Source organism: Myiozetetes cayanensis, unplaced genomic scaffold, assembly GCF_022539395.1.
Source record: "Myiozetetes cayanensis isolate MyiCay16 unplaced genomic scaffold, myiCay2020 scf6-25, whole genome shotgun sequence".
In the NCBI taxonomy this organism is placed as follows: domain Eukaryota; kingdom Metazoa; phylum Chordata; class Aves; order Passeriformes; family Tyrannidae; genus Myiozetetes; species Myiozetetes cayanensis.
In genome coordinates, this window is record NW_026087853.1 from 62,069,495 (window position 1) to 62,139,057 (window position 69,563).

Genomic DNA, 69,563 nt, shown 5'->3' on the forward strand with positions numbered 1-69,563 from the left:
TGGGACAGCTGGGAGGGTCCCACCTCCCCAGGGAGCAGATGCAGTAATGCTGAGCCTGGAAAAGGAAAAGGAAGGTGAGCACCAGGAGCAAGGAAGTGATTTTAGCACCTCTAAATCTCAGGAAAGGGTTAAATCCAAGTCTGAGTCCGGCCCTTGAACTTGTTTTTTTGTTACATACATGAGACTCCCCCTAGCAAATGCCCTGTGAGAGAGGAGCAGATCCTGGGCTGGAAACACTGTGTCATGGTTAAACTGAGGTGGTATTCAACACTTGGAAATTGCTGAGTCTCTAGCTTATTAGATTATCTCACTGCTCTTCCTTCCTCCTCTGTAGGGTTCTTTATTCAGAATTTGCTCAAATGTTTTCCTTCAGAAGATTTAATATCTCAAAGTGCAAATATCCAAACCCTGTATAATTTTGTAATTTCATACTCTGTGGCTCTTTCATATGCATATCACTCATTTGCCATCCCTTTGAAAGATGCAGCTTGAGTAATGGAAGTGAAAGAAAACCCATTCAGTGTTGATTTTAATTGAACAAGCTCAGAAGCTGTGGGGATCCATGCCAGACTCCAGCTCACTCTCTTTTGAAGAGTTATTACTAGAATTCTCTTGCTTATGTGTCTCTATTTTTTTTCCAATTAGCAACTTCTCAAAAATATTAGTTATCTTATTATTTTCCCCATTCTGTTTGTTCGGAATGCTTACGCTTAATAATCACTAAATCTGCTTTCTCCTCCAGTTCCAATGGAATATTGCATTCCTTGTCTAGACAGCAACACTCCAGTCTGCATTCAGGAGTAATTTTCACTTTGACAATTTACTTACTTTTGGAGCACCCTTTTCACTTCAGTGTGATTATGGCAGTGGTGAGCTCCTGTAGGCTCTAAACTGCAACTGGAGAGACTGTAGAGAATGTAAATTAAAGACTGTAGAGATTCTAAATAAAAGATAATTCTTTCTTCTATGTATAAATGCGGTCTCTGGTAGCTCTTCATTCTCCTACCCCAGTGAATTGAACGCGAGCCCTCAGCTTATTGCTTGGATATAAGATAGGAGATGGGACATCAAGAAGAATAATAGTTTGAATTATTGGACACTCTTTGCCATGCAAAATTTGGCTTAAGGAAAATACTTAAATCAAGAACCGGTGGAAGATCAAATTCCAGTCTATTATGGAAATGAGCTCTGCACATGGCTCTGACAGTGCTGAGGGAATTGGGGCAGGCTGGGGATGGAGATTTTGCTGTTTTCTACTGAGAAGTCATCTCAACAAAGAAGGAATAAATTGTATAGGAAAGAAACGTGAATAAAGAAGAATTTTAAAAGACTGAGACCCAAAACCTGAACATGAAGAAAGTGCAAGTGTTAAGGCAGCACTGAAGCAGGGAGGAGATGGGTAATGGAGCACATCTTTGGTTCCATCTCTGGCTTTAAAGAGGTAAGGGGGCGGTGCTGAGCCCTGGGAATGCAGCACAAGGTGCCTGTGCTGTTTGCTAGGTGAAGCCAATCCCATCTGCAGGGCACCCACCACTTCCCTCTGCTGAAATCATGGAATCCCAGAATCATTTAGGTTGGAAAAGCCCTCCAAAAGCATCGAGTCCAACCATTCCCCCAGCACTGCCAAGCTGTTCAGCGATGGGCAATTGGAAGCTGCATTCAGAGATGGGCAATCACTGTTCTTGGATCTAGTGCAGTTAATCCCACCCTCAGGAAGAGAAATTTGGAGCTGTTTTTCCCCAAACTAGCCCATTAGATCATAGCACTGCACCCCAGCCCTGAGTCCTTCTCTGGGGCACTTTTGTTTTTGCCTCCTGTCTCCAGCTGTGTTGGTTCCCTCAAAAACACATGTAAGTCTGCTTACAGATGGAGAACTGGGTTTGCCCATGGTGTCAGCAGCCCCCTCCTCATGTAAACTCTGCCCCAGCTCCATCCCACACATCAACACTGTCTGCCAGCCACAGTGAGGCCCTGGCACTCCCCGACTGCTCTGGTCCCTGCCTGCCCTGGGAACACTGGTCCCAGCGCCTGGAGGTGACAATGACACCTAGCAGAAGGAAATAGCCTTTTGCAGGTAACAGGTTTTTTTGGAAAGGCTGTTTTTCTAAATTATGACTGGGTTTATTCTTTATTTTTGATTCACAGTCCTGCAATAAATCCCTTTCTTCCCATTTCTTGTGCAGGGTCTCCATCTGCCATATTTCCTCCCATCCCTATATCCAAATTAAACAAGCCATGCTCTGGATGAGCTTGGGTCCCTGCCAGCCATCATGAGGGCGAGCAAAGCCATCGTGTGGGGCACTGAGCTGGCCAAAGATAGAGCCCTGAGCTCACGTACTGGCTCCAGGGCAGGCAGAGCGAGGTCTGGGGCCAGGGGGACAAGGTTCCCAGTCAGCACAGCAAACTTTTCCCAGTTGTGCCTCAAGGTCTTTCCTAGACAAAATCGTGCTCATGCAATGTAGAATTGTGGCAGGTGTGAGGTCACCCAGAGCTCATCTGTGTTCATCCTCCAGCTTGTGTCTAACAACTAAAGCACTTCTTTAACAAGGTAGGTACCAACTTCTAGAAATCTTCATATAATCATGCAGGAGATTTAAAAAAAAAAAAAAGTCAGTGCATTATTTTATTACTTAAAAAGCAAATCTGTTAAAAGATCAAGCAAATAGACTCTACAACTACTGTAATCTTGACTTCAAGCTGTTTTTTGATTAAAAGTTTTTAAAAGGATGCACTCCGGCTATTCAGTATCTATTACTTGCTTTCGTTTCATGTGATGAACCAAGTCTGTCTGAGGACAAAACTGGTGCTGGCCCCCCCACCCCGCAGTGGTTTTGGGGGAGAGGTCCAGGGAGATTCACCAGCAGTGCCAGTGGCAGGGACAGGCAGTGTGGGGCTGGCACAGGAGCGACAGGGAATCAATCTGTGCTGGGACTTCACCACCCACCAACGTACCCTGGGGAGAAACGTCACGTCAGTTTGCCTTAAACAGCCTGTTTGCCTGGGCTGGGTTCAGCATCGCTCACCCAGAGACTCCCCAGCCAGCGAGGGTGAGAGCTGTGGGCACCAGGGCAGCTGTGGAGGACTCTCACCTCCAGTCTGCTGACAAGGAGACGCAGCGCTCGGGAAGGAGCAGGATCGGTCCCTGCCTTTTTGTACAATGCAACAGCTCCCCCATCTTACAGACTAAAGAACTTAAAATGGAAAAACATTCCCAGGAAATGAGAACCAGGGTAACTCCACACACTTCCCCACTTCTTCTGGAGGGAGAGGCTGATGTGCACTGGCCCCTGAAGCGTTCCTGTCTCCCCGGTGCTCTGGGGAAGGGGAATCCAATCCACGCAGGGTGACACTTGACATTTGGGTGGATAGGACAGGGGATTTTCTCCTTGTAAGGACGAATAAACATTGCTGGTTTCAAACACTTTTTGGTGAGGTACCATAGTCTCTCTTAAGGAGCACCACGTGCCACCCCTCGCCGTGGTTTCTGCAGGGCTGTCAGAACCCGCAGCGTCCGGGCGCTGCTCGCCTGCACTGCTGCTTGTCTCCTTTAGGGTGTACACGCAGCACACGGTACCAGCGCTCGCCGCCCGGCGAGGAAGGGCTCCTGTGCCCATGGAAAGCTGTGTGCTCGGTGAGCAGTGATGTTACGCTTTAACACTCCCTGCTCCAGTATCGGCACAGCCATCATCACTGCAGACATGGGGCATCCCACCCCTCCCTCCTGCCCACTGGAGTGCCCAGCTCTGCTGGCCCAGCGGAATGGCAGCGACTCCCGAGAATGCTGCCGGCTCCCAGCACAGCTCTAAGGATGGCTCTGGTCTATGCTGGGGTGGGGGAGGAGGTCTGAAGGGACGAGGGACAGGGAGCCCTGTGACAACGTGGGTTGGTTGCTGTGGGCAGCAGGTTGGGTGAGCACAGCACCCCGTCACCAGCCCGCTGCAGGACACTGTGCCCAGGCCCCAGGTCCCTCCTTGAGGGGTGACTAAGGGTTAGAAAGTGCACAAAAGCAGCTCTGTGTGTTATTTGAACAAAGCACTTTCCTCAAGAAGCTCTCCTTACTTCAGTCAAAAAAGAAATTATGAAATTTTAAAATGATACCTGCGGAGAAAGATTTCAGGTTAAGGAATTACTGGCTCTGTCAGGAAAAAGGCATTTTAACACTGCTTGGAGGCAAGAGCAAGACAAATCCCCTAGCACAGGCTTGTTTAGAAGGGTAATGGGGGAGGAGGCTGAGCCCCAGCAGCAGGGAGGGTCCCCAAGGCAGGGCGAGTCCTGGTCAGAGCTAGCTCACCTGAGTGAATCCCCAGTGCTGGGGCCATGCAGGACAGTGCCATTTGTGGGGTACACTGCCAGGTATCGGGGATAACGCTGCCAGGACACACACCTGCCTCTCCCCAGGGCACTGAGATTTGCCCCAAAACAGCCCAGCCCTGGGCGTTGAAGGGAGCGTTCAGGCAGAGACACTCCACACACACTGTCACTTAGGTCTAGGACCAGGATCAGACAGGCCAGGTTTCCATCCCAGTCATGAGGGAGTGAACCTCCCCAGAACACCCACAGCTCCCACACTCCCAGACACTCCAGGGACAAATAGTTTTCTCACTGGATATATTAACAAGGCTGTGGAGTTGTCTCAGTCTCAAGAGGGATTTCAGGCTGGCAGAGAAGCTGCAGCAGCCTTTGCCCAAAGCCCCGAGGCCAGAGAGTGCAGGACGTTTCTGTAGATGTGAGGATGTGGAGCTCCTGCACTCTGCTGTACTGCTACCAGTTCAGAGTGGTCCTGAACCAGACCTCATGGCGTGTTTGTGCTGGATGGTACAAACCAGTGCACTCTCAGTACACTCCAGGCTCTGAGCACAAGCTTCCACCGAGTTCCCACGGAGCTTCTCCATGTCCCTATGGCCAGGGAAGCTGTACCAGAGGCTTATCTCCCTTCCCAATGCCAGCTGCATCACTGGCATCACTGGCACACCAGCCCCTCTGCTCCTGGGGCAGCAGAGAACTGACAGAGCAGCAAATGCTTGAAACTGAAGCCTGAGGCACTGGTGCACACCAGCCAAGACCATAGATATTTTACCAGGGAGCATCTTCTCTGCTCTCTCCAGAGGGGAGTACACTGTGAATGCCAAATCAGGGCTGAGCATGACACTCTCCAGCTCCAAAGAAGACCCGTGTTAGGACTGTGGGCAGAAGGACAGCAGAGCCCACCTCAGCAAAACCAGCTGACGTGAGTTTTCCCTCGAGGGAGCAGAAGAATTAGACTCATTCCCTCCTACCAGCCTGTCTGTCCCCATAACAGATTGAACCAGCTCCATGAGACAGCTGCTGGGACTAGAAGTTAAGCCCTAACTCACAGGCCCAGCCCAACCTGCCTGGCTCTGGGCAGCTCCTGAGGCTGCCAGAAGGGCAGAGGATGTTGCGGCTCTGGGAGCTGCATTCCTTCTGAGACCGGGGTCAGAGGCTGTTGTGGAGACCAACGAAACAAAATTTCTTTCGACTTCAATGCTCTCAGGTCTCATGGACAGCCCTGAGCCCGGGAGCACTGACATGCTTCCTCTTCTCACTCATACCGACGCCAGATGCTGCATCCCAAGGCACAAAAAACTTTGGCACAGTGTCAGTAGAGAGGTCTGAGGACTCCTACTGCATCTTCCTTCTTCTGGGACAGGGCTCCCCCCACGTGCGTCCGCAGCGAGATGCCGGTCGCAGCATCATCGCTCCCGCTGCCTCCGAGTACGCAGAGCACCCTCAGCAGCGGCGGCCCCGCGGGCTGGTCCGGCTGCAGCCCCCGAGGCAGCTGCCCCCCGTCCCAGCGGGAGGGTGTCGGAGGAAACGGTGCCGTTGCCAAGCGGTCGACAGGGCACGTGTCTGCACATCCCTCCAGGTGCGGGGTCACTGGCCGCTGATGAGGTTCGTTAATTAGCTCCTCTGCCGGGCTCGCCAGGTAGCGCTTCTCTGCTTCGGGTCCTGCAACGTCCCCGGCATTTTCCCACAAAAGAGCATTAGAAAAGGGTGTCAGTATTCCGTAGCACGAAATGCACTCTCCTCCCCGTTAGAGATCCAGGAGACAGGTAACGATCCCGAAATTCCCCAAAGCTCTCTATTTACTCCCCTAAAGGTGACCCATCCTTTCCGTCTCCTGCCAGGATCATCCCTCCTGCAAGTCCGGTGCTGCAGCCCCTGTCCTTGGACCGGGCAGGGTGCAGGGCAGCTGTGCGACCCGGGGGTGGGCAGGAGCCCTCGCCATGCAGGGCAGCGCGGAGCGGAGCCGCCTCCGCGCTCCCACCCCGCGGGGCCGCTCCGCGGGACGATTCCGCCGGTGCATCTGTCGGATCAGGTCAAACCCTGGCGTAGCCCCGCGCCGACCCCGCCCGCCGCCCGCTCCGGTCCCGGGGCCCCGGGCGGAGGCTGGCAAGGGCTGGCAGGTGCCCCGAGGGCCGCGGACACTCGGTCCCCGTCGCTGTAGCCTGGCCCCGGCGCGGCGGGGCAGGCGGAGGCGTGTCCTTGCCGGCGTCCGTGCCCGTGTCCCTACCGGTGCCCGGTGCCGGTGCCCGGTGCCGGTCCCGCCCGGCGGCGCGCAGCCCGGAGCCCGGCGCGGCGGGGGGCAGCCCGGCCGCACGTCTGCGCGGCGACGGCCGGGCGGCTGCGGCTCAGCCGTGCGTGCGGCGGGGCGGGGAGGGCCCGGCTGCTCCAGCCCGCCCCGGCGCGGCGCGGCGCGGGGGAGGCGGCGGCTGCTCCATGCGGCAGCGAGCGGCGCGGCTGCCCGCGGCCGGGGCCGGGGCCGCGCGGAGGCCGGCGGCGCGGAGGATGGGCGCAGCAGCCGCCGCCGCGGAGGGCCGAGCCGCGGGCGCCGCGCTCCCCGCCCTGCCCCGCCGCCGCGGCTGCTCCGCCTGAGCGCGCCCGGCGCGGAGCGGCGCGGAGCCGCATGGCCCTGCCGCCGGCCGCCCCGCGTTAGCGGCACCCGCACCCGGGAGGCGCCGGCCCGGCGGCGGGGCTGCCCGCGCCCCGGCCACGTCTGTCCATCTCTCCGACCGACCGTCCGTCCGTCCGTCCGTCCAGCGCAGCGCCCGGCGCAAGGATCCCGCAGCAGGGCGCGGAGCGGCAGCGCTTGGCGAGGATTAACCTGGCGCAGGTACACGGCAAGGTCAGCGCCGGCGGGCGCGGAGTGGGGCGGGCTGCCCGGTGCGGGGCGATGCGGGACGATGCGGGCGGGCTCGGCGGGCTGATGCGGGCGGGCTGCTCCGCGCCCCCCGCCCCCGCCCGCGCGTGTGTGCATGTGCCGCCGCCCGCCCGAGCCGCCGCGTGGGGCCGTCCCCGGGCCGCCCTGCCCGCCCCGGCCGCGGGCAGCCCCGCCGCGGAGCCGCGGTAGGATGCGGGTGGTGAGCGCCGGCTCGGGGCGGAGCGGCGGGCAGCCCGCCTGCCGCCAGCGCCCGCAGCCCGCCGGGGCCCGGCCGCGGCCGCACCCGCAGGGGACGCGCTCCGGCCGCCGCCCGTCCCCGGAGGCTCCAGGTAACGCGGAGAGGGGGTCGCGCCTGGCACATCTGCATTGCACCGCCGTACCGGCCCGGGGACGGGGCGGCGGGGGCGGCCTGGCGGGTCCCGAACGGCCAGGGCAGGGCGAGCCCGCGGCGCGGGGGGGCGCCGGTACGGGGGCGGCGGCGGCGGCAGCAGCGGAGGGACGCCCCTCCCGGGAGGGCGTCGGCCGCAGGGAGCGCGGGGCTCAGAGCGGAGCGGCAGGGCGGGCACCCCACGGACGGGCCGGGCCGCGCTGCCGCCTCTGCCCGCGGGACGGCGCCGGCGGCCGCCCGCCTTGGGCTGGGCTGGGGATGCTGCGGGGCCGGCGATGGTGCGGGGCCGCCCGTGCTGCGGCCGCCGCCCCCTCCGCGCCGCGCTGCTGCCGCCGCCGCCCGGTTACGCGGCACCGCTGGCGCTGCGGCGCTGCCCAAGCGGGCGGAGGCGCCGCTGTGCGCGGAACCATCCCGGGGCGCTCCTGCGGGGCCGGGATCGCGGCTCAGGGGATGCAGGGCTATGTCGGAGCGAGCAGGAACCCTGCGGCTCCCCCCGCCCCGTCCCGGCGCCCCTGCCCGCTACACACACGTCGCTCTCCCCGCTCCTCTCTCCTGGGGTCCGCCGCGGTCCCCCGCGTCCCGGGATGCGGGTGCGCTCCCCTCCATCTCCTTCGCCCTCTCCGTGGCGAGCGCCACTGTCTGCGGGAGAGCGAATGTAGGACAGGATGGACGTTCCCCGCCGGAAGGTTCCCGTTGGGGAGATGGCAGAGCAGCGGCGGAGGAGCCGGCGGAGCCTCGCAGCCATGTTGGTGTCAGAGCATCAGCCCTCCCGGCTCCAGGAGCGGATGCCGGAGCACACAGACTCCTGGAGCCCAGGAGCAGCTGGCGGCGAGCAGTGGATGCGGGCACGGGCCGGTGTGAGGCGGCCACGGGCACATCTGGGCCATGAGGACTGGGAAAGCCCCTTCCCGGACTGGTCTTTGCCAACATGGGCTGGGGGACACCGGCTCTGCAGTTCCTCTGCATCCCGGGACAGCAGTGCTTCCCCTCCTGCATCTTCACCTCCTCCCTCCCTCTCTCTGTCGCATCTCCGGGGCAGGGACCATTTCTCATTATGTTGCATGTCTGGAGCAGAGGAAGGTGTTGGTCCCATCTGCAGTCATGAACATGGCCTCACCGGTCCTGGAGACCAGGGGTGGGACAGCAGGTGTCCCCAGCCAAGCCCAGCCCTGTGCAGCCTACAGGTGACTGCCATGGAGCTGGAAGTCCCTGCCCTTGGGCATCGTGCTGTCGTGCTGGTGATCCTCCCCACCCATGCTTCCATTTCACATGTTCTGCATGACACGTGGTGTCAGCTCATGCATTCTGAGCATCCTCGGGCGAGCGCTGTGTGTCCAGGGCTGCTCAGACCAGCACAGCCAGGCAGCACGCTGGCGAGGTGAAATGGATCCATCCTGGGATTGAAGCCCATTTGGTTCCATCTGTGGGTGGAGGGCCCTGGGCTGGCTCTGCCAGCACCAATCCTGGCCCTGATTGTGTCCAGGAGTGTGGGGCAGAGCTGCCTGTGCCAGGACCAGTCTGTCCTGGTGCGGCGGGGCTGTGTCCCCCTATAGCCAGCTGCTGGACCCGTGTGCTCGGTGCTGCGTGTGCTGCCCCAGGGATTCTGGCTGGGTACCCTGGTTCTGTGTAGGGGCCCCACCTCGGAGCAGACTCTGTGCTGCTGCCATAGTCGATCCTGGCAGGGGGATGTGTGCCAGTGGGCTCTGGAGCCAGGCCTGGTGATTTTTCTGCTGATCTGGGAGTCAGGTTCAACTCTGCACAAGGAGCTGTACCAGAGCCGGAGTGTTCTCAGTGCCCAACACCTTCCTGATCCATGGTTCTATATATATACTGTACTCAAGGGATTATGCATTTGTTTAAATGCATAATAAATGTGTTTAAATGCGTAAGGCTGGAGCAGAATGAACACCAGAGCTTGCCAGTTCAGCCTGCAGTCACAAGCCTTGCTCAGAAACATCTCCTGGCATATTAGCTCATCTTTCTTCTTTCAGAAAGAGCAGTTCCTGTTTTTATCATGGCAGGGCAGTCAGTGGAAGCAAATCCTGGATATCTCAAGTGCCCAGTGCAAGTTCAAAGCTGAACTAGTTCACCAGTTTAACAAACACTTCCAGCTACAGGAGAGGGCTCCAGTTGTCTCATTCCACCAAACACATTCAGCTGTGGGAGTGGGCTCCAGATTGTCCTTTCCCAGTGAGAGCTGGCAGGTTGGGCACTCTGTCATCTTTGTGACCTGGAGAAGCGCTGGGCTTGGCTGCAGCAGTGCTCAGGATGCCATCTCAGGGAGTTGGTTGGAATTTTTCATACAGCTCTTTTCTAGAGAGGCTCCCATTGGCCACTGAAGGTGTGAGCAGTGATGGGGAGAGAAAGGCTGTCTGGTAGTGTGGGACAGGATGGGAACCCAGAAGAGATGACAAAGCAGCATGGCAAGAAGAAACCAGATCTTCCTCAATTTTTTGAGAAAGATTAGAGTCATGAAGGCGGGTGCAGCACCAAGGATGGGCCTGGCACATGGGGTGCCTGTCTTGGGAAGATGGAGCACCTGAGGTGCCTGGAGGGCTCGTCCCTCCTCTGGGGCACATGGAGGTAGCTCAGAGGCTGGAGAGCTAATGGCTTTCCATTGCTGATCAATACTGCCCGTGCTTTCAGATGTGGTAACAGGCTCGGTTTTACAGAGCGATCTTTGCATATTCCCTGCGCGAGCAGCGAGGCTGGAGTGCCGCTCTAATGGCCTCGCTATTAGCGGGCTCAGAACCTGAGCCAAACTGAAAAGGCTGTCTAAGTGCTGCTCAAGCATTTTGGGCCAGGCATATTCTATGCATTAGGGAAAATTTGTACTCCTTGGACCAGACATCACTGAGTGTTGTCTATTTATACACATCTAAATATATCCTCTGCAGTCTTCAGTCTTTTCTAGCTAGTAGTAAAATTACTTTTCAATATCACACTATTAAAGTGTGCTTGCTGAGACTATCTGATGAAGTTTGTGCTAAGAGTGGGCTTTGCGTATGCGTGTGTGTGTTTTAAACAAAAACTATTCTTGAGGTAGTTACCTAAAATGCTTTGGAAAAAAAGCCTGTTGTTGTCCGTGTGACTGGGTAGCAGAGAGAAATGTGGTTGAACAGAAGCAACGCTGGAGACATGCTCAAGCCTGGAAAGCCAAATCCAAACCTTATTGAAAGTATAAGGTTTGGTTGCTGAACAGTGAACCATTCTTTCTAGAAATATATATCAAATAATCATGTACTTTGCAGCAAAATAGAAACATTTGCTTCAAATTAGTCAGATACACCTTCTGTTACCCTGGAGTTTGAGATGTCGTTTTGAAAACAAAATGACAAATCTTGAAGAAGTAACTTAGGTTACGGAATTCCTCAGTGCAATGCCCAGATCCAGGCTGTCGAAGGAGTTCCCACACAGCCCTGCTGCAGGGGTGGGTCTGTGTCCCTGTGTACCTTTCTCTGGAGCTGGCATGGGTCTGGTGGGGCTCCCGAGGAGGAATGGAGACCTCTGCTACATCCCCAAGTGAGCTGCAGGCCTGCTTATTGGGTGGTGCCAGCAGTGTATGGCTGAGCCTGCAGGCTGATGTGGGACAGTGATGGCCTCCTGTTTGTCTTCTGTGGAGCTCTCACTGTTGGCTCTTGGAGAACTAAGAGGCTGCAGAGGAAAAGGGAGGGGTTGGCATTTGGGGAGAGCAGGTGGGGTGAGGAGAGGTGAATGCAGGGCTCTCGGAGGACACCCTTGCCTGAAGTCCCTCAAGCCAAGGACAGATGTTGAGCCCCTGGGCCACCCCTGGTCCCTCAGCCAGGACTCTGTGGGTCCATGGTGAAACTGTGTGGTGCCAGGAGCTGTGCCCTGACAAGGACCGTGGGTGCAGCTATTCCTGGCAGCTGCTTTAACTGCCCAGTTATCCCATTATTTAGCTGTGTGAGGGTCTCTGTGGTGTCTGAGGGGCTCCCTGCCCCATCCTGGCTGGCTCACTGGCTGCTGAGGCACAGGCTGGGCACCCCGTGCCTGCCACCTGAGCTGGGCAGCAGCTCTCATGTTCTCAGGGAATAAATGGCTCTGCAAGTCATATTTGCCCCAAACAGGCAGGATAATGCAGAAGGTGATTTGTCAAATGGCTAATTGAGGCAGTAATGGGAACCTTGGTGGGTGCCTCTAATTGCGTAGCACGTGGCCAGCGGGACCTCGGATCATTTGAGTCAGTTCCTGATGCTGCAGAGTCTGTGTCCAATGCTGTACACTTGAGGTTGCTCTTCTAGAAAAAGCTTCTCACTCGGAACTGTCTCTTGGCAAAAAGATTTCCATGAAAACAAAATTATTAGGTAGCTTTGCTTTAAAAGGGAGCATCTCTTTTCCCTTGAAGTTTTTGTTTAGGCTTCTCTGTCAAGATCATGTTGGAATTCTTTTGGACTGGAGACAGATTAAACTCCTCAGTTTTTGTTGGCTCAGCATTGTTTCGTTGCCAGATAGATGAAATTCCCTGTGTATTTATTTCTAATTTTCTGTACTCCCTGGTCTCTGTATTTGGCCACGGAGGACGGAGAAGCAGGAGCCCACCGTAGTGAGCTGTGGCAGCTCTGTGCCTCCTGCAGCAGGACTGACCAGCTGTGGGACAGAGGGTGTATGAGGAAAACACATACAAGAAGGAAAAAGGGTGATGGAGAAAGTCACAACAAACGGAATCCCCAGGCTGTGTTTTCAGTCCCCTGATGACAGCGCTGCTGGTCCGAGGGTTGGGATGAGGTTGCTTTAACACCGAGTCATGCAGAGATGTTCTGCCGCACGTGGGTGAAGTGTGAGTTAAACTTCTCCGGGTTTAAGCCAGAGTTAAGAGTTTTCCTGGGATGTGAAGTCTTTGCCCAGGGCAGGAGGGCAGGTGCCATGGGCACAAGAAAGGCAGGTGCTGGTGGTGCAGGAGGGCAGGTGCCATGGGCACAAGAAAGGCAGGTGCTGGTGGTACAGGAGGGCAGGTGCTGTTGGCAGCTCTGCCAGGGCTCCGGGAACTGCGTTGTTGTTGTTTTCTCCAACGCACTTTTGAAACTCTTGATGTAAAACTCCCTGATAGGGCTCGTGGGAGTGGGTCTGAGTAAGGCGAGCGGGATTTGTCGCCTTGTCAGCTGTGAGTCAGTGGTGCCGCCAGGTACGTGGTGTTTCACAGGGAGCCTTCTGCTGCCGGCTGTGATTCCGTGCAGAGCTGGTGTTGCTGTGCTGTGTGTGCTGTGGGCAGGTTTGGTGTCACTGTGGGCAGGTTTGGTGTCGCTATGCCGTGGGCAGGTTTGCTGTGCTCACGGCTGCTCCTGACACGTCAGCCTCATGTCTCATCTCTGCTTGTGCCTGGCTGCAGTGATGCTGTTCTTGGGGACCGGGCTCCAAACTGCAGCTCTCGAGCAGTGACTGCTGCTCTCCTCCTGCCTCTGAGCCTCAGCTTTGGTTGAGGCTGCCTTGGAGACAGCCGACTGTGTTGCAGGCATGTGGGAAGGGCTCTGCACAGTGATGGCACCCTGGTCAGGAGAGAGGCAGGGCCCTGAGTGCCAGGACTGAACCCAGGCAGGCTGACCCAGACAGTTGAACATCTTCCACCTCTATGGTGTAAAGAAACAGGACGAGAACATTGCAAGCCCCAGTCCTGGCTCCAGAGGTGTTTACCAGTGCCCCGTGGCAGGCTGTCCCAGCAGGGACTGTGCAGCTCCTTGGCATGGCCTGTGGTGGGCTGGGGACATCCTGCGGGTTGACCCAGGTGATGACATGTCCTCATTGTGTCACTTGTGGGTCTGGCAGCACTCAGGCCCCATGGGCTGTTCTGGGGGCCGGGGCTGGAGGTGCTTGTGGAGAGAACCAGCCCCCCCTGGGTGACGGGTGGCTGCAGAGGCTCTGGCAGCAGAACACGCACAAGGGAACTCCTCCTGGGCTGCTCATCACTCCTTGCCCTGGGCCACTCCAAACAGATGTGTCCTTGTCCCAAGGTGTGTGGCAAGTTTTGAGGGTGCAGCCTTCTTTCCAGTACTCCATGTCCCTTGCGCAGAACCCCCCTCTTGTTGCAGCTGGACCCTGCAGATGTCCCACATACACCTCCCCTTTCTGCATCCCCCCACTGGCGAGTAGCAAGAAGTCCTTCACTGGGGTCTAGTGTGTTTTGGAAGTAACCATGGGGACATAGTTAGTCCCTCATGGCAGCTCTTTGGTTGTCCAAGGCAGGGAGGTTTGCTCCTGTTCCAGACAGAAGGGAAAGATTTCAGCCCGTGGTCTGGTCAGCAGCAGGACAAAGAGTAGCCAGGTATGTGTGTAGCATGGGTGATTCCTGCAAGCAGCTTGGTTTAAGGGCTGTTCAGTCCCCCATGACCCTCACAGCTGTTTGTGCAATTCAGAGTTGCAGAGCAATGCGTTTGTCCTGGCCTGTCCATGGTGAGCTGTCTGGGCATTGTGGTCCTGCTTCCAGATTGGCACTTAACATACTTGTGTCGGCTTAGGCGGTACGTCATTAATCCCCCTGCAGTCCTTCGGGCTGTTCACATGCCCCGGGATGCTCCAGGCTCTGTCTGTGCCGTTGCCCTCGTTACCAGAGGTGACTCCCGTCGCTGGGCAGCACCATCCACGTAGGACCTGCGTGTGCCTGCGTAGCTGTGTCCCTGCTGTGTCGTGTTGCCTGGAGTGGGGGCACAGGGCATTCTGGGGAACCCTGCAGTATGGACAAGCTCCTGGAAATAGCAGAGGAGTTGTGCATGGAGTTGTGTGTGCTGCAAAAGCTTTAAAAGCACTGGCTTTTAAACATTCCGTAGAAAGCCACAGCAAATGGCAGTACCTGGAGGATCTGTGATATGGTGCCTGACCTGAGAGGCATTTTCACCTGAGCAGGCGGTGGATGCCCTGGCCGTGCCTTGAGAAGTGATGGCCTTGCCCTGATGGCATCTGTCCATGGGGGCTGCCTGTGTTGGGCACCTGGTGGGCTCTGTCCAGTGGTGAGGCTGTGCTGGCCCCACCACCACGGTCCTGGGGGTGCAGAGAGGGGCCTGGGGGAGCTGCTACCCAGGCAGGTGTTAGAGGAGACTCAGCAAGGAGTCTGGAGAGCAGAACTGGCCTTGGCCCACCGCCGTCTTCCCCTGTCCCCAGCCACCTCCAGTTCCACTGTAGGATATTTGGCTGCCTGGGGCTGATGTAAATCCAGGGTTCTACCCCACCTTGCTGCAGATGTGGGGTCCTGGGGTGTCCCCTTTGACCAGCACCAAAGTGCTGGGCACCAGGGGACCTCCCAGAGACAGGGGTTCTGGGGCTGCTGCCCTGCTGTGTGCCATGGTGGTGCTGGGCTCTCCCTGCCTGCCCTGTTGTGTGCCATGCTGTGGTGCTGGGCTCTCCCTGCCACCCTGCTCAGGGGCTGTTTGCTCTATTTACTGGTAGCAGGCCGAGCACACACAGCCTGACGTCACTACAGTGTTCTGATATGGTTGGAGTGGAAGGTTGCCTCCCTCTGGGCTGGTATTCCTGTTGTGTTCATTATGGCCTGTTCCTGCCCTGGGTCAGACACACCATTTCTAACCTGTGTTATTAAAGAAGCATTCAGCAAACACACACCTTCTGTGGGTTGAAGCAATCCCCATGTCCTTCCCTGTTCTAGAAGGAAAACATGATAAACACTGTGGAAAAAGACACAGTAGGTTGGGATAGATGGTTACAGCTGCTGCTACTGCTGGATGAGGATTGTGTTAATTCCTAAGGGAGCAGATCAGGACAATAGTTTTTAAATGAGCATTCCTGGGTAGCATTGTGCTGTGTATGCAGAGGGTAGCAGCAGACCTGCTCTGGTGAATGCCCTGTGATTGCGGCGCCGCTCGGCTGCGGGCTCAGCTCCGTTCGGCACCGTGGCCCCTCGGCGCTCCCGCGCCGGCTCTGCCAGGGCCTCCTGCGGCGTCAGCAAGAGGCACAAAGGGCTGAGCTGAATAAGCTTCATTCCTTCTAAGAAGCATTAAAGAAGCCAATGTACAGAGTGTGTGGCTGCTTTTAAATTCCATCTGGAAAGCTGAAATAATAATAATAAATAACAGTAATGAGGAGCAAAATTGTGGCCAGCAGGATGTGAAAGTCATAATGCTGGGGAGAGGCTGGACTTGCTCCTCACCAGCTGGAGCAAGTGGGTGAAATCAGATATGCAAATGGTTCCCCAATGGTCAGTAATGCTTCCCTGGCCTGCACTGGACATGGGAAGAAAGGTGAAGGATAAAGGAGAAAAGTGAAGGCAAGAGCACTATGGTTACTGCACATGGATCAGAGGAATCACTCGTAGTCCATGGGTGCAGCATGTTGTTCCTGTGATCCTAGGCACAGAAAATCCCCAAACATCTGGGGAGCAGCACACACATTCCTGGCAATCCAGGTATCCCTGTGCAGTGCAGATGGTGGGGAGAGCACAGAGTTTATGGGGCCCCAGCTGCAGTCCCATGCCCCACACCCCACCTCCTCTGGTGTGACCAGTGAGTGCCTGCGCCCTGTCCCTTCCTCGCCCTCAGCCTGGCCAGCAGTGCAAATTGGAGCAACACTGCTGATGCTTCAGATGCCAGTGTGGTTTTTTTACATCAGAGGCTTGATCCTGAGCTGACATGTGCATGCATGGGGTGGCATGGAATAGGATACCTGCCTCCTGCCAGGCAGTGTGGAGCAGGATACCTGCCTCCTGCAGTGTGGTTTCCCTCTGCTAAGGCTCCTCTGCCCTTCTGAAGTGTGATGAGTTTCATGGACATGGTTCTGGTCTACGCCCCATGTTAGCAAGTTGTATGGGGCACTAGAAGGGGATTTCTAGGCTGACGTGATGGGTGAGGAGGACCCAAGCATCCCCCTCCATGTGTGTTTGAGTAGTCAGATGGGTCTGTGTTGGCAAGGCCTGATGGACCAAGTGCGGACAAGGGGCTGGAGGTGCTGGGAGGCTGCAGCGCTCACCTCTGATGTTGTGCCTGGAAGAGGCCCTGGGTGCCCTCTGGGGCAGCTCTGTGGTGCACACCAGAGCAGGGGGGTCACCCTGCACACTGCAGTGGGCAGCAGCCTGCGATGGAGGGACAGTGGTGCTGGGGAGAGGGTCTGGCTGCTGGCTCCTGCTGGTGCAGGTGACTCCACAGCCCTCAGGAGTGGTGCTGGGGTACTGGTGCTGGGTGTGCTGGGTGGTGTGGAGCAGAGCCCAGTGCTGACTCAAGTCCATTGCCAGCTGATCCCAGAGCCGACCGCTGGCATATGACACTCCTTATCTCTCTAGCTCAGAAACGCAGTGCTCAGGGCATCCTGATGGATTTGTGACACTTCCCATGGGACTCTGGGCTCATAAACCAATTAAAGGATTACATCGTTGTAATGTGGAGAGTTTTCTTTGTTTATTAAGTAATGCAGGTGTAATTCAATTAGTGACAGGCTGACCTGCCGATGTCTCATGTGGACACCAGCCAGGTTGGTCTAGAGCTGCGTTCTCCAGCATGGTGGGTCATTGGGGGTCACCCCCAAACCAGAGTTACAGGACCTGGGGGAGCAGTTGCCTCTCCTGTAGTTCCCCCTGCCTGGCACGGAACCATGAGGGTTTGTTGTGGCTTTTTCTGCCACATTCCCTTATAGAGTCATAGAATCCCAGACTGGTTTGGGTTGGAAGGTGCATCCAGTGCCACCCCCTGGCATGGGCAGGGACACCTTCCACTAGTCCAGGTTGCTCCAAGCCCTGTCCAGCCTGGCCTTGGACACTTCCAGGGATCCAGAGGCAGCCACAGCTTCTCTGGGCAGCCTGTGCCAGGGCCTCACCACCCTCACAGTAAAGATTTTCTTCCATAGAAATGAGATGGTTTATTATTATGAGATGGTTTTGGGGCGGGTTGGCTGTTCAGTGTTCATCTTGGCTCAGAAAGCACTGTTTCACTGAACAGTGTCCAAAGTGTGGTCTTTCTGAGGACACAGCTTGTGCCCCCACATGGGTGACTGTGGGTGGCCATGGTCCCTTCCGTGTCCCCAGCTCAGGCTCTGCCGTGGTGTTGGGGTTTAGGAATTGCTCCACATTCCCGTGGTACTGCAGTGTGGGCACTGCTGCTGGAGTGCGAGGTGTGGATGTGGCTGAAACACCTGCTCCCTTCGGTGGGGTCCTCAGTGCTGTGTGTCCTATCCACAGGGAAATCCCCCTGCTCTGGGCTGTGTGACACAGCCCAGGGAGCACAGGCATGCAGGTGTTTCCTGTGGTGGGTGCATATCCCTGCTCTGGAAAGGGGAGCTTGGAGGCTTGTGGGTGACTGATGGGGCCTTGGCATCAGAGTAAAGCACTCACTGGGCACCTGTCTGCCAGCAGAGACAGGGAGAAACAGATATGTAAAGTGGCCTGTGCCTCAGTAAGGCTGGGCAGGAGCGACTTTGGAGTAGAACAGGACTGATTCAATGCATTTGGAGATTAAATTAAAGTTCAAATCTTAGTGAGAGGTTGTTTGCTCCCAGGTGAGAGACACGATACAATTTTGTCAGCAAAACTCCAGTGTGTAGCTGGGACAGGGTGGGTGCAAAAGGCCTTTCCAGACTGTCAGAACTTTCCAGAAAGACCGGTAGGTTCCAGTGTTCCAAACAGCAAATGCTGGTCAGAAGCCCACCATGGTTTTCCATGCAATCCCGTGACAGAATTGTGCTTAGTTTGCAGCACAGATCAAGCAAAGCTTTACGTGTTGAATGCAAACACAATGTGGAAAAGGGGGATCTCCATATGTGTGGGCTAATAGAGACACTAAAGCAGCTCGTGTAGCCTGGTAGTGCTGGAGGAACATAAGCACCTGACAGGAGAATTATCTCTGAGGACCACAGACTGACTTGTAAACCCTGGAATAAATTGCTCTTATTTTGTAGCACTTACTTGCTCGACTGCGCTTTGCAGGAGTTTGCTTGTCTGGCAATTCCTGTTCGTCAGGAGGAAATCCCAGACTGCCAGGGGCTGGCAGCTCGTGAGCTCTGAGCTGGGCAGAGGGGACAGGTGCAGCCCCAGCAGTGAATTCTTCCCCTGCCAAAAAAGTAATAGGTAGAGGGGGACAGGAGGGTGGTCTTGGGGGGCAGCAGGGCAGAGAGGCTGAGGATACTGCAAGGGGGAACTGTCCTGGCCCCCGCTGCCCTGGCCCCCTTTGGCTACTCTGCCCTCGCCCACTGTGGGGCAGGGGAAGCCCCAGCCCTGAGCAGACTGTTCCTGCTCTCCAAGCCTTTACAAGGACTTGATTTCCACCCTACTGGGTGCTGAGATGCTGGACGTTTACACCCTTGATCTCCCATAGAACACCCATCGTGGAGGGAGCAGGTACTTTTTTTTTGGTGCTGGGGGGAATTAATGCAATTCCCAGCTGCCAGGCTGGCATCTGGGCTGCAAAGGCAAGGAATGACAGCTGAGGTTCCCAGCTTTGGTATCTACAGAGGAGATGTCCTTTAAACACCCTTCCCAGGAGGATGGGGGTTCTGGGGAGCAGGGGTGACATGGGGCTGTCCACCTGCCAGGTGGTGGCACAAGCAGCAGGGCTGCCAAAGCACAGTGCTCACTGCAGCAGCCTTGTGCTCCTGAGGCTGCTGCCTGCATCTGCCCGATCTGTGACACTGTGAAACCTCTCGGGTGCTTCTTCTGTCTATGAAGCTCAAGCAGCTTCTTCAAATCCTTCCAGAATGACAAGATTTAAGCCTGTTTCCTTGGTGGGTGAAAGGATCTCCGTGCTCAGTCACAGCCTGGCAGCTCTTTCATCACGCTTGTACTGGCAGTGATCCGCTCTCCCGACATGTTTCCTGTTCCCATCCCGGTGCCATGCAGTGCCTGATTTTCTGTTCACTTGTGTCCTGCTCTTCCCAGGTGCAGCTGGTTGGGGCTGTGACCTGGCCATGACATTCTGGCCTGTACAGGGATTTGTGCACCAACACAGTTCAGTCATGTTGCCGTGAGATGGAATCTTGGTCCTTCGAGACGTCTGTTTGTGTTGATGCCCAAACGCTGTTTCACCACAAAAGTAATTGCAGGTACAGCACCTCTGGGCATCTGGGAACAGCAGTCACCACTGTGCTCCCAGTGACCAGCCAAGCCAATGGGAACGAATGGGTTCATGGTAGTTGGGGGTGCTGGTTAATGAAGGGGAAAGGGACAGCAAAGGGAAGTCAGTTCCAAGCATATGAGGACAGGAATGGAAATAGCAACGTCCCCACATCTCTGGGAATTTAAAGTTTATGCTCCGATCTTTTGCAAATGTTGGCTTCCTCTGCAGGTGGTTTGTGGTGACCTGTGATTGTGGAGGGCAGGATTCCCGTGCTCCTGGAGCTGTGGCAGGGCAGGGCTGAGCAGCAGGTTTGTTGGGTCACAACATCTCATGGCTGCTGTAGAGGTGATGATGCCTGTGTCACACACAGGGCCTGTTTGTCACATATTGGAGTATTCCCACATGTTATCACAGGGGACAGAGATGATCCTTCCTCTGTAGGAGTGGGCTGGGCTGCTGTTCCATCAGCCTTGGTTATGAGGGGCACCAGGCTTCCAAATGGAGTCACTCTGCTTTGTGAAAAGTCTTCTCCAGTATAATTCCAGCTGTGCTGGTGGGTGAATGTGTGGAGTGTTCATGTGTCAGAAGGAAATCGCACATGAAGGTGGTTCTTTACACCGGGAGGATGCAGAGAGGACATCTCATTCGGGTGGTATGGAGGAAAGGCTGCCTGGGAGCAAGGACATCCTGCTGTGGGAGATTCTGCCCTAGGAGACCCTGCTTTGGGAGATCTGGGAATTTGTTTGTTTGTTTTCCTCTCTGCATATGTAAAAGAGAGTTTAACTGATGGCACATGGCAAAGTAGCACATTCCCTAATTTAAGTGGGTAAAGCAGAGTGAGGCATTGCCATATCCATAACACTAACCCTTTCCAGCAGTGGGAGCTCTCCTGTGCCATGGCTGTGTGACAGCTGGATTGGAACCCACTGTCCCCATGTCATCCCTCAGTGCCAGAGCTGGCAGAAGAGCCGTCCTTGTGCTGCCTGGTACCATTCCAGTCCCCCTCTGCTGGGCTAGGGTGCAGGCAGCCCCCAAGACTTGGGCCAGGGGCACCCACAGCTTCCAGCAGGGTGACAGTGGGGTCCCCTGGGGTGGCTTGGGCACCCAGGCAGATTGCTGGAGCAGAGGTTTGAAGGTGTTGGCTTCATTCTTTCTCCTCCCTGACTTCACAGGAGGATTTCATGCCGTAGGACCCTCACTCCTGAGACTCCTGAGGGTCCACATTTTCCCAGGTAGTAGTCCTGGCAGCTCACCTGCACTGTCTTTGGCACAGCTTGTTGTGGCTGTGTTCCTTCCAGCAGCCCCTGGTGGTCCTGGCGGGGTTTGGGCAGCCCCAGACCTGCCTCCAGGTGCTTTCCCTGGTCACAAGTCATTCTGAGAGTGGCAGCGTGACACCAAGATATTTTACTTTTGACAAATTTATTTTTGCCCTGAGCAGCCTGGGGTAGTGGAAGGTGTCCCTACCCACGGCAGGGGGTGGAACTGGGTTGTCTTCAAGGCCCCTCCCAACCCAAACCGTTCTGGGATTCTATGGCCTTTCTCACAAGTCCTGTTCGTGGGAACCATGTAAGGTCACCTACCCACAGAGTCAGCAGTGCTGGAGCTGCTGAGTGGTGAATAGACTTGAAAATGAGTAGTCCTGTGAGCACTGGAAGTGCTTCCCAGGGCATTGCTTTGCTCTGCTCTGTCCCCTTGCTGGGACACTGAAGTGCTTTAGTTTTCTCCATCTCCCACACTGCATTCTTAGTTACAAAATTTAACAAGGAGACCAGACAGCAAAAGAGATTGGCAAGGGGAGAACTTTGATAGCAAAGCTGAAAATACTTTAGAAAAAGTTTTGTATTCCTTAAAATAAAATTTTATTTTCAGCAAAAGGCTTTTTTTATTAAAAGAAATTCAATTGGCATCAATTCTTTTCAGCAGAAATTAAGTGCAGTAGAAAGTAGTTGTGTATCTTGGAGCCTCCAGTGAAGATTGAAGGATGTGATACTTTTGCTTTTCTGTTGCTTGCTTTAGTATTATAGGAAAACAAAAAATGAAAAAAAACCAGCAAAAAAACTTTAAAAATCAACGAGCAACAACAGTTGAAATATTGGCAAATGGGTGTGGTCTTGTCTGGCACTGGGACCTGCTCCAGTGTCCCCTTGCACTGCACCAGCACCTGCCCCTTCCCTGTCCCCATCCCTGGGGCCACTAGATCCATGTTTTAGAGCCACTGGACATTTTCTGCAGGTGAAACCGAGGGGCAGCTCCCTCTGTGTCAGGAAATACCTTGGAAGTTTTCTATTTAAGCTTCTCTGCTAAAAAATGCCATTTTTTGGAACACAAAAAGCTCCACTCAAAACGTTTCCCATTTGATGACTTTTCCTTACGTTTAGGCCAAGTTCCTGCGTGGCCTGCCCGGGGTGGGTGTTTAGTGTGGCGCTGGGCTGAGCCAGGCATCCCACTGGCACAAGGGACGCTGCTGTGGACAGCGCCGGGCTGCTGAATCGCGGCGCTCCGGCGTGTTCAGGCTCCCCAGGAGTAATTATGGACAAAAAGGGATTCCTGATCTGTTCAGAGTGAAACAAAAGTTAGAAAACTCCCGGTGACATCCCCCGTCATCATCTCTGGGTTTTTCTCTCTCTTTCTTTCACCTCCCTGTGAAAATCCAAGGAGTGTGAGAACAGCAGAAGTGGTTGTGGGAGACCTGGAGTCACTGGGAATGGTGTCTGTGTGCTGCTCCATGTGCTGCTCCCTGTGCTGGTGGCACCTGGGGCCTCGTCCTGCCTTCTGGAGCTCGGGGCTCTCCCCTGTGTCCCCTTTCCCTCCTGTTCAGCCCCTTCCTGCCAGACCTGCTGAGATTGGTGGGTGGGATGTGGCAGGGACACGTCACACAGACACACGTTCCAGTGCTGTTGAGCTGAGGGATGAGGAGCAGTGATGCATTTTTAACAAGGACACTGTGGGCAGAGCAAAGTCCCTGCTTTTTTCTGCACATAATTTGAGGATAACTCAATTAGCTGCAGTAAAGTCACACTAATTTACCTGAGGTAAGAGTTTGAGGTTTATTGTTTCTACAAGCATTTCCCTGCACAATGCTGCTCTGCCTCCTTTTGTGAGAGGGGGATGGCGTAATTTTCCTGATATTAATTAAGATAAGAGAGAATTATACCAAAATGTATTCAGTGGAAAATAAGTAAGTTTAAAACATGCCCAAGCTGCAGATCACAGCCTGGCCGCTGGCACAGCCCTGGCACCCCAAGCAGGGGAACTCCTTGGGGAGCAAGTGTGGGGGAGTAGTGGGGGACAGGCTGTGGGAACACTTAGGATCCACCTGAACTTCATTTTCCTCTGAAAATTGTGGTGACTGGGGAAGGCTCACACAGGGAGGGGATGCAGCAGAAAGCGGCTGTGCTGTGGTCACCATGAGCTGAAAGGGTCTGTGCTGGGGCTCCTGCCTTCCTGCTGTGCTGGTCCCAGGTCTGGGACAATGTGGGAAAAGGTCATCAGGATCTCCCAAAGATCTCTGGCTTTTCCAAGCCACAACTGGGGATGTGAGCTGGAGACTCCCACAGTGCAGCTGCAGGGTGCAGTGTAATGGCAGAGCCTGACATGGTCCTTGTCAGCTGCTGCACAGCTGGCCACGGCTGGCCACAGCTGAGCTGTTGCATACCCTTGCTCAGCATTGCTGGGACCTCGAGGCAGGATCTGCCTCAGCCTGACATGGCTGCATTTAGGGTGTGAGTGTCCGTCCACTGGCATCTGTTTCTCAAATTCCATGGAACATGGAAATCTTGCCACAACAGCAAGGCTGATCAATTTTTGAAGCAGCAATTAAAATCTAAACTTCTTTGCCAAAGCCTTAAGTATGTCTCTTATCTGAAATGCTCAGACTCTTTGCTGAGTTAAGAACATTAGGACCAAGAGACCCATTAAATTTTCTGGCATAGAAGAGGGAGATATAAATCCTGCAAACTGATGGGATTGCACGTGGCAGATCTGATGTTATCTGCTCCATGCACTGAGATGTAGAGGAGAAGGGAAATGACCTTTCAGAATAATTCCTCTGGTCTGGAAGGTTTGAAAGCTGCTAAGGATATCTTCTCTTTTTCCAAAAATCTGTGTAAAGTAGTTTTGATCTTATCCAGCTGAAGGAAAACCCGTTTCATTTGCTTATATTATTTTTTTCTGTCCTACAAGGTGTTTGATCTGTGTTTTGGAAGCAAAGGAAAGGACGTAGCACAGCTTTGTCAGCCCTTCCCCAAGCAGTTCACACCATCTCTGGTCATCACGTTCACAAACTGTTCAGAGCAGTGACTCAGAGGTGGGTGAGGTCGCAGTCAGTCACTGTTCAGCTTCTCCTGGTGTCAGCGATGCCATCTCCGCTAATGCAGGGTCTGAGTCCCGAGCTGCGGTTCATTAAGGGAATAGCCCCGCTCGGCTCCAGGCTGTGCTTGTTAGCCAGAGCTCTGAGCTTAATGACCAGCAGACACCAGTGTGGGTACTGCCCGAGTGGCGCTGACAGTGGGGCTTGTTAATGCGAGGCGACAGGGGATGGAGAAGTGGCCAATTAACAAATGAAGTAATGAGGCACTTGTTCCAGCAGAGACTTTTAAAGCTGCAAGTCCAGAGCAGCTGCTGGGGAGCCATTGGTACTGGGGCTGGAGGGCTTTTGGGGTGCTGGAGCCCCCTGTCTTGCCATGTTTCTGTCAGACCACAGAATCCCAAAATCCCTGAGGCTGGAAAAGCCCTCCCAGTCCATGGATCCCTCTGTGCCCGATGCCCACCTTGTCCCCAGCCCAGAGCACTGAGTGCCACGGCCAGGCCTGCCTTGGACACCTCCAGGGGTGGGGACTCCAAACCTCCCTGGGCAGCCCCTTCCAATGTCTGACCACTCTTTCAGTAAAGAAATTCTTCCTTGTGTCCAATAGTGTTAGTTTTTTGTCCCACTCACCAAAACCACTTCATCACACTGAAGTTCTTTTTTTTTATCCTTGAATATCTGTTTTCTGATATTGGGGGAAATTTTTTAAATTGAAATGTTCAATATCCTTGGGTCAGATTCCAGCTGCAGGAGGGGAATTGCATTTGAGATAAAGAGAGAAGCCTGTCATAGGGCTGGACCTCACAAGGCAAAGCAGGGAATACATGGGGGTGATGCAGAAGTTTTCTGTGATTATTTTTGTTTGCCCTTTGCAAAGGAGCAGCAAAATGCAAGCTCATGGCAGCTATTTTCTATTGCTACAGGAGCTAAGAAAAAGGTTAAAAAGTGACAGTTTAAGTAAGGCAGTTTAAAAGTGGCAGAGCTGGATAACTGGTACCCAGGAGTATTAAAATAATTGGCCAAGGAGCTCCCTGAGACAGTAATGGTTTATTTTTAACAAATCCTGCAATGCTGTGGACGAACCAGAGTCATGGGAAAAGGCTAATGAAAATTGATAGAAAAATTAAATATGATTGGGTCTGGGGGGAATTTTTTTGTCAGCTCATCCTGGGAGAGATCCCTCTCCTGCTGGGTCTGCTCTCCTCCCACTTTCCTGCCATCATTGCCACCACAGGCTCTTCCCGCAGACCTGGCCATGGAGAGCAGTGAGGTCTCCTGTCCTTCCTGCTCCTGTTGGGATTCAGTGCCAGGATGGCACAGCCGTGCTCAGCCCCTCTCCCACCCTGTCCTGGCATACTGGATGGATTGGCAGTGGTTTGGCTGATGCCATCAGGGTCCATGTGATGGATGCTGATGCTGGACGCTGGTCCCACGGCAACCCTGCAGCCTCTGACAGCTGCCACTCCCATCAGCCTCCAGTGTCCCCAGCCTGGGAAGTCCCAGTGGGACCGCTGTGGGGTGTGACTGTGTGATGGAACATGGCAGGTACTGACCCAGCAAACACCCAGTCCCTAACCATGAGTTTGGTTCAGTGTTTGGTTTGGTGAGGCCGGTTCAATGCTCCCGTGTGTCCCGATCTCGGCTCACCGATCCTTATTCCAGAGCCAGGCTGTGCCTTTCAGAGGCTTCTGAGGTTCTCCTGTCTCCATCCCACCCAACACAGCTTTCCTTACATGTTTCCTTGTACCCAAGGACCTCATATCATCTCCAAAACAGGTTTTTAAGTCCTTTGGCATCATTACTGTATTGCCTTTAAGCAGCCAGGCGTTGATTACGGAGGAGCTGATGGGAGCTGATAGCGCAGGCTCAGTGTAATTTCCCAATTGTGCGACAGAGATTGGCCTCGTGACTTTCTGCTGCATCTTATCTCCTATCCTCTGCAAACTTGCTTTTCACTTTCTTTGGGAGGGTCAACTCCCTGAGTCTGGAACCCAGCAGAGGTGCAGTGAGTTACACTGTGTCACCCAAGGGAGTGACACACCAGGTCCTGCCAGGATGGGGTTCCCAACAGCAGCTGTCAGTCATTTCAGTCTGTGAGCTGGAGATGGTGCATGGTGCCAGGCCTGGGGACCACTGTAGGACCCACTTGAGCACCCCTGTGGCTGTGTATCCCCATGTCTGAGCATCCCTGTGCTGGAGCATCCCTGCAGATGAGCATCCCTGTGGCCAAGAACTCCTGTGCCTGAGCACTCCTGGGCTCTCCTGTGCTGTGCCTTTCCAGCAGCTCCGGGGCAGTGCCTGGAGTACAGCAACACTTCCTTTCACTCCTGTCTTCCCTCAACTCCACTGCTGGTCCCAGTTTGCTGTCCGTCCTGCTGCCAGAGTTCTCTAACACTTCCTGCAGCTTATCGTTACTTTCTTCTGTTCTTATTCCCTGTATCAGGAAACCATAAATATGTATTTTAGAGTCGTCATTTTTTTCTAGTGTGTGGAGTGCTGCCTCCTGAAAAATCCCAGCAGCAGATTTTGAGCCAAAGGGAAGATTGCAAAAATAGTTTCTCCCTTATGGCACATCGAAAGTTTCTCTTTTAGGCAAAATTGCCCAACCCTGACAGATGTATCTGAAGTTTTAAAAAATATGAGTCCCAGTATTTCACTGAAACTGTCATCCTTGGTAAAGGAAAATACTCCTTTTAGAGTGCCCATTGATTTCTTTTGGATTTAAATACAGACCAGGGTCCACTGGGTCAATGGGCTCCATGTCCACGTATCGAGCAGCTGTTCCAGCCTGGCTCCGTGGCCAAGCTCTCCTCTGAGTTCCCGTGGGCAGCTGGAGGGACTGCCCAGAGCCCTGTGCCCTTGCCAACCCCTGGATACCAGCCACCTGCACTGAGGTTCTGGAGCCCCTCTGGCACAGACACTGTGGACTGACACGAGGAGAGGCAGGGAAGGTTCTGCTCTGTGCTTGTTCTTTGCTGGGGACTGAATCAACCTTTATTTTTTCCCTACTTTTGGCTGAGGGGAGGCAGCACCGCTCCCCATCCCCGGGGTCACACTGAGCAGGGGCTGGGACGGGCGGCGTGCTGCCTGTCCTGCCCCAGCTGCCCCATAGCACATGGCAGCCAAGCTGGGGCTGAGGCTGGGGGCTGGCCTGGCACTGCCCCTAGCCCTGCTCTGTCCCTGCCCTTGGTGCCACGGGGGTTGGGCACAAGCTGTATGTGGTGATGCTGCCATATGTGGCTGTCACGGGGTTTTTCAGGTGTTGGCTGAGTTGTGAGGTGCTCCTATATCCCAGGTGTTTCACCTCTCCTGGAAGTGCTTGGAATTTACTCTGGGGTGGGTGAGAGCCTCTGCTGGGGGTTCATCTGCTGGAGCATCATTGCCTTGTGCCTTCCCTTGGGGAACTCCTTCCCAGGGGCACGTGGTACTCCAGCTGTGGCACTCTGGGGAGCTGGAGCAGCTTTGGAGCCCATCCCAGGGCAGTGGGTCCTGCTGGGGTGCCCTCTCTGGAGTGGTCACTGTCTCCGTGTTGGTCTCCTTAATCATATGTGGCACACGGGGCTGTGCCAGGGCGGTGCCACCGCTGTGCTGGGGGTTGTGTGATCAGTGCCCATCCCACCAAGCAGGAATGCCTGGGTTTCCAGGCAAGATATAACGCAGTGGATTAATTAGATAGTGAAGTGCTAATAGCGACTGAGAAGAGATGTACTCTCTGTGTGCCCCAAGTTTGGATTTATTACTACTTCTTTCTGTATGGCCTATTAATTTTTGATGAGTTTAGATAAATTGCATTCAGCCTGAAATAAATTAAAATAAGTGCATATAAATCATGTTCTATTCTTGGCTTCTGCAAAACAAATTTCCATTTCATCTCTTGTTGTCCTTCCTTTATTACATGTATCCTGCCGGCGCACGTCACCCGTTATTGTGATGGAAATGTTTCATCTCCTTGAGATTCCCCGGGTTTGTCTTTGAAGTGTCAGGGCTGCTGTAGACATGGCACATCTTAGATCATCTCAGTAGCTAATTTGGCCACATCTGTTTGTTTTACCAGTTAACAGGCCAGACCTAAATACTAAAAAGGTGTTCTTCCGTGAGAGGGATCTTCAGTTTGTACCTGGTACTACTTGTCATTAAATTAAACTTTAGAATTTAAAATCCAGCTTATGTTTTATGACTCACATCTCCAAGTGATGTTCAGGCAAGTGTAGAGACAACCCTAATAAATGCCCGTCTGGTTTTAGATTGTTTAATTTACTATATGTTTATCTAAGAGTACAATGACTAAGAAAAGAATTGGCCTCAGTTAATGCTGTGACAATTCATGATATTATTACGCAGATAATAAATGTCCATCTGGAGTAAATCACTGTTAGTTTGCTTTTCATTTAATTTGGTGGGCTGTGCAGAAGAGAGACTGTTGAAGAAATGAGTTATTTTTGTGGTGCTTGATAAAACATACGAACTGTTCAGGCTTGGAGATCTGTTTATGGGTAAGCCCCCAGTTTTGCCCTGATGCCTCCTGCTGCTGATTCCCCTTCCATAGTGCTGTTTCCTGTGCTTCTGATTTTCCCCTATTAAACTGTGTGTATTTGGTGGGCAGGTTGTGTTTGTACCTGGGTCCCCCTTCGCCCCTGTCCCACTTCCAGTGCCCACTGGGGAATGTGATGTAGTTTGGCCTTGCTGGACCCTGGAGCAGCTGCTGCCCTTCCTGCCCCACCGCTCCCTACCTCCCAAAGGCAGCCCTGGCAGCTGGCACTCTCTGAGTACCGGTGGGTGTTTGACAATAATAGTGAAGTCCTGGATTTCCTCATGATGTGGCTCAACAGCACGTGGAGCGCTGCTGTTGGAGCATGGCTGTGGAGCAGGGGCAACAGAGGAGTGGCAAAGCAAATCTCTTCATATTTGTGTTGTGTTTTGGTGTTGCAAAAACAGTTTTTAAAATGCCACAATACTCCAATTCAGTAAAAATGTTTTGATAAGCTAAAAGCTGCTTTGTTTAAACAATTATTCACTTAGGCCTGCTCCCGTTTGGAAGTTGCACGCCTGATCCTGATGCTGCTGTCAGTGTTTGGCATATCTGTGCAGCATTTGGTACAGTGACTCCTCAGGAGCTAGAAAGCTCTATATAGACTGTCTGTCACAGGGAGCAGGAGGATACAGTGAAAAGAACCCAAACAGGCTCTTGGCTGGGCCTGCAGATCCCAGTGTAGTTACACAGGTAAGACAGAGCTTGCTGGGTTTGACAGTGGGTGAGATAGGAGTGTGGAGTTGTCCCTTAGAAACAGGAGACCATCTCTCCATGTGTGTTTTTATCACAGGGTGTTTCTCAGGAGCCACTCTGGCTTGTACTGGGTTCAGTGTCCCACTCCCCTATCCCTGGTGGAACAGCAGGACGTGCCCCCATCTCATCGTGCCAGGGGCCACAGGATCACCCAGTGCCGTTTCCTCACGGCACAGCCATTAGTACCTTCCAGAGCTGCGTGGTGCTCCACGCTGCCGCCCTGACTCACCCCATGGACCATTCTGGGCTCCTGTCTGTGGCACCAAAGCCTGATGAGCTACCTCCTCTGCAGCCCCGTGTGTCGTGTGGGAGCCCCCCTTCTGCTCCAACTGGCTCAGCCTTTATTTCAGGGCATGGCAGGTGTGCCCGGTTCAGCTGGGGTGGCAGGAGCAGGACAGCCGTGTGCGGAGCTGTCGCGTGTGCCCGTGGGCTCGGGGCCACACCAACAGCAGCTGTGCAGGGAGCGGGCTGGAAGTGAGCAGGAAGTGTGCTGGAAGTGTGCAGGAAGTGTGCTGGAAGTGTGCAGGAGGCGTGCTGGGAGCGTGCTACCACTTTGCCTGCCACTGTCAGTGCATAGCAGGCAGTGGTGCTGGTGGTGCTGCTCACTGAGTGTTCGGAGTGGAACACTGGGATATATGGGTGTGCTGGGACACCTGTGTGAGAGAGACAGCGTGGGGTATGACAGGGAGCAGAATGGAAAGGGAAAGAAATGAAATCCCTGGAAATCCCATGCTCCTATTGCACTGACTGTGCTCACACCAGTGTCCCTGTCCCAGGTGAGCACAGCCACGAGCTGGCAGCAAGTGGTGCTGGAGCCAAGGGGGTTTCCTGGCCAGGGTGGTGAGTGTTGGGAGCACAAGGATCCTGATCCTGTCCACACCTCCTGGGAAGGCTGCAGCACTCCTGTGGAAATGCAGGACACAGGGAACTGTGTCAACAGAAGTGAGGGGGGAGTCCCTAGGACGTACCCGTGTCCCTGCTCCTGCTGCAAGCACACCCATGTGCACTGCAGGGACCCTGTGTTGCTTTCACTGTTCTAAGGACTTGACATTGTTGAGTGTTGTCTGCTCCAGACAATGTGAAACAATTCTAAAATAAAGTGCTTAAAAAGTAAAGAAAGGATAATTACCCTATTTTTCTCCTCAATTTCTGAGCTTTATGGACATGTTCTTAATTGCAAGGGAAGGAGCTGGTGCTCTTTGTTGTGCAGAAGACAGCGGAAACCCACAAAAATCAGAAACAGAGATTTTGAAGAACAAACACACATTATGCCAGGAGAGGCAGCATTCCCACATGAGCTGGCAGTGCTGCCCCTGGCCCTTGTTCTGGGCCTGGGTCTCTCATGGCTCCTGCTTTTAAGATTCCCAGAGGTCTGAGGGGTACAGCTGTGCTTGTGCCTGTCCAAAGCCCTTTAACAAAGCCAAGAGTATAGGATTTCCCAGTGGCATCCCCAGGGATTCACCTGTCCAGTCCTACAGCAAGGGTTGCAGGTGGAGAACAAGGTGGCTGTGGTCCTGGCAGGTGGTCCTGGCCAGGGCAGCACTGGGTGGCCAGCAGGGCTCCTCCATGTTGAGTTTCTTTGATCTGAGTGTTTGTTTTCCCAGGTACTTTGTTCCCAATTCAGCAAAACACTCCGTTTTGTATCTGCTCAGTAAATGAGCGATGCCCACTTTCCTAGGAAACTGGCATTTGTTTTATATATGAATACACTTTCTTTTCCTCTTTTAAAAATCTTTTAAGCAGTTAATGAGAATCAGATTGTGATTTGATTATTGAAAAAGATGTTTTCTGCAACAAGCTATAAGCCATGTCAGCGCTGCTGCCCCTGCGAGTTACCTGTGGGGGGGACAAGGTGTGCTGGAGAGGAGGGGCCACGCGGCCCAGCTGACTTGCAACAGATGTGCTTTTCAATGGCTGTTCTTCTAAGCCACCAGGTCCTGCAGTTCCTGTTGTTTTCTGGGATATCTCAGTGGTGGGGCATAGCCATAAGACTGTGCTGTACTTACCACCCTGGGAGGAAATTCTCTGTGTGCTTTCAGTGAGGAGGTGAAGTGTTTGTGCTGCCGCTGTGGTGAGGGGTAATGTCCAGACTGGACAGGATCCTGTCTCCATCCCTGTGCAGCCCAGGGCACCATCTTCGTTTTGTAGATCCAGCTGTGGCTTTGCTGTTTCCTGTCAGCTGAGGCATCCAGGTGGAGAATCGCAGTCAGGGCTGGTGGCTGTCCAGCACTCTGATCCACCAGGGCTTCTCCATAAGCAACATGTGCCCCCCGAGGGAACCACTCCTCCTAATTCAGTGTCATTGGCAGGTGTACGTGGGGTGCACTCACCTCCCTGTCCAGGTTACTGATGGAGGCACTGCAGAGGACTGTACCTAAGCTGGAGTCTTGGGGGACAGTGCTAGTGACTGGCCACTGGCCAGTATTGTCCCATTTCCTGCAGACCTTTGATCCTGACCTGGAGCCTGGTGTTACATCCAGCTCTGGCCATGTGCTGAGCATTTGTCCAGAGGATACTGACAGAGAAAGTATCAAAAACTCTCCTAAAATCCAAAAATCCCACCTCTGCTGGTGGGTAACCTCACTGTAACCTTGTCATTCCAGCTATGGTTTAAGTTGTTTTGTCTTGTAATGGTATTTCCAACCTTGTAAACATGCTGATTTTGGTTTAATCTTGTGTTAGTCTTGTGTAGTTCTTCAAGTGGACTTGGCTGAGTCCAGGCACGTGACTTTAATCACAACCACAAATCTAAATTAGCAGCATTAAATTAGCAAATCTAAATGAGTGCAGTGTCCCCAGCCAAGGCTGTCTGGGGACCCTGGTGGCCATGCTGCAGATGCCCTGAGCCGCTGAGCCCCTTCCAATCTGGTATGTGCCAGATGTAGATTAGAGGGCAGGTGGCAGCCTCTGGCTGTCACTGCAGCTGCCAGGTCAGGAGGTGGCCAGCGGGTGACACCACTGGGGTTTGGGGGCTGCACCAGGAGATTTCCTGCACTGCTCAGCATTGCCATCTCCTCCAGGTCCTTGTCACCTGAAGAGCCACCCCAGCACCTGCAGTGCTAGCATGAAACTGAGTCCACAGAACATACCTTTATGCTGCTGGGACACGGTTTTCTGCCACAGCTAATGGCAGCAGGAATGGTGATGGTTATACTGGTTATGGGAGCAGCTCCCAGCATTGCCCACTGCAGCAGACTCTGCTGAGGACCACGGTAACATAATCCTTTATTTTTCCAATGTGGACTAGAGAGCTGGAGCCAGTAGTCCTGAATACCTACAGTCCTCAGAAGTATCAGGAAAAAATACATTAATAGTGCTGAAAAGCAGGGTTTAGGCTGGTATTTTCACTCATCCTTTTTGTTGCCTCCTTGGCTTGCCTGTCACCACAGATGGGTTATGGATGGACACCAGTAGCAGTACTTGTTGTTCTGACGTTAAATGGCTTTAAATATCGATGACGATTTAAGAGTCCTGCTCCTGGCTGGCTGTGAAACTGTATTTTAGCTGAGCTTCATTAATGCATCTCTGGGATGATAATGGGTCTGAGTAATCTGATCTGAACACGTGTAATTGTGCTGGTCCCGAAGGGAGCTGAGTGTTCATTCCCAGTGTGAAGCCCCTCTGAGCTATGCTGCTCATGATGGCACATTCCCTCTCAGACACGTGGGTGCTTCTCCACGGGACCTCTGTGATGCTCCCACCTGCTCCACAAAGGAGCATCCCCTGGCCCTCCCGCCTACCCGCGCCATGCTTTGGCGTAGTCACTGATGGATGATCTCAGTGAGCTGGCGTGGGCACTGCTGCTGTCGGCCCTGTTCCCACACACCGCGAGGAGCCGGGGCTGGCGCTGTAAGCGATAAGGATAATTGAGCCGCCGGGCTTTCCGGGGGGAGCAGCGGCAGCCGGAGAACTGTGATCCACTAAAATTAGCCCACGATCCATTTTTATTTAGATCCCTGTTGTGGGGGCTATTCTTGGGTTTTGTTTTATATATTTTTTTTGGTTTATTTGCATTTTTGGGGTTTGAATGACATAAAATTAGCTCCTTCTGAGTTTATTCTGAAAATAGCATTAAGAGCTTAAACGTTCAGTGGAGACAGCTGTAAACCCATGGAGCTGCAGTGATTTCAAGGCAACTGGGACTTTCAGCTTAGCAAATGAAGCACACATGAGCCACCTCTCGTTTTCCACACCTGGACATTTGTCATTATGGCCAAGGATCTGCATCCGAGGAGATCAGAGGATCTGTTGGGATACAGAGGTGCACTGTGCACTCTAGCAGGGGGGGCCTGAGAAGCCGCATGTGCAGTGCCACTAGTGGCTTCCCAGTCATTTTGTCCCTTGTATGCGAGTGTCTTGGTGTGTATCTGTGTGTTTGCAAACATGCCTCTCAGCTGTCCTCTGTCAGGCGGTGCAGGCGATCCTCTGTCAGGACAGGGGAATGACAAAGAACCAGGTAACGCAGTGAGAGGGGTGCGCTGCTACCTGAACCTTCATGGTTTAACCACCGACTCTCTTGGCTTTTTTATTATGTCCTATGCCTGTCTCACAGCCAGTAACTGCCATTTGCTCTCCCTTGCAGGCTCTTGAACCTGATCTACAATGGAAAAACTGCTTTTGTTTCTGCTGTTCATCGGCATAGCAGTGCGAGCTCAGATCTGCCCCAAGCGCTGCGTCTGTCAGATCCTGTCTCCGAACCTTGCCACCCTCTGTGCCAAGAAAGGGCTCTTGTTTGTTCCTCCCAACATCGACAGGAGGACTGTGGAGCTGCGGCTGGCAGACAACTTTGTTACAAACATTAAAAGGAAAGACTTTGCCAACATGACCAGCCTGGTGGACCTGACGCTGTCCCGGAATACAATCAGTTTTATCACACCTCACGCATTTGCTGACCTGCGCAATTTGCGGGCTCTGCATTTGAACAGCAACCGCTTGACTAAGATCACTAATGACATGTTCAGCGGGCTCTCCAATCTCCACCACTTGATACTGAACAACAACCAGCTGACTTTAATTTCTTCCACAGCTTTTGATGATGTTTTAGCTCTTGAGGAATTGGATTTGTCTTACAACAATCTGGAAACCATCCCCTGGGATGCCGTGGAGAAGATGGTCAGTTTGCACACTCTCAGTCTAGACCACAACATGATTGACCATATTCCTAAGGGGACCTTCTCCCACCTCCACAAGATGACCAGGCTGGACGTCACGTCTAACAAACTGCAGAAGCTTCCTCCTGACCCGCTCTTCCAGCGTGCTCAGGTGCTGGCAACCTCAGGAATTATCAGCCCCTCGACATTTGCGCTGAGCTTCGGTGGGAATCCCTTGCATTGCAACTGTGAGCTTTTGTGGCTGAGGCGCCTTTCCAGGGAGGACGACCTGGAGACCTGTGCCTCTCCCACACTCCTGTCTGGCCGGTACTTCTGGTCAATCCCTGAGGAGGAATTCCTCTGTGAGCCCCCACTCATCACCCGGCACACCCACGAGCTGCGGGTGCTGGAGGGGCAGCGGGCAGCCCTGCGCTGCAAGGCCCGGGGTGACCCCGAGCCAGCCATCCATTGGATTTCGCCTGAGGGCAAACTGATTTCCAATGCCACCAGGTCCGTGGTGTATGACAACGGGACGCTCGACATCCTCATCACGACGGTGAAGGACACAGGCTCCTTCACCTGCATTGCTTCCAACCCAGCAGGGGAGGCCACGCAGACGGTGGACCTGCACATCATCAAACTCCCCCACTTGCTGAACAGCACAAACCACATCCATGAACCTGACCCGGGCTCCTCGGATATCTCCACGTCCACTAAGTCGGGCTCCAATGCAAGCAGTAGCAATGGGGATACTAAAGTCAGCCAGGATAAGAAGGTGGTTGTTGCAGAAGCAACATCCTCCACTGCTCTGCTGAAGTTCAATTTTCAGAGGAATATACCTGGAATACGTATGTTCCAAATCCAGTACAATGGTACTTACGATGACTCCCTTGTTTACAGGTAAGGCGGCCCCAGCCTGGCCGTGCAGGGCCGTGCAGGGTGCTCAGTGCTGCCATGGGGCCCCTGGCCTCGGCAGGTCATCCGCCAGAGTTCCCTTGCTGTGCTGTGCTGGCCGAGCAGAGCCCTGCCCCTGGCAACTCATGGTGAGAGCCTTGGGAAGGACTCATGCCATTTTCTGCTCACAGATGGGGAAATTACCTTGAACGGCGTTATTTTTAGATAATCCAAACGGACCTCTAATCCTCTGAACTGATCTGAGAGGGGTTGTGAATGTAGATGGATTAAATGGATCTTTATGTGCTTGGCTTTCTGGAAGCACAGGGAGGACAATGTCTGTGACTGTGTTCCTTGTGGTGCTTTCTGGCAGTGTCTGTGCTGGGGAAGTGCAGGGGAGCTCGGTGCTGCCGGCTGTGGCCATCACACCCTTCAACACGCTTTGTTTGGTCATTTCTTCTATGAATTTCTTTGTCCCATTAATATGATAAGACGTGCTCCCTTTCAACTGGAAGAGGGTAGATACAGATCAGATATTGGGAAGAAATTCTTGGCTGGGAGGGTGGGCAGGCCCTGGCACAGGTTGCCCAGAGAAGCTGTGGCTGCTCCTGCATCCCTGGAAGTGTCCAAGGCCAGGTTGGATGGGGCTTGGAGCAACCTGGGACAGTGGAAGTTGTCCCTGCCCATGGCAGGGGATGGGACTGGGTGACCTTTAAATGTCCCCTTTGACCCAAACCAGCCTGTGATTCTGTGATTCTGCTTTTGATGTGATTGCTCTAATGGGAGGCTCTGCCATGCCAAGCTGTGCCAGGGAGCTTGGTGGTGACTGTGCCACATCAAACACCAGGCAGCAGCTGCTGGGGGATGGTGATCAGCCCTGTGGGGGCTGTGGCAGAGGTGGGACAGCCAAGCCATGGTGCTTAGCATGTCAGGAGGTGCCTGTGTGTCTACCAGGGTCATTCACACTGGTTTCCTTCTCCCTCAGAATGATACCTCCCACAAGCAAAACCTTCCTGGTCAACAATCTGGCCGCGGGGACGATGTATGACCTGTGCGTCCTGGCCATCTACGACGACGGGATCACCTCGCTGACGGCCACCAGGGTCGTGGGCTGCACACAGTTCACCACCGAGCAGGATTACGTGCGTTGCCACTTCATGCAGTCCCAGTTCCTGGGTGGGACCATGATTATCATCATTGGTGGGATCATCGTGGCTTCGGTGCTCGTGTTCATCATCATCCTCATGATCCGCTACAAGGTGTGCAACAACAACGGGCAGCAAAAGGCCACCAAGGTCAGCAATGTGTACTCGCAGACAAATGGGGCTCAGATCCAGGGCTGCAGCGGGGTGCTGTCGCAGTCCATGTCCAAGCAGGCTGTGGGGCACGAGGAGGGCATCCAGTGCTGCAAGGCTGCCAGCGATGGCACGATGCAGTCACCGGATACCGGCTCCAGCCAGGACTCGGCCACCACTACCTCCGCTTTGCCTCCCGCCTGGACTTCCAGCACTTCCCTCTCGCAGAAGCAGAAGCGAAAGTCGGGGCCAAAGCCCGTCCCCGAGCCGCAGGGCGAGGCTGGCAGCAGCACCGAGCCCCAGAACTCGAACAGAAATAACTCCACGGCCCTGCAGTTGCCGAGCCGCGCCCCCGCCGCGGCCCCCGCGGCCCCCACGTACAAAAGAGCACAATCAAAGCCAAGTAAGTTCCTCACTCTGCCGGCCGACACATCCCGGGCCAAGCGCCGGCGCTCGCTGGGCGGGGAGCTGCTGGAGCCCTGCGGCGCCGGCGCCGGCGGACTGCGCTCCAAACGGAGCTTGTCCATGAACGGGATGCTAGTCCAGGCAGACAGTGCCGGTGCCGATAGCGGAAAAGCAACTTTCTCCAGTTCTGAGTGGATATTGGAAAGCACTGTGTGACCTGCTTTTTTTTTTCTTTTTCTTTTTTTTTTTTTTTTTTTAATTTTATTTGATTGAAAAACAAAACACCAAACGTTGTGTGAAACTCCGTCTCCAGGGGAATTGGATTTGGAAGGCCACTGCTATCTCGCTGATTAATGGCTTGTTCATGTGGGGTTCTGTATAAGCCACCCAGTGCACACAGGGGTTTATTTAGTTTTTGTTTGGTTTTATTTAATATCAAAATCGAAGGCAACATTCAGAGATTAAAAAAAAAAAAAAAGAAAAAAAAAAGGAAAAAAAAGATTAAGGGGTGAAAAAAAGCACGAAACAGCACCAGTGCCTTCCCTGCTCTAGGACTGGCTTCCTGGTTCTGCAGTAGCAGAAAACAAAAGAGAGAGTTTTCACAGAAAAAGCCTTTTATAAAGGAAATGCAATTTCCTCCAGCTAACAAATAACCACTTCTGGATCAATCAGTAAAATGATATTTTTTAAACTGGTCAGACTGTACATTTCTTTTCCGTGACAATGGTGTTGCCTTTGTTTTTAGGCAGATGCTGTACAGGAGCAACAACGCTGTGTTGTTATGTTGTGTAAAATAAAATATTCACTCGGTACCCCAGCCAGCCTCGCGGTGACTGCCCCGCCGGAGCCGGGCCGGGTCCCACCGCGGGGCCGGGACGAGGACAAGGAGGGTGCCAGGGTGAGGGGTCCAGGTGGAGCAGCAGGGCCCCTCTGGATCTCCCCAGAAGGGTGCCCGACCTGCAGTCCCTGAGCGCCCACACCCCACGGCACAGGCATCGGCCCCATCCTGCAGCCTTTGGAGCCGGGGCTGGGGCTCCTCGGGGTGTGGGGCAGAGCCGGGCAGGGCAGTGAGTGGGGCCAGGGGCGCAGGCAGGGCTGCAGCAGGAAGGCATGTGGCTGTTCAGCGCCTCAGTGGTGGTTGATCGGGATGATGATGGTCATCTCCTGCTGTCCAAGACTTTTGGGCATATTTGCTGTAAACTTTATGTTTTGTTCCAATTCTCTTCAGTCGCTGAGCACAGTCAGGGGACTTAAAGATGGCGGTCTCACCTTTAACCTGCTGTTGGTTGTGGAGCCCGTGGGCTGGAGTGATTTTGGGCCGCTCTGTAGGGACAGGACATGCGGCAATGGGGGACAGCAGGTGCAAAGCCCACGCTGGGTGGGTGGCAGCCCCGCATGTGCTGCTGTGCTCTGCAAAGGGAAGCCTGCAGTTAATATTAATTGAACTCATATGGTCATCATGTTCAAATTAGCGACAGCTTAACTCTGAACATTAGTGCATTGTGCATTCTCAGATGCCAAATAACAGGTTTGAGATGGGCTTTGCAGCCATTGAAGTAGAGAATAGTTACATTTTACACCCTGTATGCTTGTTCTTGGGGGCAACATAACCCAGATCAGGTGCCTGAGGACAGCCTGGCTCTACCCAGGGTACAGCTGGCCCCTGGCAGTTGTAAGGGGAATGTCCCCTGGTATCCCTGCCCCTGTCTCTGGGACTCTGCAGTGCGGGGATGGTGTTCTTGGTCATCGTGGATTGCTCTGATTGATTTTATTACCCATCATAGAAGAACAAAGTCTAGATGAGAGTTGTGTAGCGAACACAAAAAAAAGAGGCTTGTTTTTTTTTTAGAAACCCTTTTTGCTTCCCTTGGGAAATGCAGAGACCAAATAGGAAACGAAGCCTCAGAATGAGAAAACCCACTTCCTGCTGGGAAAGTTAAAAAATATTATAATAAATCCCTCCTTAGATTGCTCTGGCAGCGCACATGCTCCTTGAGGGCTGCATGCACAGAAAGGAGCTGTGAAATAAGGTGCTGCCAAGGACAGGGTTGGTGTGTCCAGGAATGGGCAAAACGATGTTTAAGGCTTTGCCCAGCGTGGAACAAACATGAAGGTCTAAGCCCTGGTGAGGGGCTGCAGAGGCACCTTCCCCCCGTGCTGGGGCACAGGGAGAGCATCACAGGTTTTCTGCTGAGGGATTGGATTTAATTGTGCTTTTTAAAAACATCAAATGAAAATGCTTTATATGTTGTCTAAAGTTGGACCTAATTGTGTCTGATGTTTTGTGAAAGTGCTAAAATATTAATGGCTTCTTGTGGTTTAGGGAAGTTTATTTTTATATTTTTAATTTTTTACTCAGAGGAATCATTTTCTAAGCACTGCAGCTGATGTTCTGTCCACGGTGCCTCTGCGTCAGCAGCGCAGAGGGACCATATGGCCCTGTGTTCAAATTAATTCTCTGCTGATAGTGCAGGAACGGAGACCTGGGCAGCTGTGGGTTCCTCTGGTGCCAATTTCTCTCCCTGGCTGAGAGGAGCATCCCTTGGGAATGCCTCAGGAACAAAATTTGCTGTTCCCACTGGAGTAACTGTGCAGTGGGACATAGTGTTTTATTCAGGTTTGATTCAAAGTGTGGGAAGCACTCGTGGAAGAGGACATTCTCTGTCCTTTGTGTTCAGAAAAAACAGAGTTTGCCAAGAGTATGAGGCAGAAAAAGTGCTGAGATGCTCCTGGATCAGAATAACATCGGTCATCTCCTCCAAATTGGAATAACTCCTCACCATTGGAGGTGATGGGTGTGAACACATTGGGCAGTTTGGGGTATCAGGGGGATGGGAGGTGTGATGTACTGTGGCCCCCGTGTCACCCCCAGCTGCAGAGAGGTCTGCAGGGACATGAGCCCATGGTGCCACCCGTGGCTCGGCTCCATGTGCTCCTGCTCGGATATAGATTGTCCGAGGTTTGACCGGTAAGAGGGTCTTTATTCACAAGCACTGAAGGAGGAGCAACTGCTTCAGAAAGTTGTTTTCTCTTACTGAAATGTCTGAAACACACACCTGGGCCCAGGCCTTCTCTGGAGGTGGTGCTGTGTTAGAGGCTGGTGCAGCCATGCCTGGATGGAGAAGCAGGGTGTTGTGTTGTGTCTGTTGTTTCCCTGCTGCTTTCCTGCTGTGCCCAGGTGTGTCCTTACCATCAATACATGGTGCTGCTCCGTTCTGGTGCCAATGTGGCTTTATTTCTGCAGCGTGTCCCCCTGTGTTTGCCAGCCATCCTCATGCCCACACAGCCCTGCAGACAAGGAGGGGGAGCTGGGAAGCGCAGCCATGTGCCCCATACCTGGAAGAAAGGACACATCTCCTGGGAACCCGTCACTCTGGTTGGGAAGGGCCCGGCACTGCCAGTAAATGCCATCTGCCCAAGGGCTCCTGCCAGGGCACTGGCACGATTTGGTCTCATCCCTACTGGTGGCAGAGCTGCTGGAGGCTGGAGGTCTGATGCCAGGAGCACAGGGATGCTCCTGCCTCCTGGGGACCACGACAGCCCTGCTGGGTACTGCTCTGGGAGCATCCCAGGCCAGTGGAGTGACACTGAGCCATGACAGGTGACAGTCCTGTGCAGCTGCGTGTGCCCTCGAGAAGGTGCAGCAGAGCCCTTTCCTTGCCATTGCAAGACTGTGCCCAGAGCCACGGCAGGCACCCGGCACAGAGAGGGGCACACACTGCTTTCCCAGGAATGGCTCCAACCAGGAGTAACAGCCACAGCTGCTACAATGACTGCTTCTCTTCCCAGCAACTGAGGGGAACCAGAGCCTTGGTGATGATACTGGAGCCTCAGCAGTACTGGAGTTTCAGCGGTACCAGAGCCTGAGCGGTACCACTCACAGAGTGGCCACACCTCTGCCCTGCCACTGCTCAGGAACGTTCACCATCGTGTTCCAGGGTGCTGCTGCCCACCCGGGGTGCACCATCGCTCTCCTAAAGCTGCACTAACAGCAGCCACACAGTTGCATGGTGTCTTCCCCTGGCAGTAATTTTATTGTTGGTCAGAGTTCTGGTTTAAAAGCAGCAAACTGTGGCCAGTCCATAGGGTCTTTACAGAAAATACGGATCCCCTCTTTCCCCTTTGCAAGTGTGTCCCTGTGTACCTGGCTGTGTGTCAGGGAGCTGGGCCTGGGGCAGAGCTGGTGCTGCCAGGTTGGCCGGTGCTGGGTCAGTCACCCACCATGGCCCCTTGTCCCAGACAGGGCTCCCCACAGGCCAAGTGCCGAGTCCTCTGCCAGTGGCTCTGCGGTGCTGCACCCCCCGTGGCAGCTGAATTGTTCCAGGAGCCACCAGGCACCACTAAGGGCTCCGGCTGGCAGCACGTCACCTGCACGGCAGCAGTGCCAGCTGTGGGCAGGTACACAGCACTGAGTGCCAGGAAAATCAGCTCTGAACAGGAACAGCCATGCGTGTGCTGACTGTCGCTGCTCTGGAGAGTGGCTGAGGTCTGGAGTGTTGCTAATGTCTGGAGAGTGGTTGGGGTCTGGAGTGTGACTGGAGTCTGGAGTGTGGCTGGGACCTGGAATGAGGCTGGGATCTGGAGTGTGGCTGGGGTCTGGAGTGTGGCTGGGATCTGGAATGAGGCTGGGATCTGGAGTATGGTTGGGGTCTGGCTATCACAGCAGCACAGACCCCATGGGACAGGAGTGCCGGTGCATGGGGTGGCTGTGGTGCCCATTACAGCACCTACATCCTGCATCAGGAACATAAGCCCAGCAAACGGTGAAGCTTACCGGTCTTGGTGACTGTGGACTTTTCATACAAGGGTTTTATTCACAAGAGCTGGTATGAAGGCTGCTGCTGGAGAGGGGAGCTTTGCTGAGAAGGAAGGAAACTCAAAAGAAAAAGAGCAAATGTAGCACATGGCTGGCTGCAGACCCCACGTTGGGAACTGTGTCCATATGAAAATGGACAGAATAAGCTCCTGGTTTTGTGGTGCTGTGTCACCTCAGGTCATTTCAAGCACAACTTCTTAAGCATTCAAGTCAGGAATCTGGAAGATGAGCCCAGGCTGGTGCTCAGCTTAGTCTGAGCTGGTTTTCCTCCTGCACTACCAGTTTGCTGCTCTGGAGGCACCTGCCAAGCTGTGCCATCTCCTCTCCAGGGGAAATTCCCTTTGGGAGAGGGAATGCAGAGAACCAGTTGGGGTGGGGGGCCCAGGCCCCTTGGTGGGCATGCAGGGACCTCTACCCGACCTGAGCCCAGGTTCCCCGTGGCCAGTCCGTAGTCTGGGGGCTGTCACCCGCAGCAAATCAAGGATGAGTTTAACCGTGGTGCCTGGTTTGTATTTGCACGTGGCAGCGGCAGCTCTGCACTCCCGAGGTAAGTGGAGCCGTGCCGGGGTGGCAGGAGAGGCCGGCGCGGTGGGACCAGGCGAGGTGGTGGCACAGCTGCCCCGAGGGCTGTCCCCGTGCTGTGGGTTGATGTGGGGGCTCGGGGCGGGACAGTGACACAAGGCATGTCCTCACTGCAGTGACCTTTCCTCGTGCATGCAAACCTCGGGAAGGCAAATGCTGTGTCTGTACCCACCCTCTGCTCCGCTCCAGCATCCTCAGCTCTGTGGGAACCCCTGGCACTGTGCAGAGTCAGGGTCCCTGCCGGGGGCAAAGCCTTGGCCTCGGCAAGAGCAGGAGCAAATCTAGAAACTGGAGAAGTCTCCGGTTCTGGAACAATGAGCTTTGCTGGTTCTGCCAGGGGGATTGTGGGTTGTTTCCTTAGTTGGATTTTCCCTGTTTTCACTGCAGCAGCAGCAGCAGTGCTGTGCCAGCACCTCTTGCTGGTGTCGAAGCTGTTGGCTGAGCCGGGGCTGGGGACCCTGGTACCATTATCCCTGTCTCCCATCAGCTCAGTGTCCCGTTAGCTCCTTCTCCCATTAGCCCTGACTCCCTTTAGCCCAGTCTCCCATTAGTGACCACACTCCACTGCCGTGCCCTGGCCCCTGTGGTGCTGGTGGCACCAACACAGTGGGTGCTGGGGCCGAGGGCAGGCTCTTCTGCTGCTGCTCCAGGGCTGGCCATGCAGCATGTCCTGGGACCATTGGTGGTGCCATGTCCAGACTGGCCCTGTGGCAGCTCCCAGGGCTGTCGGTGGGTGCTGTGACTGGGTTGCCCAACAGCAGCTCCCGGGACTGTCAGCGTGGTCCCACCTCAACACGGCTTCGGCCGCAGGAAGGGCTGGTCTGCTCCTCGTCCCCTCACTGTGTCTGTTCTGTCTCTTTGCGCAGAAGCCGGGGCCTCTCCGCAGGACACCAGCCCTTCTCCACTCCCTGAAAACGTTGCCACCGACGTTCTTACTCGGCAGAAAACAATCCGGTTCCAACTCTCCAAGGATTGACGTGTCGCACCATACCCACCCCACCGAAACCTTTACTTGAAGCTGCAGCCAAGGCCACGTTGAGGTTGGCTGCCTCGATAAAACTGTCTTCCCCCCTCACAGGTTGCCCATCTCCACTTTAAATTACCTTTTTTTCTGGTGTCCAAGCTTTTTATAACTAAAAATTCTGATGAAAAATCTGGTGGCAACAGCTGCAGTCCCAGGTCATGTTCCATGTTGCCAGTGGTGAGGTCACAAGCTGTAAACACGGTAGCTTCTATCACCTGAACAATAAATGTTTTACTACAAAGGCGTGGGCATGTTGGTTGATCCGGGGGGTTGTGCCTGGCAGGTTGGTTGATCCAGAGAGGGGTCTGTGCACCTGGCAGTGCTGGATGGGGTCGGGCTGGGCACTGCAGCGGGCGATGGTGGGGTGTCCCTGTGTGAGTAGGAGCAGTGAGCTGTGCCCTGCCCCAGCCCCAGCTCATGGCCACTGGTGCCACTGGCCCAGGATGACCATCTGGTTGGGCACGGAAGCTGCAGGAGAGGTCCCCAGCGTTGCCCCTTGCTGCTGGGCGATGGCACAGGCTTTGGGTGGAGAGGGAGCCCCATCTGCCCCTGGGGGAAAGCCCTGGGGCACCAGGTGCTGCTCCACAGAATCCTCCTCCTCTGCACCAGGTGGGGAGCCTGGGCTGTGCTGGGTGATGACACCACAGGCTGCTCCAGCACCATGTGCCAGGAGTGCCAGGGAACAGGCAAAGCACCAAGCCAGTGTGCCAGGAGCTCTGATGCAATGTCAGCCCTAAGGGTACAGTCTGGGATAGGGGGACAGCTGGGGACTGACGTGGGACTGTCCTCTCTCACACTGCCCCAGCCCCTCAGGCTGCGCTGCTAGCCTGGCACGCTCCTTGTCTCGTCCTACTCCTCAAACAAGACCAAGGGAGGTTTTGGTTTTTTGCTTTTTCTCTTCTCCCTTGTCAGCATCCCGTCTGGCTCACAGATGTAATTAGAGCTTCTCAGAACCACAGTGAATCAGCCAGGCTTAACACAACTTTAGGAAAACAGATCACAGCTACACAGAGTGTGTCTTGTTGGCTGGACTGGCCTCCCAGGGGCTGTGCCAGGAGCTGGGGCTGTGTGGATGGGGCTCCCCTGGCCCCAGTGCTCCATGTGGGGGGGATGGTCTCGCTGTTGGCCCCTGTCCTGCTGTGCCGATGATGGACTTCAGCCCAGGCAGCTGCCTGAGCAACATGCCCATGGCTTGTCTGTACCAGCAGAGACAACAAATCTCCCCAGGACTCGGCAGCCCATGGAAGACACTGAGCTGAGCCAGGAGCCTCACCTGTCAGGTCTCCTCTGATGCTGCAGAGCAAGAATTCACCCCGGGGTGTCAGCAAGGGGACCCCAAGCTCAGCAACCAGTGCTTGTGCCTGTGTGAAAAATTCAGTGCTGGTCTGGCCCCACAGACCCTGGGACAGACCATCCATGGTTCATCCAGAGCACGGGATGGCACACCGAATGGAGACTTCTGGGGGAAAATCATGGGATGTGATCAAGGGTTGGACTCATCACTCTCATTCCCATGAAGCCTGATCAGAGATCCTTCTGGCTCTGCACAGGATTTCCTGTGGATTATAGTAACAGCACCTATTGCTCTTCCCTTGCCTTGCTGTGCAGTGCAACTGGGGTTTGAATTCTGGAAGAGGATGAGCCCCAGTAAATCACTTTTCGATAAAATATTCAGTGGACGTTGAGTCCACAGACCCATCCCCTTCCTCACTGCAGTCTGGAGTGACTCCCCCGGTGAAGTTCAGGACAGCTGACCTTACTCAGAGCAAGCAGGTGACACTGAGGTCTGTGAAACCACCAGGCAGGGTGAATCTGTGACCCTGACGTGTGAGGTATGGGAATGTTTGGGGCTGCAGATTCCTTCTGGCATCCTGCATTTGTCTGTGCTGCTGCCAAAACCCTTGTTACACCAACACGCTGCACAGAGCACGTCCATGCTCAGGATTTCATTCCACATTAATATCATGTTTATCCCCTCATTCAATGGCTCCAATTTCAGGCTTCCATGAACAGACCAGAGCTGCTTTCCCCTTACCGGTTCCTTTCTGTACCCTTTTAATTAATTGTCAAGGTAAGTTCTACCTGTCAGCTCAGTGTTAGATGGAAATCCAGCTTTCACAGGGCAAAATCCTCTGAAGTTGTGAATCAGATTTGGGAAACAAACCTGGGAGGTCTCTGGAGTAGAGCAAGCCAGCTGGATGGTGCCAGGAATGTTCCTCTTAGACCAGAGCTGCACTGCCCAAGACAGCTTTAGTGGTGTTCCATTCCTAAGGGGTTTAGAGGAATATTGTCATAACAACAAGCAGAAGTGACTTGTTATAAGATGAGAACTTGGATGCTTACTGAAGGATTGTGCAATTCATCTCAGTTGTAAAACTGAAGGGAATTCTGGCCCAGAACCAGCCCTCCCTTAGCACTTGGTGGGTGCTGCACCAGCGTCCTGTGCCAGCCGGGGCCGTGGGTGGGCTCCTCGCCCCCTGGGAAGTGTCGGGGACTTCCTTGACAGGTGGCCCCATGGGTCTGGCCCCACTCGGGGGTCAGTGACCCACTGCAGTGAGTGAGTGGGTTTATATATGGAATTACTTCTCTCAGTAGGTTGACAAAGGTCAGGAAATGTGTCTCTAGGCACTGAGGAGCTGGTGGTCAGTCAGGGGGCCAGGAGAGGCTGATGGGATGCAGCACACCTGGCCCCAGCAGCCTCCTGGGGAGCTCAGGCAGCCTGGCATGCTGCTCTTGGGGTCTGTGGGATGACCAAATGATGGTGTGTGATAGCTTATGTCTTCTGCTATTCCAGGGCATCCTCAGGCAGAAAAGCCTGGACATTCCAGCCCACCAGCATTCCTCATTGCAGTGGGCACTTGGCTCTTGCCGTCCTGCAAGGCACCATGGAAACTAGTTGGGAATCTTCAAACTAAACCCTGTTTTCACAGAAATACATAGATTTATCATGGTCTAGTTCTGGTTTTGTTGGTTTTGGTTTTTTCTTTTTTTGGTAGAGAAAAACTAATTGAAGAAAAACTCTGTTCAGAGACAGATGACACCCCAGAGCATCCCAAGGAGGATCACCCTGGGAAGCAGGAACTCCATATAGGACTGGATTTGTAGAGGGGATGTGAATCTCCCTTTCCATGTCTGATGCAAACATTGCTCAATATTGGCAGATGCTGCTGACAACTTCCTTGGGTTTTTTTCATTTGATTTTTGGTTGGTTGGTTGATTTGGGTTTTTTTGTTTGCTTTTTATCTCCTGGAAACTATGAGACAACAGAAGCATTTGCAGGCAGCACGTTCCAGATGTTCAGGACTCCTGGGTCCTGGGGCAGCATGGAGTCAGCTCCTCTGGGATGTTCCCAGCTGGGCAGGGAATGTGGTTGTGTGGGAGCTGTGTTTGCTGCAAGTTGAGATTTCCAGAGGCATTTTCATGGAAATCTGAAAAATAGAGATGGCAGCAGAGACCCCAACCAAAGGCAAGCTCCCTGCAGGGCACTGAGGGGGCTCAGGGGATGAGGAAGCTGCTCATTTGGGCACATCCTGCTCAGCTTGAGAGAGCACATCCTGGGAGAGCTGGCAGTGACCTTCCCAAGAGCACAAGGAAGCTGCAGACACCCGGAAGGTGCCTTCCTTGGAGCAGTCCCACCGTGTGATGGTAGGCTCAGGGTCCGGGTCAGGAGCTCTCTGCTGTTGGAGTCTCTGGGGCTGCCAAGGACCTGCCCAGGCAGAGGCTGGTGAGACATGTGGGCAGAGACATGGCACGGACACGTGGAGAGTTTTGAGGACAGTGGGAAAAACCCTTCAGCTTTGACTGTGGGCCACCTTTTAAGGTACCGTGCTTTCCCGTGATTTTTTTCCATAAATTCCCTTGTGTACCCAGGATCAGAAGTCAGCTGGCTCAGCATTGGCACATGCCATTAGATTGTACTGTCAGTCTCCTAAAAGAGACCTTCCCTGGTGACCAGCCAAGAAAAGTTGGGTGACATAAGGAGAGCGTCACCACACTGTTGTCATCTGCTTATTGGCACAGCAATTCCCTTTTCCAGTTATACTGGAAATGATACAGTTCTCTGGAATTATTTCAGGGTGCAGTATGCACCACCACATCTGTGCTCATGCTGCTGAGGGGCAGTAATTACACAGCTCTTAAACACTCATTCTTTCAAAGTGGTCTATTATTCATCTTCATTATTTAGGAGTGTTCTTCCCTAGAAAATTGTCTGACCCTTGAAGTCCTAAAACCCTACTGAATTTTGAAATGGATGGAATCTAATCTGTGCCTAGACCAATGTCCTGTCACTGACTCAGAGGGCAGATGTGGGTAATTCGCTGTTGGGGCTGAACCTTCCCGGAACATTAGGGAGATGAACAGGTTTTTGTGCCTCAGTGTTCTGTGCCAGAGCTCTGGATGAGGCAGGACAGAGGTTGGACTCTGTGGTCCTGCTGCCCTTCCAGCTGCTGATGGAGGGGCTCAGGCTGGATGTGGGAAGAAACCTCCCCCTGAGAGTGGAGCAGGAAGGACAGTCTGTGGCACCTCTGCCCATGCAGGTTTGTGAGAGCCAAGGGGGTAAGGCCCTGAGTAACCTGATCCAAGCAATGAGCAGGGCAGAGACCTCCCAGGTTCTATCCCATCCAGGCAATTCTGTGTTTCTGGGATTCAGCATGGAGCGAGGAAATGGGGGGTCACCAAAGCCCTGCAGAGGAGGGGACGGCACTGCCTTTGGGAGCTGAGCCCTGCTAGGGGAAGCACAAGTGATGCCAGAGGGATCTCCCAGATACCAAGCATGTATGTCCTTTCTCTACAAGGGTTTCACGCTGCCTGTGCCTTGTCCAAGGGTGATGGAACCTGGTGCCAGCCAAGGAGAGGTGCCAACTGCAGCAGGAGAGATTAGGGTGATGGGAGCCAGCTGTCCCCCTACAGAGCAGCCCATCAGCCACTGATGTGAAACTGGCCCAGCTGGGTCTCAGGAGGGAATGGGACGTGAGGAGGGAGGAGGGACTGCACCTGGTTTCTGGGTGAAGCTGGGCAAAGAGTGGTGCCAGGGTGAGCCCACCAAGCCCACCCTCCCTGCAGGTGAGAGGCATTTGCCTGCTTGGTTATAGGAAGGAAGAGACTCCATCCTCAAGCCTGACCAGGTCATCCTCTCCATTAGGGCAGATGTTAAGGGCCCTGCAGCAGCTTTGCCTGTGCCAGGGAGTGATGGCAGCCCTGAAGCCAGAGGGTGGCTCTGCCATGGACAGGTGGGTGACAGGGAGGTGGTGGTGCTCTGGGTGAGTGTGTTTGAACAACCTCCAAGGGAACATTTCCTTCCCTGCAAGTACTTTGTTTTTTGCACAGTTCACTGAAACTAGAGAAAATTTAAGGTCAAGTATATGTGTTCAGTGTTTTTTTTTGGGTTGAAACCCCTTAAAGAAGGTGTTTGGGAGGCAAACACTTATTTTGTGATTACACTAAAAATTATTCTTGAAAGAAAAAAAAATTAGTTGTTGGTTTATAAGAAGGCTTCTCACTGTATCCCATCCAGCCTGGGTTCAGGATGATCTAACAATCCTGTCCCATCACTCACAAAAATTCTCATAAGAGCAGAGGGGGGACACCGTGGCTCTTGGGGTGCTGACAGTCCTGGTTGGATGCTCTGCAGTGCCTGGCCAGCATGGTGCTGGGGACCTTTTGGACTCATTAGTCAGTAGTTGTGTTTGACACCACAACTGGAATAGTCTCTGGTTAAAAGTGCTGCAGAGTACAACAGGAGCACCACTGCTTTAGAACCTACTGTGCTGTTGTTCCTCTTCTCTTTCTGGATAAACTTGTGTCTGGGGCTCTGTGAAGTCTCAGTGCTGCCTCTTAAACAGGGTTGAAATATATTTGTATATTTTTGCTGATGTAATAGATAAATGTGGGCCACAAGTGTCTTTTCTGTCCCCATTACTCCCTCACGTTAACTGAACAAATAACCCGTCGAGCTTGGCTGTGAGGGTGCTGGTTGTGCTTCCGAGTGATGCAGTGGGGTACAAATTACAGAGAGCATCTTGACAGGTTGCAATAAACTGAGCTTAAAAAATCCCTGCAATATAGGAGAGCTGGAGCTGGGGTTCTGTTTCACATTTGGAAACAGAGGAAGGTTATCAATTGTGTTCTGGCATTGGCAGAGGGACACAGTGTGCCTGGTCTGCGGTGGTGGGAGTGCCTGCCCTGTGTCCGAATTCACCGCGGCCTTAAGTCCTGTTCCTCTCTCCCTAAGGTAACGTCTGGCCTGAATAAGGCAGGAAGCAGAGGGCGACAGGACAAAGAGTTTCTCAGAGAGTTCATCCCAGGAAACTTTGCAAGGACGTGTTGTGGATCCTGAGGCCCCTTTTATAGCACAATTAAACATTGGTAGCAGTCAGCCTGTGACACTGTGCTGTTGGACTCATGCTCACCACATGGCTGGCTCCCAGCTGCTGGACTTCTCTAGGCTGAAGGCTCCTGAGCTCTAGGGTTTGTCCCTCTGGATAGAAGTGTTTCTTCTGGAGTGGCTGAACTGCACTGGGCTGTGCAGGCGCAGTGGCTCCAAGTCTCCCTGCCCAGGAAGCCACCTCTGCTCTCTGTGCTTTCTGGCTGTTCCTCCACAGTTCCCAGGTCAGGATGTGCCTGTTCCACCAGGGAGGGACTCGCTGCCACCTCAGTCACTCTTCCCACTTGGTTCTGATGTCAATAACAACTGCGGAGCCAAATTAAATGTCCTTAATAGGCTCTTGTGGGGATCTGCTCAAAAGGCATTTGCAATTCTTCAGGCATTTTCCTTCTGCTTCACATAAAGGGCATTTGTGGCATGGAGCAGGGGTCAGTGAGTGTCACTTAGGATAAAATCCTCATTGCCATTCACAGGGGTGACGCAGAGTGTGGGGGGTGCTGGATGCTGAGCGGGTGCTCCATCATGATGGTTTTCTTCCACCCAACAGACTTCACAGTGGAGCTGTCCAGGATTTCTCTTTTAACAAGCTCTCTCCCTCCTCTTCACCAGTGCCTTAAGGAGAATCCCAAAGGGCTTGTTGTGTCTCCAGCCTGCAGGAAGTGCAGTCTGGATCTGGCAGCAACCTTGCCCTGGCAGCCCAAGCTCTAGGATTGTGCCTTCTCCCTGCCCTTCAGCTCCTCAAGTGGATGGGAGGGAGAGGGCCTTTGGAGAACCCAAACCCACACAATTCCTTAAGCAAAATCAACAAACAACACTGTTTTAAAAAGGAATGGATTGGAGCTGAGCAGAGGTTTGGAGAGGGTTGTATGCTGGTAATTTTTTTTCATGTGGAGGAACTAGGGATGGAGTAAGCAGTCTTTTTTTATTTTGGATTCCACTCTTGCACAGTAAAATAGTAAAATCCAGTCCTTCTCTGACCCAGGTAAACACCTTCCAGTTCCCAAACACATACTGATGCTTTGAAGGGAGAAAAAGAAAGGGAGAGGACTCTGTAACACAGCGTGTTTTTACATTAAATCTTCATTATCCTTCTCCCACTGGGGGTGTGTGATAGCACTTGGTTTGCCAGCTGTGCACAGCTGGATGCTCTGGAGCACAGCAAAACCTGGAGAACTCCAGGATGGCCTGATAGTGTCAGCAGGAGGATGGAGGGGCTGGAGGGGTGTGTGGGGGGTCTCAGTTCCTTGCTGGTGCCCTGCTGAGGTCCAGTCCAAGCAGTGCAGGAAGTCCCACGGGGTGTCACAGTGAGGTCAAGGCCCTGCTGTGCTGGATCCTTGGAGCATCCCTGGAGTGTGGCCCCAGGCAGGTGCTTCTGTGAGTTGTGGTGCTGAGGGAGAGGGCTGGCAATGGGGAGACCACCCAAACCCTCAGCCAGCCACCTCCTGTCATCTCTGGGCATCAACATCCTGCTGGCCCAGCTGTGCCACCCAGGGCAGGGACCAGCTTCTCTGATGGGCCCTGCTCACAAACAGCTGCCATGGAATATCTGGGGCTCTTCACATCGAGCCCCTGCCCCTTCTCCCCGGCTGTGTCTCCATGTCTGCTGCTGCTGTAAAAGCACTCAAGAGTTAATAGAGTGAGCGGGAGGAGCTGATGTTTCCTTTTGCTTTCCCAAATTGCCTTTATGGGGAGTGTAACTGCTTGATGTGGACAGAGAAATTGTCTTTAATACCTCTTTCTACTCTCATCTGTTGGGTTTTTTTTCCCCTCTCAAAAAGATTTTCTCTTCTCTTTGGTATCTCTGACTTTGTTTTAAATTTAATCTTAGTGTCATTTGCCTTTACCCTTATTCAGAATCAATGAGGTAGTGAAAAAGGGAGGTTTACATAGGAAAGTTTGTGTATTTTAGCAAGTGCAATTGGAGCTGCTCCCCTGACAGTTGGCTCACATTTCAAATATGGGATATCGAGGTCGTTTGGTGTGGTGTGTTTTGGTTGGTTTGTTTGGGTTTTATTTTTTTGCTTGGAGTGTTTTGGTTTTGTTTTACTTTGGGTGTTGTATTTGTTGGTTTCTTTGTCTGTTTGGTTTGTTTGTTTGGTTTTTTGTTTTTCCTTTTTAGAACCTACTTTTTTCCCAGTTGTTTTTTGTCTGGAACCTCTTCAATTCTGATACATTTTCGACCGTTCTCACCAATACCAAAGTCATTTCAAATACATTTTTCCCATCAAAATGTGTTAAGAAAAGAAATCACCTCTGAAATGCCTTTTTGGGGAGGGGGGTTTGCCTTCAGTGGTTCTACTGAGCCGTGTGAGGTGTTCCCCAGCTCCTCTCCTGGTGAGAGGAGAATCAAATGTGACAAAACAGGTGATGAGTGGGAGAGACCGAACACTCCAGGTGCTGAATTTGTCACCTGCTCTGTCAGTGTCACATGCAGTGTCTGAGAGTCCCTGGCATGGGAACTGGGGTGCTGGTACCTGGACATCAGCAGCGAGCCCCGGGCAGGACATCCAGCCTGTCTGGTGAGAGCTGGCTTTCCATGAGCTGTTCTTCATTCTTGGGAAAGGCACCACTTTATTTCTAATGTTCTAATAAAAGGAAAAAGCCAGGTCACTGCTGCTTGACCTTTTATCACACACAGCCTCATCTTTTCCTGCTTCATATAAGCCAAGAAATAAATCTTGTGCCTTGAGTTGCCACCTGGTCCCAGTGTTGGGGCAGGTGAGTGCAGAGGGAGCAGCTGGTGCATCCCTGGATAAGATGCCAAGGGAATGGTAGTGCCTGGCTGAGCTGTGGCTGCATCTGGGTTATCGACTGGCCTGAGGCCTCCTGTGGGCTTGGATCAAATGTTCTTCTGGGCTGCAAACAGATTGTGATGGATTACTTCAATATTTTACTTTTAGTTCTGCTCAGACATTTTGGGCAGTGCTGCTGCTTGTTACGGATATTGTGCTGTAAAACCCTGAAAATGCTACGTCCTTGGCTGTTTACCCATAAACTTGGACTGAAGAAGTTTGCTGACCTTGGAAGGGTGAAAAAACAGAGGCAGACAAATGCATCCATGTGATGTTTCAGAAAGTCATAAATCCAAGCTGGAATGAGAAGTAATTTAGTCATCCCTTTGGAGTTGTTTTCTGGAAGAAAATATGTATTGAATATCAAATTTGCATCCAGTTGCTTTGATATCGATGGTATGAGACAGTATGAATTTCTTAAAAGACAAAATTTGAATCTATCCCCTCTGCCTGCATTTGTGGATAGCCCGGAGCCACACTGGCAGCCGGAGCTGAGATTGGAGAGGGTTCCTCCAGGCAGCTCCAAAGGCTTTGCTTGGGATGTAACAGGCTGGTTTACACGAGCGTGTTTTTGAAATGCTGCTGCCAAAACTGCTGGGCCAAACCTAGGAGGATGTTGTGTTTGGAAGGTTCTAAACCCAAGCAAACTCTTAATTATTCCAACAGTGAGCTCAGGTGGGAGATAGAACCCTGGAGTGCCCTGGGAGAAGCCATCTGAGCTCCTGTTCTCATCCAGCAACACTCAGCTGGTTGTTTAATCAGTACCCACCATTAACAGTGGATAAATCCCCGAGGGCTCCCTGAGGGCAGGGAGCTTGGTTGGCGCTCATCACACTGCCAGGCCAGGGATGTCCTTGTTCCTCTGTGCTGTCCCAGCCATCCCCCTTGCTCTGTGGCTGCGGAGGGTGGGGCATGAGCAGCCTGGAGCCTGGGAACAGCTGTGCCTCGTCCCTGCCCCGCGCTCACCACCGAGGAGCGGATCCACAGGGAGCTGGAAGGCGCCTGCCCTCACACCAGCCGCTCTCGGCAGCGTCCTGTGGGAGCAGTGCCGTGTGTGGGTCACTTCCCTGCTCCCAGCAAAATCGGGATGCGGATGGTGGGCATGGCTCTAGGCCAGCTGGTTCGTCTGGCCATCGCTTCCTGTGTGCTTCCTCCTTCCCTGAGCATCTTCCCCAGTATTTTATAGTGGTTCAGCTGTTTCTTGACATTTTTCCTCACCGATTAACCAGCCAATATCTCCTTATTGCTGAGTCTGCCATTGCTCAGAGAGCACTGTGGGCTCTGTGCAGACCAGGAGGTCTGAGCTGGGGGCAGTGGTTTGTACTGGGGCAGCGGCTGACACCCTGGCAGAACAAACCCCTGCTGCCAGAGTTTGCTTTGGCTGCAGATTAACTTCCCTCATAGCATAAGCAAGGAATTCACTAAACAGCCCTGCCGGCTGGTTCGACCCATCCATGACCTCCCAGTTAACAAGAATGTGATGTGGAGAGTGCAGGTTCAGGAGGGTGCCAGATCCTGCTTCCCCTGGGCCCCAGCACCAGGAGCTCCTCCTTCCAGGAACACCAGGGAGTTCACCTAAAGAGGTTTCAGCTGTATTTTTAATGAATTTTTAAATAATGGCTAGCTAATTTGGAGTGTGTTAGTGCTGCTGTAACTGGACAGATAATGACTGCTGCTCATATTTCAGTGAGGCTGGTGAAATGTTAATGGGAGCAGCAGCAAATCCAGCCCCTCGGACTGTGTTGTGTCTGCCCGTGACTTGACTTGGAGTGGACCAAATGAAGTGGATATACTTTTATGCCAAGCCATCACACTCCCTCTGAGGTATCTTGGGTTTCACTGGATGATTCCAGCTAATTGTCCTTGAGTTCATTATTGAGAAAACTCTCTGCTGTTATGTGAAATGATGGAGATTTTGAGGCAGGGAAAATCACTGTTCAGTGGTGATACCCTGCCAGACATCCCTATTGCAGGTCTGGGGTTGGATACCTTGGCATCCCTCTATTTCTGTTAATGAAGGCGAGAATTATCATTGCTCTGTCACCTGCTTGAGTGGGGCTTGTCTTATGACTCCTCTTGGTGGAAAACTAATTCCCTATGGTCCCATGGGAACCTCCTCATAGCAGGGACTGTGTGGCCCAAGAATCCTTTGGAAGGGCAATTCTCTTCAGTTCACAGCAGTTTTTGTTCATAATTCCCACCCTATTCCCTGGAATTATTTTATAAACATATGAAAGTAATTGTGCTTGTATTACAGAGACAGATTAAACAACCAAAAAATGAAATTTGCAGAGACCAGTGAGATAACTGCACTGAGGGCACAGCTTTTTGAGATGCCTTTTTTTTTTATAAATATTCTTGTTGGCATTTCAGTGAAGAAAGGATTTAAAATACAGCACAATTGAAGGGTATAAATAATCATTCTTTTTATCTGATTTATGTTAACTTATGTAAAGACTAAGATCTTAAGAGAGTAATTTGTCATTTGAATGTGTTTTACCCTGGTTTTGTGGAAGGCCTTTTGATAGGAGAACAGAAGCAAAGCAGAGAACACGTAAGGACCAGACACTGCCACTGTACTGATGTTTTACAAATCCTTTAAAACTTTCCACTCCTATTGATGTAAAACCCGTGATCAGACTGAACCAGACTGACATGGATCAGTGCCGGCTGTGTGTGTTGGGAGCACAAGGGAGGCACAGGGAAACAGCAGAGTTCTGGTCCTAAGGATAAGTTAATGCTATGGCCTCTGGGACCCCATGTTTGCCCTGCTCTGGGAATGCTGGTGGGGCTGTTTGCATGGAGTGTCAACTGAACAGTCAGGAGAGGGTAAAACAAAAGGGGCAGAAACTGCAGCTCCCTGGCTGTGCCAAGACCCTGCTTAAGGTTGGTGTGGGGACTTTTCTGGTGCTGCTGGTGCCTTGCAGGTCCCACCTCTGAACCAAAAAGAACTTTACCTCAGCCTCAGGTACCTTTGTCCACCTTGGCTCACTTACAGAGCAGGGCACTGGCCCAACCTGCGAAAATTGACATCCCAGTGTGGGCAAAATATTGTTTTCTTTTTCAGAAACATCTGTTTGCCTGCAGAGCCATAACCTGACATTTCTCACCATATTTCCTCTGCACTCAGGTGCAGAGGCAGTCCCTGGCCTCTATCCTGTCAGAACAACCCTGTTCCTCTCCAGAAAAGGTCCTTGTCCTGAGGTGCAGGACACTTGTTTTGCAGAAATTGAAGATGAGGTTCTGTCTCAATTTAAATTTTGCTGTTTGGTTAAAGAGTAATCACTAAGCTTGTCTATCTGATTGAGATGCCTGGTACACCCTGTGCCAGTGTCTCTTTGCTGTTACTTTTAGGAAAGTGTTTTCCTCCCTCTCTGTCTCGGAAAAGCCTCCAAATGAAACTGTCTCCATAATGGCACAGGGGATCACCTGTCCTGCACAGACAGACAAAGGGGAGCATTTCTGGAAAATTGCTGATTTCTTGTGATCTGGGCACAGGGTATTGCTTGGCTGGGGAGGTCAGAGGGAGATCTGCTGATCCTCTGTGAAGCTGCCCCAGGCAGCCTTTGCCATGGAGAAAGACCCAGCCCGAGGGGATCTGTGAGGGTGCCACAGGTGGTGAGAGGGTGGCTGTGTCCCACAGCAATGTCACCAGCACTGCCCTGCTGGCTTCATCTCTGCCTGGGGACCCCTCTCACTGCTCTTGCCCTGCCAGCAGCTCCTCCAAGGGATGATGGTGAGGAAAAGCATGGCTGGCGCAGAATGTGGCTCTGCAGGTTCTTTCCACAGGGATGCTGGGTTTGAGTTCCTGTTTGAGGCATGTCAGGAAAGAGGAGTGAGCCTTGCTTATGCCAAAATGATGCCCTGTGCTTGTATGGGAGTTTAGAAGTCCCTGCTCACTCTCCAGCCATCTGGGAAGCTGACTGCTGAGGCTGGAGAGGGCCTGGCTCCAGGCAGGGATGAAGGGCATTCCTGAAACAAACACTCTGGTGAGCTGCCAGGCTGCAAGCTCAGCGTATGTGAAAATAAATCAATAAACAGCCTGAGCTCTGCGGGGCAAGGCTGTTCCTGTCTGTGCAGGAGGGAAGGGTACTGGGCTGGAAGGCAGAAATAAATGCTCTGTGCTATCTCCTGTCAGTGTCCAGAGCAGATGGTGTCCAACAAAATTTACCTCTAGGTCAGTCAGTGCACTTACTATTACACAGGCAGAAAGGTGTTTCTGCTCCTCCTTTATCCTGTACCAACCTTTCCTCCTTCACAGGCTGCAGGTTCATCCCCTGCTCTGGGTTCCAAACCACAGGAATCCTTTGTTGGATGGGGTTTGCATAGGAGGCTGGTAATTCCTGCCATGGGAATAATGCTCTCCTGCTTGCACAGTAGCACAATAGGCTCCAAACCTGCAGTTTAACTGGATCATCTCCTTCCCCAGCTAAAGGGGAAAATCTCTGCTCAGTTTGAAGGCTCCAAGTGCTGATCAAACGATATCGTCCCACTTCAGAGGATTTGTTTGATCCTTTTGTAAGTGGCTTAGTCTCCTTTACACTGAATATACAAAATCTTTTCTTATATCCAATTAAGATTTCTTCTAGGTTTGGGTGACACTTCACTCCCTGTTCAAAGGCTCTTCTCCCTGCTGCAGGAGAACTCAAGCTGGAGCTCAGAGGTGTGGGGAGGGGGGGAAATGCCTCACTTGTTTTCCTGGTCAATTTGTCAATTGAACGATATGTTTCACAGAGCCACAGACACAAAATAATTGGCTACACTTCACTTTTCTGGGTAAGTACCTGGAAACCAGTGTGGGAGAGATACTGAGTGTGCTGGAGGGATGCTGTAGGTGAGTCATGAGCCCCAGTGGAGGCATGCTGGGACCTCTGGAATTTGTCTGTCAGCTGCCAGGGCCAAATTGGGTGTGAGGAGTCTGGGGAATTGCCCTGGCAGGGCCTCCTGTGCTGTCCTGTGCCCTGTGCCCTCTCCTTCTGCAGGGGATGATGTTGCTGTGCTGTGCCCGCGTGGTCCTCACGTTAGGGTATCACCACATCCTCGTTGGACTGCCTGGTCAGGGAACTGGGTGCACCAGCATGCTAAAAGGACGTTCCTTAGAGTTATTTCCCATGAGTAGTTCCCTGATGCTTGAGTGACACAACACCTCTCTGAGCTTCCTCTTCCTGCTGTGGCCCCTTTGGACCCCGAGCTGCAGGAGCAGTGAGCTGAGCTCTCTCCGGCCTCTCCAGGGGTTCCTGCACATGTGGCCAGTCAATTGTATTGTAGCGATGCCTTCGAAGGTGTTTTGTTTGCGCAGGTGTCACTGAAGATTAAGTTTAGCATATGAAGTCTATTATTTGGAGCTCGTGCTTCCCCTATTCCCAGGAAGAGACTTGGCTCAGTTATCAGAGCCTTGGAGAGGTTTGCAGAGCTGGCAGCCAGAAATACAAACAGCTTCTAACAGCTCTTTTAATCCAGCAGAAATGAAGTCTAGCAAAAGCCAGTCAGTGAGAGCTAAAACCTGAGAAACTCAGGCAGGATGGCACACACAGGGCTGGATGCCTGGGATGTTTTCTGTGAGGTTCAGAGCTGTTGGGACTCAAATTTGAGGACACAGTTTAGTGGTGAACATGGTGGTGCTGGGTTGATGGTAGGACTTGGTGATCTTGGAGAACTTTTTCCAACAATTCCGTGACTGAGAAGTGTTGGTAGAGGAATCCGTACCTTGACTTTTCACAGTTCCCCTCTTTCCTTGGTTTAGTGATCAATGACATGAGTATTGACAATGCCTTTGATGGATGGCTGAGAAGCACGGTAGGATGAACTGTTCAGTCATCGCTCATCCATGCCTGACAAACTATGCTGTGAGATCAGTTATGTGGGAAATTTTAACTCCAGGCTTCAGGAAAGCTCCTGCTCTGCTGGATGTGCAGTACACACTGGGTGTATGGCAGGGTGCCAAAGACAGCTCCAGCGTAACGAGGTGCCACCATTTCTTCTCTCTGTGTAGCAGTTTTTCCAGGACATGCAACTCTCCCTCTGCACTGTGCTGATCCCAGTGGTCCCAGGAAGACCCCAGATCTTCCCTTGGAAGCAGGTGGAGCGTGACTTGGCTGGTGTCTCTGTGGAACACCTTGCTGGAGGCTCCTGCAGCCCTCACAGCCCTGGCACTGGTGTGTTTTCTCCTTGTCTCGCACTGGCAGTCTCTCAGAGTGGCTCTGCTGGCTCCTCCTCCAGGGCTGTGTACCTGCTCCAAACCCCACCCCAGGTGAGAGACCAGGCTGTAACCAGATGCCAGCATTGACTGCTGACATGTCCTTTGGGTGTAGATTTTTCTTGAATTTTTCAGTGTTTTGTTATATCCAAAAACTGTTGAGATCACTGACATCCTCACCACGCTCAGAGGAGGCAAGGGCTCACTGTTTCTTGGTGGAAGTGAAGCCAGTGGAGCCACAGGTAGGGCTGGGCTGGTGGCTGGAATCACATCTGGGTGGGTAACACCACCTATGTCCATGCTGAGGGGCTTCAGCTCTGCTGGATGTTGTGCTTTGTGAGCTGGGAGCTTTGTCTGCCTTTCAGAGCATGGCAGGAGACTGAGAACCAGGTTTGTGAAATAGAGGCTGACCCTCTTTTCAGATTGCAGAATCACAGGATGGTTTGGGTGGGCAGGAACGTTAAAGCTCATCCATCCACCCCATGCAGTTGGCAGGGACACCTTCCACTAGCCCAGGTTGCTCCAACCTGGCCTTGGACACCTCCAGGGATCCAAGGGCAACCACAGCTTCTCTGGGCAACCTGTACCCAGGGGCCCTCACCCAGGACAACCTGTGCCCAGGGCCTCACCACTTTCACAGGGAAGAATGTCTTCCTGATTTCCAGTCCAAATCTTCCCTCTTTCAGCTTAAAACCATTCCCCCTTGTCCAGTCACTGCTTACCCTTGCAAAACATCCCTCTCCAGCCTTTCTGGAGCTTTCCTCTTAGAGCTTTTGGGCCAATCTTGGAGCCCCAGTGGTGCCAATGGGACTGTTCCAGTTTTAACTGGCATTTCATGGAGTTGAATTCATGTTTTTCAAGGCTGCTGGTGGTGCAGCTGCTCTCAGGTATTACCTTCTCAGTGGTGCAGAGGTTAAGTGCACATTAACAACCACTTTCCTTGGACACTCACTCCAGCCTCACCTCTGGAGGGGTTTCTAAAAGAACTGGCTTTTCTGCAATGTGACCTTTTCAGCTGAGAAATTACCGAAGCAGCAGAGCTCTCATCACACTTCCTTCTAAGACTTATTCTTTCTGCTTTTAAAATAACCCAAGCAAGTCTTTGCTTTCTGTCTTAAATTAAACCATTGCAAGGAGCTTCCTGGTTCCCTGCAGACTGTGCTCTGTCAGCCTGATGGATCTGCACATGTCATCAGTATCCGACCCCAGACCTGCACATCCCCTTGGGCTGCCCTTCACAGGCAGCCGTGCCTGTGGGGTGTCTGGCAGCCAGGGCTTGCAGGTGCTGAGGCTGCTGAGCCCTGAGAGCTCGTGTTTGTTGCCTGTGGCTTATTTGTGGTACCTCATGAGGCAGTTGTGCTTTAGTTTTCTCTTCCCCTCCAGGAAATCCATAATGAAACAGCAAATTCTCATTGCTGTGGGATTGAAATCTGCTTTATCTTGAGCTTCTATTTGGGCTGTTCATTTTGTACCTCTGAGAAGTCCCCACCTGACACTCTGTCAGTGTTGCTCGAAGAGGCAGAGATGATACTCTCTATGTCCCTCATCTTGTCTTTTTAAATTTTGGATGCTTTTTCTTTTCCTTTAATCCATGAAATGGAGTACTGGTCTGTGAGTCCTGTCTGGTTTTGGGAGACCTGCTCTTGTGGAGTTTCTGCCTTCAACCAGGTCTGTGCCCTCAGTGTCTGCTGAAGCAGTGGGGGAGCTCAGCTCACCCACAGCATCTTCTTCTCATTCTGGATACCATTAGCTACTTACACTTCTCCATCTCCCTGTGCAGCCTGGGCCCTGCTGAGCTCTCCAAGGAGCTAGTTTCCCCGGCCTCCATGGATTTTTCTGCCTTTTCTCCTCCTCTGAGCGTGGCTCTCGGTCTGAGTCCATCTGGCTGGGATCCTGGATTTGCTGTCCCAGAGCTCTGCAGCCTAGCCCTGCTCCTCCCTGGCTGCTGCCTGAACCCTCTCTCCCTCCCTCCCAAGGGCTTGTCCACAACCCTGTGCAGATTTTACTTGGGCATTTCACTATTCACAGAGCCTTGGAAACAAATCTGTGTGACTTGTGAGTGTGCAAGAAATGTCTTTATTAGGCATAAAGCAGAGAGGCAGCTGGTGCTGGGACACCACAAGGCAGTGCTGGGATGTGCTAGTGCTGTGGGTCTTGTCCCTGCAGGTGACCATGGCTGGGAACTGCTGCTGAAGCTGAGCAGATGTGTTGGATTCTGCTTCCCCATGCTGGAGTAGGGTGGCTTTTCATAGAATCATGATTTGGTTCAAAAGAGACCTCAAAGCCCATCCAGTGCCACCCCTGCCATGGGCAGGGACAGCTTCCACCAGCCCAGGGTGCTCCAACCTGGCCTGGGACACTTCCAGGGATCCAGGGGCAGCCACAGCTTCTCTGGGCAACCTGTGCCAGGGCCTGCCCATCCACACAGTCAAGAATTCCTTCCAAGTATCCCATCTAACCCTGCCTTCTGTGCTTCTCTTACCTAGGTGCCCTTTGCTCCTTGTCCCTTTGATGCTGGGCTGGGACCTGTTCTTCCCTGTTATCCTTTTTTGCAGCTCTGGAGGTAATTAACACTTCTTTGGAGAGCAGAGGCTTCTCAAAGCGTTTGCCATCTGGTCCCACTTACCACATTAGTCATAGTCCAAGGAACAAACTAGTTTCAACTTGAGGTTTCCCAAGTAACTGGATTTCTTCTGTTTCAGATGCTATTATTGATAAGTCTGAAGTTTTGCAAGATACCTTATGTTCCTGTCACTTCTTGAATGGAAGAAAGCAAATAAAAATAGTCCAAAAGCCCCAAATCTGAAAACAAAACCTGGACTCTTCTGATATAGCAGCAAAGCTTGGAAAAACAGGATGTCTGTATTTCTGACAATATTACAATTTAAACTTTCATGACCCAAACTGAAAAACATACCTCTGGCAATATTTTAATATTGATAGGCAAAATTGTGATTCATCAGCATCAAACTGTTTAATTCATTAGCCAACAACTTCTAGGCAGTGTGGGAATACATTTAAAAGAGAATGAGATGAGACCACATATTAATTATGCAGTCACTGCACAAATTGATAATTATGTGTCACAAAGAGCTCCCTGTGTATTAACACTTTAGAACCTGTTTCCTGCCCTGATTCTTAAGTTCTTTTGAGGAACATGGATATACTTGTATTCTTAAACCAACTTCTCTCAGAAATGGTAGGCAGAACCAAGTGTGAAGGAGTGATGTAACTCACCCATGGTTTTGGTGGAGGTGAAGTTTTGAAGTTCTCTGACTCCCATATGTGTGTGATTCTCGTGCATAATCCTTGATGTGAATCGACAGTAACAGTTTTGTGCCATAAAGTGCTTTTACTGCCTTGTGTAATTTTTGCCTTGACCACATGGACATATTAATCCTCATGTCTCTTTGTCCTTGGGGAAATGCTGCCCTCTGAAAGTCAGATGGAGCAACAGTAGCAGCTACAGGAGGTGAAAGAGGGTGGGAAGCAGGTGGTGGAGGGGGCTGGGGTACCCTGGGTGGGAGAGCCCAGAGCTCTGGGATCACTTATAGGTTTTGCTCTAGTTCATCACCTTTGAACAGGTCCATTTGAAGTGAACATCTCAGAACTTTCCAGGACCTGTACAGGAGCTGTGTGGTGTCACAGAGCTGCAGAAAAAGGATAACAGAAGCTGCAGTTCTGTCTCTGCCATATTGCTGATGTTTAATGTTTAATTGCTCTGCAATGTGGCAAAGCATGAAAAAAATCTAAATTTGTCCTGGAGATGTGAAAGCTGCTGGAAGTTCTCAAAGCTGGAGCTTGAGCTGGAAGCCAGAACGAGCCATGTGAGAACCTGAGCTAAGGCAGCCACTTCCCAGGGTGCAGGATGCAAGGAATGGGGCCAGAGGAGTCCAGCAGCACAGAGATTTTGGGACAGAACCCTGCCTAGGCTGGAGGGACACATCAAGGCCAGAGCCTTCAGCTTGACCAAGAGTTCTGGAAAGGGAGCTGAGCCCCAAAGGCCCACGGATCCCTCACCTCACACCATCATCCCCTTAAAGAGCCTCTCAGGGTGGCTGCCAGACTGAGAGCAACGCCAGCTCAGTACCTTGAAGACCAAAGATCTCCAATTCCACCCTGCCTTGCCTGTGACATATTGGCTTAGGTGAGATTTCAATTGGAGCCAAATGTTACACACATTTGGCTGGAGCAATTTCTTCAAGAATGTTTTCCTAAATTAAGGATGATGGTGATAATGCTCCTACTTCTTGGCTCTTGCCTACTACTGGCTGAGATTTCATCTGCTAGGAACTGTGTTTCTAAAAACTCTCAATCTGCTTTTGCAGCTACTTCACATGGTATGTGAAAACACTTCTAACAACACTGCAGTCAGGAGCTTTTCTATTTCCATGGTGTAATTGATTTTGCATGTTAAGTGATTGTGTTTCTGCTCCTTGACAGAGAGGTGCAATTTTATTAAACAGGTTTTTTTTTCCTCAAATAATCTTTTTGGTGAGTTTTATGTTTTTGAAACTATAGTGCAAGGACTAAAAAAAGATCTTTTCCCCCCAGATTCCCAAGGATATGGCTCTATTTGCTGTTTTACAGGCTACTGTGTGGTTTCTACAAATAGTTCTTGTAAACTCATTCTTCAAATGTTTCCAGTAAAGGGATAAAAACATTTGAGAATGCCAGAAGATCTAATAATTTTTTTTTTTAATTAATGAAGATGCCTCATTTCCTTCATCAGGAAGGAAATTCAGGAGGAATTTCTCCCTGGAAAGGGTGGTCAGGCCCTGGCAGGGGCTGCCCAGGGAGGTTTGGAGTGCCCAGCCCTGGAGGTGTCCAAGGCAGGCCTGGCCGTGGCATTCAGTGCTCTGGGCTGGGGACAAGGTGGGGATGGGCACAGGGGGATCCATGGGCTGGGAGGGCTTTTCCAACCTCAGGAATTCTGTGATCAAAGACATTGATTTTTAAAGTTTGAGCTACAAAAGTATCCCTGTGCAGATGTGATGGTAAAACCCAGCTGGCTCTGACCTGCATGTCTGTGTGTGGCTGTGAAGTGGCCAGAGCCATAGTCTGCATTTTTTCTCTTTGTTTACCTATTCCAAGATATTTAGACTTAGTTTTAATAGATTTTGGAGCATTTCTATCAGTGTCTTACTAGAAACTAGTGCTTGTGGTTGCCTGTTATGCAAAGCACTCACAGAGCACTCTTCCAATGGTTAGTTCCTCCTCACCCCTCTTTGCTTCCTTAATCACCAGGGGTACCTTGGGCAGGTGTCAGGTCTGTACTTCTAGTCAGCTGTGAGGGGGCTCCCTACCAGCAAGGGCTGTTCATGGCTTCCCCAGACCAGGGCATGGAGTCTGTCTGCATCAGGCTCCAGAAACACACTTTCCAAAAAGCACTTGGATGCTCAGAAAAGGCATTTTTATTATACCAGGGGGAGTCACAAGAGTGGCCTGAAGAAACAGAGCAATGGCAGAAGAAGAACCCAGTGGCAGACACCTCTGGCTCCTGCCCCCAGGCCAGTGGCCACAGCCTGGAGATGCTTTTGCTGTGGCAACCAAGGCAGAACAATCATAATATTTTTTTGCTTTGAGAGGATAAAGCCAAATCAGCTCATGTCTGTAACTTGCTGTCATCAGGGAGAAAACTGCCTGGTACTGGCACTTAGCTTGTGATTCTCCAGACTATGTGTAGATGTTTTGTGTAATTTTAGATGTCCTGGCAATTGGCAGTGATTCATACTAGCTCTGCTGCTGCCTTCCCATCAAAACAGCTCCCCTGCATCCATCATTTCTACCCCCTGGCATCACATCAGCACATCCTCACCACAAGCCTGTGCTCACTTGGGTCTGTGCATGGGTTGAACTCAGTGATACCTGGCCTTGCTGGGGTTAGAGAAGAAGGAACACTCACTTTGGGGTGAAGGACACCACATGCTCCTGTACTCCTGGCAAGATCAAAAGCAGCCAGGTGTGTCTTTCTCCACTCAGCATCCTCTGCAGGAGGCCAGGGAGGGGAAAAGGGATGGCACTGGCAGTGCTTGTGTGAGCTCAGAGGAAAGGCTGAGGGGACTCTGGTCATGGTTCAGGAGATGGAGCTGAGAAATGGGACACACAAAAAGTGGCAGAGCTCATTACATGAAATTCTGGTGTTCTGCCACAAGACAGGGAAGAGGCAAAGGTCCTGTCCTTGTGTTAATGGGTGCAATTAAGTGTCCCTGACCTTAGGTCACAACTGGACTCATTTCTCCTGTGCTCCCGTGCAGCTCTTATGCTATTTGTTGTTTTCTTGACCTTTTTCCTTCCCTTTGGTTGGCTTTCTGCAGTAGTTTGTGGGGGCAGAGGTCTCCACCAGGCAGGTGGAGCAGGACTGGGGCTGTGAGGCTCTCCCCACCATCTCACCCACCTCTGCAGGGAGCTGACAGGTGAGGGGTGGCCCACCAAGGCCAGCCCCCCGCTCCCTCAGTGTCCATGGCAACTGCAGGGATGGGAAGGAGCAGGGGGACGGGGGAGCCCCTGTGCAGAGCTGGGGGCTGTGGGGCTGCCATGGGCTCCACCTCACCCCACATCAGCATGGCCAGTGCTGAGCTGGAGCCCTGAACTCCTTAAATCCCAAAGGGAAATTGAGGAATGCTGGTGGGCAGGTGGGAAATGTGCGGACACTGCCCTAGGCACTGGAGGAAGTGATGAGGCTTTGCTGCTCTGTGATGTGTAGCCTCATGTGATGTGCTGAGAGCCAGGGCATTCCCTCGGGGACATCATGGCAGGACAGCAATATTGAAGTGGCTCTGTGCGGACTGGGATCTGTGGATACTGCTGGAGTGATGGCTGAGCCAGCTGCTCCCTCTTTGTGATACACAAATTGCTGAAGTAAAGCAGCATCTCCATTCAGAATCACCCGCTATAAAATCATAATGATTTCAGCAATGAATTGTTTAACTCCTACAAATGCACACAAAAGCAGCAATGCAGCATGTCATGGCTCTTGTGGGGTGCTGGGAGGAGACAGACTCTACTTTGGCTGGGTGAGGGCAGAAGACACCTGCTAAAAAGGCCATAAAATTAAAAAACTGGGGGATAAGGCCTTGCTTTGCAGGGGTGCCCTAACTGGGGGAAAGGGGCTCCTCTCAATCTGTTTCCTCTCTTCTAGGAGATTTAAAATTCTCTGTCTAAACCATGTCTTATTCCAGCTGTCATTTGCATAAAACCTAACCACTAGTCTCTATTTTTAGTGATGTTGGGATGCTCATCTTGGAGGGGAGGTGGAGGCAGTCTGACAGCTCTGGCTGAGCAGGGATCCCGTCACAGATGAGGTGTTTGGGTTTCCCACACACAACCCAACCTTCACCTTTCTCCAGAGAAAGTGTTTTTTTCCCTCATCTTCTGCAGAGAGGAGGAATTGAGATTTTTCAGAGCTGCTGTGAGAGGCTTCATTCTCCATCTTGGTGTGAAAACACGGATTTCTCTTGACACAAGAGTCATTGGCCCAGGTTTACAGGGCAGGAGTTGAGACATGGTTCTAGAATACTGTTTTTTTCTGCTGCAAATGAAGACCAGTTGCTCAGGCTGAGACAGCAGTAGAATTTATCTGCAGCTGTGTGAAGGCAGTTTTGACACAATGCATTTGGGTTTAGGGTGAGATGATTTTGGTGTGCAGGTGCTTTTTCATGTATATATTCTGCTCATGTTCTGTTTGGGTGAATAAGAAGTAGGAACGAAGGGCCAAACAGGGACAACTGTGTTGTCGTGCCCTCCCAAACTGTGCAATTCAGAACAACCCAGAGGGACAGGGAGATACATGGCAGGTTAAACGTCCCAAACTAAGGCCTCAATTATTTTGCTTCTGTTTTGGAAAGCAGCAATAAGACCCAGAGAAACTCTGAAAGCCTACTCTGAGCCAAGAAAATGTTTACAAATCCCCCTGCAACAACCAAATCAATAAATCCATACATTCTGCTCGGGCTTATCAGAGTCACAAGAGCCACAAATAGCTGGTAGTCACTGGAGGTGTTTGTGGAGAAGCTGGAGTTTTTTGTTTCTTTGCTTTCTTCTGCCTTTTTCTCTCTCTGGATTTTATTTTACTGCATTGGAAAGGTATTTATTTAAGAAGGAATGAAAAACACACAAAATGTGTTCTGGCAAGAGCAGGTTTCTGCAGAATTGCTTCTGTGAGTGTTGAGGTGATGGAATAACCCAGAAAACAAACCCAGGAGGGTGAGGCCCACAGCAGGTGGGGTTGCATTGCAGATAGCAGCAGAGAGACCTGGAGAAGAGTTTATTGGGATACTGCCATAACTTGGAAGTGGGGGCTGGAGTACCCAGGGGCTGTTCTGCACTGCCAGCTAAAGGACTGCATGGATGGACATCTGGACCACAGCTCCAGGCTTTGAGAGATCCATGGGTGAGAGCTGGGGCTGTAGAGATGCACTTGGTAGTGGGGACCACTGCACCTTGGCAGGTCCTCTCCTGCCCTCTGCAGACACTCAGTGCCAGGAGAGGTTTGGAGCTCCATGTGACTCGTGTCTCCTTCTGCCAGGTGTTTCAGCCTGAGCTGAGAAGATCCTCCTGGTGCATTTGGTTTCTCCTGGTTCTCTGGGCTGACTCAAGAGCTGACTGGGGTGGGTGTGTCAGGACAGGCCAGGCAGTGGCTGCAACCTTGGAATGGTCTTGGCTGTCCCATCAGCTGGGTGTGCAGCACGGGGGTTCTGCTGCAGCGTCCCGAGTGTGCACCCATGCTTCTGTCCCTGCATATCTGAAACCCCAAAAAGGCTGCTCCAGTAGATGTCTTCCTGGCAAGTGCCACCACTGCCACTTGCTGATCACATCTGGCTGTGGTTTGGAAGCTCCCCAGATCTACTCTGCCCCACCACTCCTGGCACTGAGGCCACCCTAAACGCCTCCTCAGACAATGCTCAGGACGCTCATCCCCCCTTTTGCTTGTTTGCTGGCTCACAGCCCCACTTGTGGTCCCCATGCTCACCTTGCTTAGCTTCCCTCTCCTCTGGTCCAGGACATTTCCATCCCTGTGTAGCAGTGGGGTGAGTTGTAGTGAGGCTGCAGGTGCCTCACCTGTGAGCAAACCCGTCACCCAGCACAGCTGGTGCTGCCGTGAGCCACTCCAGGAGCGGGGCGCAGCCCTGCCCTCTGCCCAAAGTCTGGGGGCTCTGGGCAATGTGGGGACCCTTGGCAGGTGTTCCCCAGAGTCTCCCAGTTTGGCTCCTCAGCTTCTGTATCAGGAAGGACACCTATCTGAGCAGCTTCTGTGCTGGGAAGGGAAAGGGGCCACAGGAGCCACCAGAGCATGATGAAATCTTAAGTGACAACAGCTGGATTTACAAAGTCATCGCTCTGGGACAGCCAGTGACCAGCACTAGTGCTATGCTGGAAAGGTAAATGAGGAAAAACTGGGCACTCCAATTTGGATAAGTGACTAATTATGATTTCTAGATTTAATTATCCACAGTAAACTCTTAAATACCCACCGCAGACAAGTGAACCTCTGTGCCTTCCTTGTGTTTGATGTGCTAAGCATAAATATTCAGCTCAGTCTCTCAAGAAAACATGAGGTTTTACACAAGAACAACTCTCCCAGATGAGCAGGATTTATAGCTCCAAAATGGTCTGGTTTCATCATTTGCAAAAGCTTTAACCTTTCAAGCATTTCCAAACCTACTTTAGCATGCAGGGAGTAGTGATGCAGAGACATTAACATTAAAACTTTGTGTGTCTCCAGTGGATATTCTTACAACAAGGAGCATAACGCATCCTTTTTCTTATTTCATTTTCTAATATTTCAATGCTGTTTGCTACCATGAAAGAAAAAAAAAATAATATATTCTTATAAAATTAACAAATATTGCAAAGCTTTAGATACCAATTAAGATGAATAATTTAACATGTAGATATCAGTGCGTGACAACTCTACGCCTTGCCTGCCTGAGCACCAGAGTGTGGTGGAGACTTAAAGCAGAGTTGCTGAAGCAGTTCACACTGGCCTGAAGGGCTTTTTAATGTATTTTCAGATCTTTCAGTCTTCAGTTGATCCTGGTAATGCTTGGAGAAACCAACCAATCAACTAAACAAATGGAAGCAAGAGCAGATAGAATAAATCCTGGCATCCTTGGTAACCCAGTGTCACATACACCAGCATAGATCAGGTGTTTATCTTGGTTCCCATCCTTACAAGCCACAGAAAGCCCAAATATCGAGCTTCTCCCTTGAGTGCTTCGTGTCTGTGAATCCTGGGGCTGTGGGGCACCTGCTGCCACCTCTGCCAAGGGAGCACGGAACAGGATCACCTTCCCTTGGCTGTCATTCCTCTCCACAGGCCATTCCAAGGGATGCACAGAGCCTGCCTCCATCCTGCCCTGCCTGTTTCTGGGGCTGCCAGACTGAAGGCTCAGTGTCTGGGACAGATGAGCCTCACTCCTTTGAGCCTCCTCCAGGCACTGGTACCGTGTGGGAAGATGGCATAGCAGGAGGAGACATAGCAGAGCCAAGATAATCACAGGTCTGAAGAAAGAAGGGGACTAAAATGGAGGTGGGGGGCTGAGATTTCCCTGGAAATCCTTTCATTTGCACAGCTGGGTTCCACCCATTGCTTCCCCTGGAAGAGCTGATGGCCCACATGAACCTCATCTGAAAGGAGGGACATCAGTAAGTGACTCTGGCTGAGGTGCCCCAGCCAGGACGAGCAATGTGAAGGGCAGACCTTGCTGCTGAGGATTCCAGTCACAGACCAGTCAGCAGGAGTGAGCTCTGAAGGCTCCTTGTCTGGGAAGAAGGTGAGTTTGGGCACTCCTTCGGGGCGCTCCTTCAGCGCACCCTGAAGACAGCCGGGGTTTTCCCACTGGAGTATCTTTGAAAATGCTTCTTAGGTGCTTCCCTTTGCCTAGATCCCTTTGCCTAGTCCTGGGCTTTTCTTGGCGGTGCTGGG

At 52.4% G+C, this 69,563-nt stretch overlaps 2 protein-coding genes across 5 annotated transcripts; both read left to right on the forward strand.

Annotated features, from left to right (window-relative positions):
• Positions 1-6,956: 6,956 nt before the first annotated feature.
• LRFN5 (leucine rich repeat and fibronectin type III domain containing 5) lies at positions 6,957-43,507 on the forward strand. Of its 4 annotated transcripts, XM_050335721.1 has the most exons (4): positions 6,960-7,144; positions 33,740-35,147; positions 36,127-36,839; positions 43,106-43,507. In XM_050335721.1, exons 2-4 carry the CDS (start codon positions 33,760-33,762, stop codon positions 43,213-43,215), a joined length of 2,211 nt encoding a protein of 736 aa, XP_050191678.1. In that variant the 5' UTR covers positions 6,960-7,144; positions 33,740-33,759; the 3' UTR covers positions 43,216-43,507. The 4 variants fall into 4 exon arrangements, with proteins under 4 accessions (XP_050191675.1, XP_050191676.1, XP_050191678.1 ...); XM_050335718.1 differs by lacking the exon at positions 43,106-43,507 and having other exon boundaries at positions 6,957-7,144; positions 36,127-37,532; XM_050335719.1 differs by lacking the exon at positions 43,106-43,507 and having other exon boundaries at positions 6,957-7,132; positions 36,127-37,532.
• On the forward strand, positions 7,371-8,227 carry LOC126651165 (translation initiation factor IF-2-like). The gene is made up of 2 exons (XM_050336740.1): positions 7,371-7,509; positions 7,617-8,227. Exons 1-2 carry the CDS (start codon positions 7,371-7,373, stop codon positions 8,225-8,227), a joined length of 750 nt encoding a protein of 249 aa, XP_050192697.1.
• Positions 43,508-69,563: the final 26,056 nt, after the last annotated feature.

What these genes read in the sequence shown, in the direction of transcription:
- LOC126651165 (XM_050336740.1), top strand. Translation starts at nt 7,371, where the DNA reads ATGCGGGTGGTGAGCGCCGGCTCGGGGCGGAGCGGCGGGCAGCCCGCC. An exon ending in CCCGTCCCCGGAGGCTCCAG is followed by an intron (nt 7,510 to 7,616) that starts GTAACGCGGAGA and finishes CGGCCAGGGCAG; the next exon opens with GGCGAGCCCGCGGCGCGGGG.
- LRFN5 (XM_050335718.1), top strand. Translation starts at nt 33,760, where the DNA reads ATGGAAAAACTGCTTTTGTTTCTGCTGTTCATCGGCATAGCAGTGCGA. An exon ending in GATGACTCCCTTGTTTACAG is followed by an intron (nt 35,148 to 36,126) that starts GTAAGGCGGCCC and finishes CTTCTCCCTCAG; the next exon opens with AATGATACCTCCCACAAGCA.